Source organism: Schistocerca americana, chromosome 6, assembly GCF_021461395.2.
Source record: "Schistocerca americana isolate TAMUIC-IGC-003095 chromosome 6, iqSchAmer2.1, whole genome shotgun sequence".
In the NCBI taxonomy this organism is placed as follows: Eukaryota; Metazoa; Arthropoda; class Insecta; order Orthoptera; family Acrididae; genus Schistocerca; species Schistocerca americana.
The window spans coordinates 200,916,270-200,988,358 of NC_060124.1; the positions used below are offsets into that span (position 1 = coordinate 200,916,270).

The following is a 72,089-nucleotide window of genomic DNA, read 5'->3' on the forward strand; positions in this document are numbered from 1 at the left end:
GGAGTTCCTGGTATGAAGCGTGAGCAGGAAAACATTTTATTTCTTGTTTCTTTCCTTATTATTTATGTATTAGTATTCTGGAAACAGGCATTTAAAAACAAACTGTCCATTTAGTTAAAATTCCTGATGGGTCACGGCAAACAGAGAAATTTGGAACTGTGGAATTTATGTCTGTGTAGTTTTATTTTCATAGAAATTAAAAACAATTAAGAAAGAGTAAAATATGAAATAAAGTAGTCAACGTAGTACCACGTCCATGTTGGCGACCAGTACCATGACAGCAAGGTAGAGAAATCGTGGTCAGGCCTCTGGTTACGACCCCTGCCCACCTTATCTCCAACCAGCCTGAAGCTGACTGTATCCGTTCTTTCTCGTATACAAAAATAATTTTAAAGAAACTGTGAGGCAACGTGGTCTCCTCTTGCAAAGTGGGGCTACGTGGGTCCCCAGATCCAATCTCGTTAAATGACACAATTTTTGCCGTTTCATGACACAGGGGTATCGTCTTTGACTAGTAATCAAAACGTCTTAGGTCCCGGGTTCGAACACTGCCACCGCTTAAATTTTAATTAAAAATCATCAGCAGTAGTGGCCGAAGACTTCCAACTTGCGAAACCACCCCCAATCAGCCGATGGCCTTGTAAAAGAGGGTGGAGGAGCGGAGAGAGGTTCAGGGCACTCCCTTGTCCTTGGGTGGGAAATTGCCCCTAAAGGTGGAAGAATCAGCAATGATCAAAGGCATGAGGATGCAGAAGGCATTGGAAACCACTGCATTAAAGACATGTAATGTGTATCCACAGGAAATATGGCTTGTAATTGGAAAGGTGTTATGATGATCTCTCCACTGACAAAAGATTCCGGACTATAGTCCCCCATTCGGATCTCTGGGAGGGGATTGCCAAGTGGGAGGTGACCATCAGAAAAAGATTGAATAACAAAGTAAGGATAACGTTCTACGTGTCGGGGTGTGAATGTCAGAAGTTTACACGGTAGGGAAGCTAGAAAATCTGAAAAGGGAATGCAGTGTCTCAATCTACACTCCTGGAAATTGAAATAAGAACACCGTGAATTCATTGTCCCAGGAAGGGGAAACTTTATTGACACATTCCTGGGGTCAGATACATCACATGATCACACTGACAGAACCACAGGCACATAGACACAGGCAACAGAGTATGCACAATGTCGGCACTAGTACAGTGTATATCCACCTTTCGCAGCAATGCAGGCTGCTATTCTCCCATGGAGACGATCGTAGAGATGCTGGATGTAGTCCTGTGGAACGGCTTGCCATGCCATTTCCACCTGGCGCCTCAGTTGGACCAGCGTTCGTACTGGACGTGCAGACCGCGTGAGACGACGCTTCATCCAGTCCCAAACATGCTCAATGGGGGACAGATCCGGAGATCTTGCTGGCCAGGGTAGTTGACTTACACCTTCTAGAGCACGTTGGGTGGCACGGGATACATGCGGACGTGCATTGTCCTGTTGGAACAGCAAGTTCCCTTGCCGGTCTAGGAATGGTAGAACGATGGGTTCGATGACGGTTTGGATGTACCGTGCACTATTCAGTGTCCCCTCGACGATCACCAGTGGTGTACGGCCAGTGTAGGAGATCGCTCCCCACACCATGATGCCGGGTGTTGGCCCTGTGTGCCTCGGTCGTATGCAGTCCTGATTGTGGCGCTCACCTGCACGGCGCCAAACACGCATACGACCATCATTGGCACCAAGGCAGAAGCGACTCTCATCGCTGAAGACGACACGTCTCCATTCGTCCCTCCATTCACGCCTGTCGCGACACCACTGGAGGCGGGCTGCACGATGTTGGGGCGTGAGCGGAAGACGGCCTAACGGTGTGCGGGACCGTAGCCCAGCTTCATGGAGACGGTTGCGAATGGTCCTCGCCGATACCCCAGGAGCAACAGTGTCCCTAATTTGCTGGGAAGTGGCGGTGCGGTCCCCTACGGCACTGCGTAGGATCCTACGGTCTTGGCGTGCATCCGTGCGTCGCTGCGGTCCGGTCCCAGGTCGACGGGCACGTGCACCTTCCGCCGACCACTGGCGACAACATCGATGTACTGTGGAGACCTCACGCCCCACGTGTTGAGCAATTCGGCGGTACGTCCACCCGGCCTCCCGCATGCCCACTATACGCCCTCGCTCAAAGTCCGTCAACTGCACATACGGTTCACGTCCACGCTGTCGCGACATGCTACCAGTGTTAAAGACTGCGATGGAGCTCCGTATGCCACGGCAAACTGGCTGACACTGACGGCGGCGCTGCACAAATGCTGCGCAGCTAGCGCCATTCGACGGCCAACACCGCGGTTCCTGGTGTGTCCGCTGTGCCGTGCGTGTGATTGCTTGTACAGCCCTTTCGCAGTGTCCGGAGCAAGTATGGTGGGTCTGACACACCGGTGTCAATGTGTTCTTTTTTCCATTTCCAGGAGTGTAGATGTACTGGGGGTGGGTGAAGTGAAATGGAAAGAAGACAAGGATTTCTGGACAGTTGAGTGTAGGGTAATATCAATAACGGCAGAAAATGGTATAACGGAAGTAAAATTCGTTATGAATACGAAGGTAGGGCAAAGAGTGAGTTATTGTGAACAGTTCGGTGATAGAGTAGTTCCCATCAGACACGACAACAAACTGACACCGCCAAAGTTAGTTGAGATGTGCATGGCGACATCGCAAGCCACAGGTGAAGATATAAAAATGCGTGTAATGATACTGAACGGGTAATTCAATGCGTAAGGGGAGATGAAAATCTAACCGTCATGGGAGACTGTAATGCGGATGTAGGGGAGGGAGTAGAAGTAAGGTTTGCTGGTAATATGGGCTTGGTAGTAGGGCCGAGAGAGGAGAGAAACTGAGTTCTGCAATAAATTTCAACTAGTGATAGCGAATAATGTGTTCAAGAATCACAAGATTAGGGGGTGTACTTGAAAATGGCCGGGAGATACCGGAAGATTTCAGCTAGATTATACCATGGTCAGGCGGAGATACCGAAATCAGATATTGGATTGTAAGACGCACCCAGGAGCATATGTAGACTCAGATCACAGTTTAGTAGTGATGAAAATTGCCAGGGGTTTAAGAAACTAGCCAGGAAGAATCAATGGGCAAAGAAGTGGGATATGGATGTACTAAGAAGGGATACGCTTGAAGTTCTTTGAGGCTATAAATACTGCGATAAGGAATAGTCAGTAGGCAGTTTAGTTGAAAAAGAGTGGACATGTCTAAAAATGGGCAACCACATAAGTAGGAAAGAAAAACATAGCTACAAAGAAGTTAACTTCGAAGGAATCATGGGTAACAGACGTAATACTTAAGTCGATCGATGAAAGAAAGAAGTTTCAGCGAAATTCACGAATACAGAATTATAACTCACTTCAAATAAATAGGAAGAGCAGAGAAGCTGCACTGAACGCACCGAACGTGGCACGGATACAACAATTGCTCATGAAGAAGTGCCCATACCAGAGGATGGGTAACACCTTTAGTTCCTGCTATTCGTCGCACACTGGTTGCAGAATGGTCGTCCACTGTACTTAGAACAGGCTCCTCCAATTCAAGAATGTGAACTGAACGAGGCCTACTTTGTTGGGTGCTACGGAACCTGTTTCCCCAAGGCGCTGGAAGAATTGCCTGGACAGCTTAACACATGGAACCCTGCGAGCTGAAAATCGTTCAATGTACAGGTTACTTGCTTTCAGATTAACTCCATCTGCTAAACCATAATAGTAAACATGTATGACATTTCCCCATTTCCCCATTGCTAGGTTGTATCAGAGTGAGCCGTGGTAAAAATTGCTGTTTTGAAGAGCGCGCCGCAGCGCGTAGTATGAAGCAGTCGCCTTCCGTTTTGGCGGTGGCGCTGCTGTGGCAATCGCAGCTTTGGTGCCTCCCTCTGGTTGAAAAGGGGAAAGGTTGCCCGTTCACGTGCATTTAAGGGGAGCTATGAGCTCGCCAGTGGAGCAGTCTGGGTCAGTCTCTCGTCCCCAGCTTGCTAGTCTGTCTCTCGTCCGCATTTGTTAGGCAGTTAGTGTCTGACTGTCGTTCGGAGTGCTAGTATGTCTGTCGTTCGGATCAACCTTCAAAGCGGGCAAAACGAGAGTCTTTCCACTCCGTCAGTAAGAGAACTCAACGAGTGGTCGTTCGGTCGGGGCTTAGTTCCTGCATCTGAGTCTTCGCGTTAGGCCGCCAATCTGCTCGAGTTTGCTCAGGCAATGCTCATTGGCGGTTGGATCGATCGGTTGGCCGGTCGCGCACTGAGACACAAGATGACTTGTCCGTCTTGAGCGTCGCCGCATGTGAGGTCGCCACGTGAGTCCAGTGGGCCGCGGCGTATAGCGAGGGATAGTGACTTCGCGGTCGACACTAGAGCAACAGGAGTCAACCCACATCAGTCTGGCCGGTGCGAGCTGCGACGCAGTGAGACGGGAGATCGGCGCGCCTTCCTGCGTCTGTTGAAGCGGCTGGCAGCGGACGGTTCGGGAGAGCGATTTGGGGGTGCTGCGCCAGGTCTTCTCGAGAAATCGCAGTTTATTAGAAGTTAAGTGATTGGTGATATGTTGTTTGATTTCCTCTTTTTAAATTCTACTTGTTTTCTTGGTGAGGTCATCAGCCTTTTTGCTTTGCGGTCCTCCCACCATTTTCCTCCGTTTGCGCAGCCGCGGGAAGGTGGTTGTTTATAAATTGGGTGGTCCGTTTGTCCCTTGTGGAGTAGGGGCAGGTTAGAGCAACCGGCGGTTCGGGTTGTTCGGTAATCTCCCTATCAATCTACCGTACATTAGTAGCTGCCTCTGTCCTGTTTGTCGGATTTGGTGTGTTAATGAATTTATTGCTTGGAGTGTAATGGCCTAGTATCTGAAATATGTTTTAATATTTGGAAACTTTGATATTATTGCCTATGACGTTGAGAGGCGGTATCTGTGTACTGTAGAGCATCTTAACTATTGTTTGGCCAACCTTGTAGAATTTTATATAAGATTGCATTTCATGGGCTTTTATTTAAATTATCACTTTAGTATATAAAGTTGCCACCCTTTCACCGTAAGACTTTTCTTAGAAGTTAAAATCAAGTTGCACCTTTTGTGGCAAGGTTAATATTTTAATTGTTAGTGTTTTGTACCATTTCCATCCTTCCTACGGGGGGTGCATAGTTTGTGTGCTTGTGTAAATTGTTAAAACTCTTGGTTTAATCTGGTGTGTTGCAGATTTGCACCAGTGTAGTCTCTCAGAGGCTGTTGTCAGCGGTCGTAACTACGGCCGTGTCAAAAGGGAGCGGCAAGGTTCTCTGCCCGAAAGCTCATACAGTCAAAACTTGTTTCTTTCTGCCTTTGAATAAATTGCACTTTGATATTTATAGGGTGCTCTCTGATTATAACTTTAAATGTTTCTTTTAACAAATGCTTTTAGGCACTATTAAAGTGAATAAAATTCCAATTTTTTAAAAGGAATTTGGTTATGATTTCATCAGTTACTCCCTGGCAACTACTTCCATGCTTACATAGTGTGATTACATGTGTTAATGTTCTTGATGAATCGCTAGTAAATAAAATAAATGCTTAAGAATATTCATTGAAAATAAATCACGGTTCACAGAGTATCTGCAAGAGAGAACACATGTTGTACCTCACCACAAGCATCAGAACAACATGTACCTTAGCATGTCCTGTAAGTATTCCAACCATCACCGTAAGTACCCGGAGTTAGAAAAAATGTACGCGAACATAAACAGGTGTAACAAGACTAAAAATGGTTCAAATGGCTCTGAGCACTATGGGACTTAACATCTGTGGTTATCAGTCCCCTAGGACTTAGAACTACTTAAACCTAACTAACCTAAGGACATCACAAACATCCATGCCCGAGGCAGGATTCGAACCTGCGTCCGTAGCAGTCGCGCGGTTCCGGACTGAACGCCTATTTTTTACTTTATTTTCATTTTTTTTCTTTCTTTTTTTGTTTGTATCCAATGTAAGGCTTACCACCTTTGCTGACATACATGTTGTTGTACTATCGCATAAATAGTGTCTACAAGTCCATATGTTGACAAATAGTGGCTAATTAGAAAATTAATTAATTAAGGAAATGAATAAAACTGAAAATGCCCAAATGAAAGACATGAAGACATTGCGGATAGTACAAATACAAAAGAAACATGCTCCTGTAGCAATGAAATGAAATTCCTGTCGGGGGCGACACCTGCTCACGACCCGACGTTCGATAGAGCAAGAGAGCCATCTATCGACTCGTTCTCCAGACGTTGGTGTAAGACTGGGTCGTCTTCTCGAAATTAACTAAGGGTCCGTAAGTGTGATCGATGTCTATCTCGGCTTCTTCGTCTATCTCACCTCTCACCCGTCACACCCCATCTGGCCGGCGGGTCGGTAAATGTAAGTCGCAAGTAATTAGCGAAGTCTTCCCTATATTTCTTATGCTGTTGCAGCTTCGTGTGTCCATCCAGGATAAAATGCCAAAAATCAATTTTGTCCTTTTCCGATTCGTTATACACATAGCCCACCACCATTCCCCGCACCCATGTCACTGCATTGGTATTTTGGACCGGGAAATAAGATTCTTGGGGGGGAAAAAGTGTGTCTGATGAAATTGTGTGAGGGGCGGAACGTAACAGGAACGCCAATATCTGTTGTGCCAAGTGCCACACTGGAGCCGTCCCACTACATGCTAAATGATGTTCATCAGTGTCCACTGTTGCGCAGCCTAAACATAGTGGAGTGTCTGCCAAATGAATCGTGTGCCGCCGTTGATTCGTTGCGAACTTCCTATTTATCACCACATACCATGTTGAGCGTACCGACGTTGGAAGGTAAACGTTCCGTATAACGCGCCATATCTGTCGCCAGTTCTTGTCTGGGTACTTCTTTTCCAGGGTATTCCTGGGGCACCGGCGCAGTAAGAGTTGGTATACGTCTCGCGTCGTCGGTAGTCGTGTTGTTGGGAAGGAATCTCTGACATAGCTAAGCTCCAAAAAAAAAGACTTGAAATGTGACAGCTTCGGTGAAATATGGCCCACATCGACTGGGGGCAGCATTGAAGTGGGCGCTAGTACATCGGCCAACGCACCCGAGATATTGCGAAATTGACCGTGCCACTGTCGGAAAATCGTACTGACGAATAACGCCCGCCTTTTCACATACGTTCACTAGACCAAGTCCACCCTCTCCAGGTGGTAGCTTAAGCGTTGTGTATCGGATCTTAAACAGGTGTCCCACTCTCACGTAGGTTCCGAAAGTTGCTTGTATCCGTGCCATTGTGCGCGTTAAAGGCAGGACATGCGCTACGTGAGTGGGTCTCGGTGCTAGGTATACGTTAACATTGGTCACCCTCTGAATCATATCCATCGCTCTTAATTTCTGTAACAGCACCATTGTCCGCATCAGCTTCAATATGCGTCGGTAGTTATCCGCTGCTGTCCGCTGCACATCCGTGTGGAACGTAATACCTAGGCATTTTATGGTCTTAACTAAGATGAGCGGGCCTTCCTCCCCTGGTTGTAATCCTCGACCGACATTCATGCAGCGTGATTTTTGTAGATTAAGCACGCTTCCTGCCGCCATCCCGTATCGCTGTATCCATGCCAACGCCGTACGTACTTCTTCGCCGGTCCGTGCCACCAGCATCACATCGTCAGCATAAGCGCGGCAATGAAAGGTCAGTTGTGGCAACGGCACCCCCTCCAACCGTCTTCGGAGACCATATAGACAGGGTTCCAAAGCCATTGCATAAAAAAATATCGAAAGGGGGCAACCTTCACGAACTGACCTTGAAATAACAATGTAGTCAGTGCCCCGCCCATTCACCGATACCTTTGATCGTACGCCGTGTAACAGTCGCATGATCACTGGGATGAAGGCCTGTGGGATTCCCAATCTGCCCATCACCGCATGCAAAAAGGTATGATCCACTCTGTCGAACGCATGATCGAAGTCAATAGCGACGAGTGCCCCACGCACTCGGCATGCCGCTGCTAATGCGATGATATCTCGGTAGTCACTGAGCGCCGTATGTACGTTGCTCTTACCGCCGAGGCAAGTTTGATCTATGAGGAGTCTATCAGAAAGTGAAGACCGCAGGCGAGCCCCAAGGATGCGCGCGAAAATCTTATAGTCGCAGTTCAAGAGAGTGAGTGGTCTATAATCTCCTGGATTTCTGCCACCGCGTGGTTTGGGTATTGGGATGATGATACCCTCAGTGAATGCGGCAGGTATCTCAGTCTGCGGTAACAGGAGTTCGTTGTACATCTGAATCCAGGTCCGTCCCATGAGGTATGCAAAGGCGCGGTAAAATTCAATTGGGAAACCGTCCCGTCCTGGGGACTTGTTCGGAGCCCCCCTGGCAATTGCGTCTATCAGCTCGTCCTCTGTTATCGCTGTGATGAAAGTCTCTGCATCCAGTGGTGGTCCTCTATCTGGCATTTCCGAGATGACATCATGTAGTGTCTCGTGGTTCACATGTACAGGTCCATATAACTGGCGGAAATAGTCGGTAAACACATGCGCAATATCACGCTGGTGCACAACTTGCTGGCCAGTTTCAGAGATTAGTTCCCTGATCAATGTTCTGGGTCGTCGTTAGCGTTCACGTACCACGTGGTGCATGGAGGGGGTTTCGGCAGCAACTGTGTCCGCCAATCTCGCCCGGACCATTATACCTTCCATTCTTAGTCTCGTCAGCTGTAATAACTTGGCTTTTATCCTGCGCATGGCCGTGTACCTTTCCGGCGATGGTTGTTGGGTCATCAGCTCCCTCAGGGCTGTAAAATAAAAATCAGCCGTTGTGCGGTTCCACTGCGATTTGTCCTGCCCGTATCGTATCAACGTTCTCCGTAACGTTGGTTTTGCGCATTTAATCCACCACTGGAGAACCGAGGTGTATGCTCGTTGGCGGCGAACGCAGGTCTCCCAGGCCGCCTCTATCGACCGGTGACATTCAGTGTCACGTAAAAGTGCACAATTCATTTTCCAGTGACCTTTACTCCGCCATATCTTCTGACGCGTTAGTGAAATCGTACAGACGTACGCCATATGATCCGTAAAAGCCGCTGGCCAGATTTCGGCATCCAGTATCGTCGTCCGTAGAGCTCGTGTCACGTACACTCTATCAAGTCTACTCGCCGAGTGTCCCGTGACAAACGTATAACCCGGTCTGTCACCATGCTGCAGTTCCCTGGTATCCAGAAGCGCCATTTCGGTAATCAACGCACGCAGTTCCATGCATGGCACATAATGAGGTACTTGGTCCTTTTTGTCGACGACACAATTAAAGTCGCCGCCCACTATATAGTTATCAAAGCGTCCAGCGAACAACGGTGCTACCTCTTCGGTGTAAAAAGTCGCCCTTTCTCTTCGTTTTGTGGAGCCAGATGGTGCGTATAAATTGATGAAACGAACGCCGTCGACAGTGATCGCTACGCCGCGTGCCGAAGGGAGAGACCTGACGTCCTCCACTCCTATTCCTTCCCTGGTGAGAATCGCCACACCGCATCCACTTTCATCGTGCACTGAATAATGTGCCTCGTAACCGTAGAACTCTGGCGGCGATGTGAAACGCACTTCTTGTAGGAGTACAATATCCACGTCCGCAGCGCGTAACATATCTTTCAACATTTGTATTTTAAGCGGTGTCCGTATGCCATTAATGTTTATCGTGGCAATGCGGTACGCCTGGCTTGTGTTCATCAGTTGTAGGGCGGTGTCATCAAGCGTCCATCTGCACCCCCGGCGCTCCTCAACACTCTAAGTTGGTCAACATTTCCCGACCCCTCCCGGCCTCTGGCCAGGACTGTCCTCAATCGTCGCGTTCGTATTTTCATCCTGTTCCTGTTGGTCCATTTCTTGCGCCCAGTCCCCCAGCATATTTCCGGAACTGGTCGAAGGATGGGAGGTAACGTTGTCATCGCTCTGATGTTGGACAGTTGTCATCTCCACTTCCGCCTTCCGGTCACCATAAGGAGAGTTCAAGTTATCGTCGCTGTGTAGTTCCTGCATCGTCATCTCGGTAACTGTTGAATCCACTGGTCTCAGGTCGATACCGTCGTTGTCGTCCACTGTCCCCTCGGGACTATGGCTATCGTCAGCAGAAGTCAGTCGACGCTTCTTTCTTCTCTTCGGCGAACGCTGTTTCCGTTGCCTTGCTTCCGCATCGGCTGTTGGGGTTGCGTATCCTCCGTCTTGGGCCTGGCCTATCACGCTCTCGGTGGAAGCACTGGCAGCCACCACGGATGAGCCTGGAGCGGCCGTCAGCTGCATCTCTTGTGTGGTGTCCTGTGTCTGCTGTGGTGGAACCGGTGGTCGGAGTTCCAGTCCGTTGGTGTCGATGTTCTCTATAGGGGTAGCTGCTGGTGCCCATCGGAAGTCTCCCTCACGTCGCCTCTCAGGGCTTCCACAAAGGTCAACGGTAAGACAGGCGTCGGTTGTGGCGCCTGAACGTCATCCCGTGGAGTTTGCACTAAACGTCGCTGGAGGCATTCCGGGCGGACGTGACCTTCTTTCCCGCACCCCGAGCAAGTGCGAGGTTGCCCATCATAGATTATAATCGCTCGACAACCTCCTATGTACAAATAAGAGGGGACGTGCTTGCGCAGTTCTATCCGTATTTGTCTCACCCCATTTAAAACGGGGTACGTGGTAAAACTCGTCCATTTTTCGGCGACATGGGATAGAACTGTACCGTATGGTCGAAAGGCGTCGGTAACAAGTTCAGACGGGACCTCAAACGGAAGTTCGAAGACTCGTATAGTGCGGATCCCCATTCCCGCGTGATCGACTGTAACCGCACCAATAGTCCCGTCGGCATGACAGAAACGATACCCGTTCGGTGATCGTTGTAGAAGTCTCTCGCAAGCAGCCTCGTCAACTAGCTTGACATAGACGACGCTTGAAACGAGCGATAAATTGATTCCCACGATTTCCTGTGGATCGATTTTTACCTCTTCTCTGAAGAAACGTTCAATCTCGTGTGCCTTTGGTCGTGTATAGTCGTTCGCAAAACTGAACTTCAAAGTCGTTTTTCTGTACGAGTGTGCCATCTCGTTCTAGACTCACAACATCGCACACGCGAAGCTGCTCTGGCGTAAACAAACAGGCGCGCGCACCACAGCGCGGCCGGCAGGCAACACGGTCCGCACTGCGTCACTGCCGAAGGCAGACTGAACGCCTAGAACCGCTAGACCACCGCGTTCGGCGTAACAAGACTACTGCACAATCATAAAATGTAAACGGAACAACTCACTGCAGACCAGTGAGTCAACTAATGTTTACGTCGGTATTGCATGGCAGTATCCCAGCACGCTGTTGACTCGGAGCGCCAATGCAACAACGGTGTTCATATCCGCAATCACTTGTTCGTGATGCCTTCATATCTCGCATTATTCTATTCCAGGGGTTGTAATTAATATTAATTATCGGGTAGTCGTCTGTAGTAGGACAAGTAATGCACTGCCATGGACACCATTACAAGAGCACCTCCTATGAACACGTTCATATGTCATATGCCAGAACGTATACTTTGTAGAACCCATGGCCGTAAGACTTTTTGTTTTGTTTTGGAGAGTACTATCATCCCCTGAAGTATAGGATAATCGTTTTATCGCCTGGTATTGGCGAAAAATACGGGGTCGGGTTCATTGCCAGACCAGACTACATAGTCGTCATAGTGTCCGACGAGCCATACGATCGAGTTAGCCTTCGTCGGAGGGAAAACGGATCAGTCAGGGGACGGAAGAAGTTCAATCGAGAAAGCAGCTTCAGCGAGTCCAATACCAGTGTTCTCGTCCTGAAGAAACAAGTCTGTGTGGTAATCTATTTGGTTGACGACATGTGTCGCAAAAACCAGTTACACTGACACCAATGCGATGAGGCAACATCCATCGGGAGGATGGGAAGACTAACGTGAAACCACACTGTTTTCCAGGATATCAATGGCGCGGCCATTTCAATTGAGCGAAGTGTAGATTGTACTCCCCAACGAGAAAGGGAAGATCCAGTGGTAAGGTGTGTCACTGATAAACTGTCGGCTCTCAGAAAACTTATTACAATATAAAATTCACGTATGCGCCGCAGTTTAGAGTTGATCCGGCAAGCATCGACAGGGAGAATCAGACTGGACAGTCGAAGACGCATAAATAAGCGAGACGTAATAGAATGAGTACCCCGAGTATATGTTAAAACGTTACGCAGTATAAATGATATTGAAGCCTTCACTTTGGTATTGGGAAGTCCCAACCCTCCAAGGGGAGGGGACCTCGCTACCACTCCATACCGACGTCCAACTTTTCCGAAGGAAACGACCGGATCGCCAATAGAGCGCAGCCGTTTGCATCGGGCAGCGATCCACGGTAATCCCAAACGATTGGTGGTGAGCAACCACCGTTGTCCGTGGAAAAAATGGTTCAAATGGCTCTGAGCACTATGGGACTCAACTGCCGTGGTCATTAGTCCCCTAGAACTTAGAACTACTTAAACCTAACTAACCTAAGGACATCACACACACCCATGCCCGAGGCAGGATTCGAACCTGCGACCGTAGCAGCAGCGCGGCTCCGGACTGGAGCGCCTAGAACCGCACGGCCACCGCGGCCGGCTGTCCGTGGAATGACAACTTGATGAAAACCCCACAATGGTAACAGCACACGTTTCCGTTCATCAATTCACGCCGCAGAAGGAGAACAATATCAATCCAGTATGTCCTTCAGTAAGGACATGTCATCGATATGACGTAGAAATACCATTACGTCATTCATGTACGTCCGAGCAGGTTCCTCCTAGTGTTTTCCAGCCACGTAACTGATCAGCAATACGGCGAAGCTGAGGTTGTAGGGACAAGGTAAAAAGCGACATGGAGAGGCGGCACCCCTGCGGTGAGCCCCGTCGGATGGTGATCTGGGGAGAAAGTTGTCCATTCAACACGACAGAGGCTTGAATACCAGTAAAAGGACTGGATAATATCTGACACGCAATACGCTTGAGTCTGGTCGCTTTGAGCACTTGCATCGAGAATCTATGAGTGATCCGGTCCAGTGCCTTGCTAAAATCAATAAAAAGTAAGACTCCGGAGACAGAACTCGCTGGAGCCACCGCGACGAAACCCCGGCAGTCAGAATCGTGCGCCCAGGCACACAGCTTTGGTGAACAGCAAGAATTTTCTCTATAAATATCGACAAACGGCTACTAACCACCCGGGCGACAGTTTTGTAATCGAAATTAAGTGGTGTGATTTATCAGTGTATGGACGTGCGGTTGTCTTCGGAATTAGAACGACTGTACCATCCTTCAAGAGGTCAGGAGTAACACCCTTCGCCCTCCCGAGATCACCTCATTTACCAGTGCTGTAATGGCATGACTTATAAGAGGTCAAAAATGTACATAAAATTCCTTAGACATACCGTCGACTCCCGGCGATTTTTGCTATGGCGAACCACCAAAAAAATGTTCAAATGTGTGTGAATTCTTAAGGGACCAAACGGCTGAGGTCATCGGTCCCTAGACTTACATTCTACTTAAACTAACTTACGCTACGGACTGATCACACACACAGACACACACACACACACACACACACACACACACACACACACACACACACACACACACACATGCCCGAGGCAGGAATCGAACCAGCAGTGAGGTGATACATATATACCATCCCGAGTAAAGTCACTTAGAATTCATTATTTAATGCGGGAGTAATCACGCAATACAGGAGAAGAGTAAATACATCATGGACAATCATATGAATAGCAGGGACATCATGAAGGTAGGTAAAGTAACTACAGATGTGGAAATATCATGTTGGGACGTCAGTACGTGACCATCGTTGTGAATGAGGGAGGCGATACATGCTGTTTTTCGACGGATCCGCAACCGCATAAGGTGGTATAAGGGGGTCTGTTCACCCTTTCGGAAGAACGGTATTTTGATCGCACCCTGAGTCTTTCTGTTATCTTTTTAACCGAAGAAGCTTCGCCTTAAAGTGGCGGACATATCATAACGGGTAAGGGGGCTTGTCTGGCACCTTCATAAAGTTGTCGCAAGACGGAATAATAAAATTCCTGGGACCGACGGAGATTCTTCGCTTCCTCAGCGCCGTAATGCATTAACTCTTTCTGAAGCCGCAGTTTTGCATGCCTTGGCCACCACTCCATAAGAGAAGTATAACGCTCCTGCGAACGCAATTTACGATGCCAAACCTCCCTAACGCTAGTGTCAGGGGCAGGTGTGTTCAACAGGGCAGGCGACACAGTTTTACTGGTTACGGCACATGATTTAAGGATACAGCTACGGCACAGTAATCAGTGAAGCAAGTGGATATCACCTCTCTAGCTAACAGTCGTCCACATAAAGAATCAGAAACAAAAAGAGATCGAGTCGGCTGCTGGAAGTAGCTGTAAAATGCATATACCAGACGTCAGTGGGATACTGACAGATCCACGCATCGTGTATTTGCGAAGAACGCTTCAAATCGTCTAGTTACTTACTGAAATTAAATTTAGGAGTCTGATCCATAGGACGCAAAACATAGTTAAAATCCCCGCCTAACAGAAGTTTCTGCAGAGTTTTATGAAATAAATATACTATATCCTCTTTATAAAAACGCTTGCGATCTATGGAACGACCACATCCTGAAGGGACGTAAAGAAGAATTAAAGTAAGGACACAAAAAGTGCAACCTATTCGTCGGCGGTTGTCAAGAACTTCGAAATCAATCTGTGGTATTTCCTCCCTGTAAAATAACGCAGTGCCAGTGGATAGTTCAGCAGCTATATTAAAGAAAGTAGGAAAGCCGGAAATAGAAAAACGGTCAAATAAAACTTTTTGCAAAAACATCACGTCGTACTTGAATCGTAAATAAAATGTCGCAGCACCGGTCGGAACTAATTCTGTTCACATTCAACGTAAGAAAGGTATCGACCTGTGTCTATTAATTACAAAAGTAAAGGAGCTGATTACTTGCATGTGATCTTTAAAGTCGTGTATCACAGTCCACGCAGAGTCAACGGATGAATCTGAATGTAAAGAGGTGGATCCCTCTTTTCCGTCTCTTTTATATACGAGTATTTTCTTTTTTCGCGAGGCCTCACTCTCAGATTGAAAACACTGTTTGATGCGGCTTTGCGGGAAGGCGACTGCCACGTGGGGCAACATGAGGAGGGTTCCTGTAGAGATTCAAAATCAGGTACAGAGTATACACCCCACTCTTCCATACGTGGGCGGTGCTCTTCCTGATAATCAACGGAAACGAAAAGTGGCGGAACTTCTTTTACCGTCACTACGTATTCCAATGGCACACTCGTGCCGAAGTGGTTTTGATCAACATTGGCCTGTGGCATGCTTTTCCCATCCGGAGGTGCAGAAGAAGGGTGGGAATACGTTGCAGGCCGAGGGAGACCCCGAAAGTCCTTGGATACAGCACGGAGAACCGGAACAGGTCTGTCCTCATGTCATCCCGAAGAGGCGGTCTCGGTCTCGGGAGACACATCAGTGGGGTGCTGGACACTTTAGAGTCTTGAACAGCAGCTGACATGTTATCATTGGGTATGAACTCTGGGTAGAGAGAGGCCTCCTCCAACTGAATCTTTTCAGCAGAGCGTAGAAGGGATGAGAAATCATTTGACTTCTCACCGTCTTGCGTCCGTCTACGGTTGTTTTGCAGTGGAGGTGGTGGCGGCGCGGAAGCTACAGTGGCGAAGTCCCTACTTGAGGTTAACGTCGGAAATGACATACAGCTATCGTGCAGTGACTTTGTTAGGCACAATGACTGTCACTTGTGGAACCAGTTCCACTAAAGTTAGTCGAAGATGTTCACAGGTGGATTGTAAGGGCATGACACGACGAGAGCAATTTGTGTCCACTTTCATTACATATACAGGGTGTTACAAAAAGGTACGGCCAAACTTTCAGGAAACATTCCTCACAGACAAATAAAGAAAAAATGTTATGTGGACATGTGTCCGGAAATGCTTAATTTCCATGTTAGAGCTCATTTTAGTTTCGTCAGTATGTACTGTACTTCCTCGATTCACCGCCATGATTTCATACGGGATACTCTACCTGTGCTGCTAGGACATGTGCCTTTACAACTACGACACAACATGTGGTTCATGCACGATGGAGCTCCACATTTCAGTCGAAGTGTTCGTACGCTTCTCGACAACAGATTCGGTGACCGATGGATTGGTAGAGGCGGTCCAATTCCATGGCCTCCACGCTCTCCTGACCTCAACCCCCTTGACTTTCATTTATGGGGGCATTTGAAAGCTCTTGTCTACGCAACCCCGGTGACAAATGTAGAGACTCTTTGTGCTCGTATTGTGGACGGCTGTGATACAATACGCCATTCCCCAGGGCTGCATCAGCGCATCAGGGATTCCATGCGACGGAGGGTGGATGCATGTATCCTCGCTAACGGAGGACATTTTGAACATTTCCTGTAACAAAGTGTTTGAAGTCACGCTGGTATGTTCTGTTGCTGTGCGTTTCCATTCTATGATTAATGTGGTATAAAGAGAAGTAATAAAATGAGCTCTAACATGGAAAGTATGCGTTTCCGGACACATGTCCACATAATATATTTTCTTTCTTAGTGTGTGAGGAATGTTTCCTGAAGTTTGGCCGTACCTTTTTGTAACACCCTGTAAATCAGGTGCCTTCTTGAAATGTGTAAATTATATGTATCCCGTATCCACACGCATGCAAAAGAGAGGGGACATTCGTTCGACCACCATGTCTATGGATAGAACTCTAGTATCAACATGTAAACGATGTTGAGCGGACCAGCGTTCCAGTCGATATTTTCCATGTGTCCCAAACTTAAGCAGGGCAGCCTTGACGAAACAGTCATCAACTTCGGGTGGAAGGTTAAGCATCCCAACATCCGTATATTCCACGTCTGAATTCGCCAGTATAACCACACTATTAGAGCTACCGCAATGAGTGAAAGAGACTTCCTGTCCGAGCCGCAATACGAGTCTGCCAACCTGAAGCAGGTCTAAAAACTTGACGTAAAACAAATATGATTCAGAAACGAAGTAAGCCATGTGAACCTGTTCTGGAGGTACCTTGATCGTATCTACAAGCCAGTCATGAATTTCTAACCAACTTGGCTGCACACGTGCCACGGACTTGTCAAAACTAAAAGTGTTCCTGGGAGTCATACGCCTTATCATGGCGCAAGACAACGCTCCGTCTAAGTCGAGTCACAAACACGAGACGCTGAGAGAGAAACAACGATGTGGCGCATAATACGAGTCACACGGCATTGAGGACAAACAAGGAAGCTCTCGCAGCCCTACGATAGAGAAGGCAATACGCAGAACCTAATCGCCTGACGTGCAGTGCGGGAATGTACTTAAAACTGTGTGCTGGACCGAGACTCGAACTCGGGACGTTTGCCTCTTTCACGGGAAAGTGCTCCACAGACTGAGCTACCCAAGCACGCCCGTAGCCCACATTACTTTACAGCGCTAAATTCAGTGCAACTAAGCATCATGAGTTCAGTAAGAAACGTAAGTCCACAAATGGCTCCGAGCACTATGGGACTCAACTGCTGAGGTCATTAGTCCCCTAGAACTTAGAACTAGTTAAACCTAACTAACCTAAGGACATCACAAACATCTATGCCCGAGGCAGGATTCGAACCAGCGACCGTAGTGGTCTTGCGGTTCCAGACTGCAGCGCCTTTAACCGCACGGCCACTTCGGCCGGCACGTAAGTCCACAAAATCAAGCAACAAATGCAGTTACTGTCAGGCATGTTAAAACTGTGTATTCCATATTTGAACAGAGATTCTAGCCTTTTGGCAGCGACGGATAGTAAAGATATCATTGGCAAAAATCATAGAAGCTAAAATAAAATTTTCTTCCTGGGACGAAACTGTTGTAGCAGGGAAGAGAGAAACTGAAGTATTAAGTTTGTCCAAAGGACGCACTCGGACAGCTCAACTGGTAACAGCATCGACAGCGAAAGACACAACTCTGGTTTCGAGTTAATGCTTTGCTCACGATTTCTGTGGCAGCAGATACTTGGATGCAGAGTGCAGAGTGAAATTACAATGAAATGAAAACCCTTAGCTGCTTACAGGCGTTGACATACGTCAACGGGGACAGATGAAATTGTGTGCTCCGACCGGGACTCGAACCCGGGATCTCCTGCTTACATTGCAGACGATCTATCCACCTGACCCACCGAGGACACAGAGGATAGTGCGACTGCAGGGATTTATCTCTGGCACGGCTCCTGCGAAACCCACACACTGAACGTATTGTCCCGCACTACATTCGTAGTGCCCCCCACCCATTATACTCATTACTCGCGGCGCGTTGCCGATTCCCGTAAGAATTCGGGTACTGTTTGTGCATCCGCACAGAAGAAGAAGATGGTCAAGTGGCCGGTGAGCCTTAACTATATATATATTAAGATAGTCTATATGGATGCAGAGTGACAGATTCAGTCTTGAAAGAGAATCGGAAAACTACCCTCTGTTGAGTATATGTTCCATAAGATATTCAAATTTCTGTTATTGTAATCACAAACCGTTTACAACGATGTGTTAAATTACACTTACAGAGCCAGTTACCAGTTATTCAAATTATGCACTATCACTACAATTGATGAATCACGTAGCACAAAGTAAAAAAACTTATCATCCTATAAAATAAGTGATAACTGGTATATGTGGAACGTCACGCGATACAGTTTTGTAACAGCACGACGGCCGAAAAATATACTTGACAATAAAAAAGTTCATTAGAATGTACAGAATGCTTAAAACATAGTCATGCTAATGCCAGAATGATTACACAGTACATACGTTAACTGTTAATGAAGGATGAAACCGGACGGTCTTGTAAAATTACACTCGTAACTTGAACTTGGATCACGAGAAAGAATCAGTTCAACCGGTAAAATGAGCTTGAAAGGACTGAACTTCTAAAAAAAATAGATTTATAGTTTTGAATGAACAACTGAAATCCTAGAGTTTGGCAGTGGTTGAGTATACTGCATGCCCACATCAAAAAACCGTTGCGTGGATATGCGAAGTCGAGAAAAGATGGTGGCTGCTCACTTACCTGTTCCTCAACAGAATCCTGTCTGATACTGGCTTCCTGTCTTCTTGTCAGAACTCTAGAAAGTTCAGACAACCTTCGAAAGCAAGTCTCTCTGTAAGATGTTAGTTAAACAACACGCAAAACTTAATGCAGCACAAGTAAGCACTCAGAACGAGATCAATCGTCGCGAGTAAGAATCGCAATGTTGTCAGGCAACTGCTCGTGACGTATCCAGCTACAATGCATTGTTGAGAGCGTCGTCCATGACGGAAGACAAAAAGTGTCCATCGCTTTGATAGTAACGATGATACATAATAGCCAGTGTAACTGATTTACCACGATCGTAATTCTTCATTACGTTAATAATAAAAGATTCCCAATTCATTACCATGGTAATTTCTCATTTCAAGCACAGAACAAGCTAGTATTGAATGCAAACGTTTCCTTAAAACTTCCCTATTCTGTAACAAAAATGAAACGTCTTTCTTTATGAGTTTATTGAAATGAAGATAATGTTCAACAAGAAGTAGATACGTGTCTTAGTAATTACATGCAGATGCCTTAAGGACTGAGTATTTACATATGAACAGCGACTAACAATTGTGGGTTACGTAGTTTAACAAAATTTTACAAAATTTAATAAGTCTATTAATTAGTCTATTAATTAGTATCTAATTTGTCTATCCATTCAGGGCTGCCTCTGTCGCTGCATAGAAATCTTGCAAGTTCCCATGGTAGGCTCTTCTGCTACAGCCTGTTACAATGTGACGGATCGTCTGGTGTTCGTTTCCACTGTCACATTGAGAAGATGAAGCTTTTCCCCATCGGTAGAGGTTTCCAGCACAGATACCGCGGCCTGTGCGGATCCGATTAATTTTTTTCCAAGCATCTCACGTTAGTTCCATACCGGCTGGTCTTGTGTCAGGTCTTTGGAGGGTCTGATTTTCCTCATGGGCAATAGTGTTCCACATTTCTGTCCACTTTTTGTTGATACTGAGAGTAGCTGCCTGTAGCGATTCTGCCAGTAGGACAGATGGCTGCCTGGATTTTAATCGGTTCATTCGTAGTGCAGGAACGTCACAGTGCATTGGAAGCGCGGGGATTTTAAGTAATTTTTGGTATTCCTTGAGGAGGGCGTCCTGTCTTCGGGGGTCTGGTGGCGCAATTTTGCTTGTAGGTGGTAACCAGTGTAGAGGAGTAGATTTGATGCAGCCTGTTGTAGTCCTCATTGCTGCATTTAGCTCCACGTCAATTTTTCTCACATGTGTGCTATTAAACCACGCTGCGCCACTGTATTCGGCATCAGAATAGACCTGCCCTAAGGCAGCGCATCGCAGTGTCGTAGCTCTTGAGCCCCACGAGGTACCACCCCGGTATGATGTTATTGCGTGATCTTAGCTTTGTTGCGGTGTTTTCTATGTGCTTCCTGTAAGAAAGTGTTCAATCAAGAGTCACTCCTAGATATTTTGGAGAGTCTTGGTGGTGAAGGACCTGCCCATTAAAGGTGACATTCGATTTCGCATTGGCCATTCTGTTGTTAAGGTGAAAGCAGCTGACTTCAGTCTTCGTTGGATTTGTTATCAGTCTCCGCTTTTTTAAGAATTCATCTGTTGTGCTTACATCTACGGATAGAAGCTCCTCGCCAACTTCAAGAGTTGTCTGTTTGGTGGCCAAGACCAGATCTTCTGCATAGATGAACTTCCATGACTCTGTTTCAAGGAGGTCAGCCGTATGAAGTTGAACAGGATTCATGCCAAAACTGAGCCTTGAGGAAGACCATTATCAAGTTTCTTCTGTCTGCTAAGTTGGTTGCCAAGGGCTACTTGGTAGTTACTCTCAGATAGTATGTTGTTTATGAGCCTGATTGTACTTTGGCAGTGCATAGCACTGGCGAGTTTGTACAAGAGTCCTTATCTACTACGGATCTCTTGGCTTAAACATGAACGCGACTCTACTTCACAACGGTTCTTCTCAGAGCCAACCAATCTAAGGTTTGAGTAACAAGTGTATAGCTCGGAAATTCTATATCATAAAAAGAAAATGGCTTGGAAAGAGATATCTTTAAGAGGCCTCTTTAAGAACTGCAGCACAACAATGGTAAAATCGAGACAAGTAGCCTTAACCATATTTTTCGAAAACTACAACAGGTCACTTTGTATAGGGATGTATTGTCACGCTCAAAAGTACCCAAACGACCTAAATTGCGGTCCGCTTGATTCCTATGCAAACCGCATAACGTAACTTTCTTGCAGGGCTTCTAAACTGTTTTCGATACAGTCGTTTGACTATACAAAAATGTTACTACAAAAGACCACTGCATGGCAATCAGTTACAGTGCTAATTAATAGTTCGATAATACAAATATCGGGAAAAAGTTATGAGAGATGACGCAGATCTTGAAGCTTGTAAAATTTCAAAAAGCAAATGTCAGCTTACATTAAACGACGAAAAATATTGTACAGGACTTGGGTCCGGGATTCCTATCCAGCAACTATCATCCCTGTTAAGTAACCACTGAAGACCTTAAATATGGTTTCATTCACAAGTAACGAAGTGTACGCATGTTTAAACTTAAAATGATATGTTGTAAACTTTTGAGCTAGACAATGATTCGAACTCAGCGTCTAATAGATCATTAACTAAGAAGAATAAAATGTTAGACATCGAAACTTTTCACGAGTTCCTAGATGACTAAAACTGAAAAGGCAAGACAAAAAAGTTGTGCCTTACCAGGATTTGAACCCGGCACCTATCATCGTTGTTTCCTGGTCATGAACTGACATTAAATATCTATTTATTGAATCAGTAGCGAGATGTGCGTTTGCTTGAACTCATTATGTTACGAAAAGATTTGTGCCGACTGGAAGTATCTAACATGTAGGTATCATCGTCGTTGACTACAAACGAGGAGACGTTAAGTATCGAATTCTTTTTCACCAGTATCTAGAAGTGGCATGTTGAACCTGAAATGATATGATGCAAAGTATGTATCTAACTGGCACCAAAAATTATTGTTGACAGCGCATAGAGAGACGTTGAAAATCATAATTATATTTCGTCTGTAGTTTCGTATGCTCATGCAGCCTGAAACGACATGAAAATGTTCGAGCCAGAGCAGGATCCTAACCTAGACACCCGCCTTTCGTGGAGTCCTTGGGGAGTTTTTAGTCTTAGATAAACAGTAGATGATGAGACGGTGAGTAGATCAGTTCAATCTGAGAGGAGTTCTGAGTTTGAGTCTCTTTCCAGTACCAATATTTTCAACGTTCCAAGTTCAAACGCAACAAGAAATAATAGCCCTTTGACCTTACGTAATGACTGGCTCATTTATAAAATGAAATTTCTGTTGTAAGAAAGCTTACTGGTGACAGAGTTTCTACTTGCCGCGACACCGGCCTCTGTCTTGGTCCAACCTTCACAGACTCTCCTCCAGTCGTAGTGAAAGGACACCATTTTTTATGTGGATATGGAACCACGGAGCAACTCTATGTTGTTTAATTGGCGTTGTCAGAGGTCAAGAGTGTCTGTTTATGCTTATTAAAAATGGGTGCCTGAAGTGTGAAATGTGTCCATCCCTTAAGCATGCAGTGTGGGGTTTAAATGGAGTGGGTTCGGACTGGGATTTTATTTTTACTAAAACTTTATTCACCATGCAAAAGACCAATTTAACAAGATGGAGAATATTATTATGAAACCAAAGATTCTTTGTGGCCAGAATGGACTTGAACAGGGCTTGAATAACGCAAAATATCTTGAAACTTCCTGGCAGATTAAAAGTGTGTGCCGGACCGAGACTCGAACTCGGGACCTTTGCCTTACGCGGGCAAGTGCTCTACCAACTGAGCTACCCAAGCACGACTCAGGCCCGTCCGCACAGCTTTAATTCCGCCAGTACCTCGTCTCCAACCTTCCAAACTTCACAGAAGCTCTCCTGCGAACCTTGCTGAACCGAACAGAACAGAACAGAACAGAGAGGTGTGAGGACGGGGCGTGAGTCGTGCTTGGGTAGCTCAGGTGGTAGAGCACTTGCCCGCGAAAGGCAAAGGTCCCGAGTTCGAGTCTCGGTCCGGAACACAGTTTTAACCTGCGAGGAAGTTTCATATCAGCGCACACTCCGCTGTAGAGTGAAAATTTCATTCTAGAAACATCCCCCAGGCTGTGGCTAAGCTATGTCTCCGCAATATCCTTTCTTCCAGGAGTGCTAGTGGCAAGCGCGAGATAAGCCACTGCAAATGTGAAATACTGATACATTGATAACCGGTGTAACCGCCAGAATGTCGAAAGCAAGCATGTAAACGTTCATGTATTCTGTTATAGCGGTACTGGATGTCAGTTTGTGGGATGATTTTCTGTACCTGTACAGGGACGGTTAATGCTGTATGTGGATGACAATGGATTTGACGTCCGATAATGTCCCATATGTGCCTGACTGAAGACAGATCTAGTGATCTAGTGATCTAGTGATCAAGGAAACATATCGATCACTAGAACACCCTGATTTACAACAGCGGTATGTGGGCGAATGTTATACCATTGAAAACACCCCCATTCATGAATGGCAGCATAAAAGGTCGAATCACCAGATTGACGAATAAATTTGCAGTCAGGTTTCGTGGGATAACCACGGGAGTGCTCCTGAATCGCACCACAGACCGTATCCCCAGATTCAATGTGTCTAGCACGCAAACAGGTTGATTGCAGGCCTACAACTGGCCACCTACTAACCAACACACGGCCATCACTGGCTTCCGAGGCAGAACCAACTTCTTCAGAAAACACAGCGGATCTTCACCCTGCTCTCCAATGAGTTCTTGCTTGAAAGCATTGAAATCGCAAGTGGCGGTGGCTTGGGGTGAGTGGAATGCACGCTACAGGGCGTAGCTGTCTCGGAGCTGTCCTTGAAGTAAACGATTTGTAACAGTTCGTTGTCTCACTGCGGTGCTAACTGATACTCAGATTGCTGCTACAAATGCAATAAGACGCGACAGAGCCGTAATCCGAACACGATGGATTTCCCTCTCGGTAGTGCCAAGTGGCCTCTGGACCCCGCGCTTCTTGCGACTGTTTATTCTGGTGACCACCGCTGCCAGCAATCGTACAGGGCCTATATTCCTGCCAAGTCTTCCTGCAGTATCGTAGAAGGAACATCCAGCTTCTCGTAGCCCCATTACAAGACCTCGTTCAAACTCAGTGAGGTATTGATAATGGCGTCTTTGCTGCATCGAGGGCATTCTTGACTGACATCAACTCACCACGTCCAATCTCTAACGTAACTAAAGCTCACGACTGTTACAGCGTTTATTTAAATCACACCTGATTTGTATCCACGTAGTGGCGCTACTAACACCACCCTTATGCGACTGGCGTTAAATTTGAATAGATATCATCTTTCACATGTAGAAACTCGCCAACGAACTTTCGTTTATGTCGCACAACTTCTTGGCGTTGCTCTTTCTTTTCCGTCAGCGTAATATGGAATTGTCCAACACTAAAATGGATCTTCTAATGGACCAGTTGTCTAAACTATCGCAACAGTTTCGCGTAGACGTCTATTAGCTTATAAATGTGGATTTTAAAGCGAGATTTTGCTACGATTTTTTTATAAAAATAGAAATGTGTGACTCCCTAATATCGGACAATGACTTCTGTGTGCAGGGAATCAGTGTTGTTATTGTAAGCAACGATAAGGGTGTTTAACTTGGACGAGATACAATTGTAAAGATATATACCAAATTTGAATGTCATATCACAAGCCCTTGATTGAACATTCATCAGCTTTATTATATTCCTTGATATGCATCTCGTAGTAACTTTTGAATCTGTCTAACAGGCTTCTGCAATCGGTCTACTAGGGCAACAACACATGGAAGTTGAGTGATGTTCAAATAAACCTTGCAGACAATCGAGAGCAAGAGAAGATTGTGAACTGTGTTCTGTCCGCCCATAGTTTTAATTGAGTGCCTGTAAACTATATGGAGAGTGAAGATTTTGCTTCCATGGGGATCCACAGCCTCTAAGTGTTTAATAAAAGAAAACATTGCCCTCTTTGTACGCTGTAATGTGCTTCATTAAAATCTTGTTATTAGATTATCAAGCACATTTCCCACGTCACGTATAACATTTGCATACATCACATTCTTTTGTGTCACATACATAAATCTTGAAAGGAAAACATAAGATGAACATCAACAAAAGCAAAACGAGGATAACAGAATGTAGTGTAATAAAATCAGGTTGTGTTGAGGGAATTAGATTAGGAAATGAGACACTTAAAATAGTAAATGAGTTTTGCTATTTAGGAACCAAAATAACTGATGGTCGTGGTAGGGAGGATATCAAACTCAGACTGGCAATGGCAAGGAAAGCGTTTCTGAAGAAGAGAAATTTGATAACGTCGAGTATATATTTAAGGGTCAGAAAGTCCCTTCTGAAAGTATTTGTATGGAGTGTAGCCATGTATGGAAGTGAAACATGGACGATAAATAGTTTAGACAAGAAGAGAATAGAAGCTTTTGAAAAGTGGTGCTACAGAAGAATGCTGAGGAATGGATGGGTAGATCACGTAACTAATGTGGAGGTACTGAACAGAATTGGAGAGAAGAGGAATTTGTGGCACAATTTGCCTAGAAAAATGGATCGGTTGGTAGGACACATTCTGAGGCATCAGGGGATCACCAGTTTAGTACGGGAGGGAAGCATGTGGGGTAAAAACCGTAGAGGAAGACCAAGAGATGAATACATAAAGCAGATTCAGAAGGATGTAGGTCACAGTAGTTACTCGCAGATGAAGAGGCTCGCACGGGATAGAGTAACATTTGAAAGCTGCATCACACCAGTCTTTAGACTGAAGACCACAACAACAACAAAACCAAAAACCAGAAGTCGTACTCTATCGTAACGTAATTAGAGAAATTTTACTCCCTCGTAACGCACTTTACGTATGTTACGATGGAGTAAGACTTCTGGTTTTATGTAAGTGACATAAAAGAATGCGATGAGCACCATCTGTAATACATGACATAGAAAATGTGCTTGATAATGGCTCATGGTCGAAATTAGCTAATTGCAGGATTTTAATAAAGCCTAATACAGCCTACAACAGACAATGTTCTCTTTTATTGTTGGAGATTGTTAATAAAGACTCCAGCAAAGGCAATATACGAGGGGCGTTCAGAAAGTAAGCTCCGATCGGTCGCGAAATGGAAACGACTATGAAAATCCAATAAAGCTTTGCACAGATGTGTTGGGTAGTGTCTCTAGTATAACCCCAGTTAGCATCACGTCGCTCTTCTCATTTCTGAGCTCGCAGTGAGTGCGTAAAGATGTCTAGAAAATAGTGTCTGCCGCCAAGTACGAGGGCCTGGTGAGAAATTTCGCCTGAAGCTATGCAGCTAACATTACATAACTGTAGTGCTGTTTCGTCTTCACGACAATTCTCAGCCGCATTCTGCAGGGGCAATGAAGATGCTCCTGCATCGTTTTCAAATGGAAATGTTAGATTACCCACAATACAGTCCGCAATTGTCTCCCCCTGAGTTTCATCTCTGGTCACATGAACCGCTGTCTTTGAAGACAACATTTTGACACAGACAACGAGGTGTAGGCCAGCGTGGAGAATTTGCGGAAAGCACTGGCGGCTGCCTTCTATGATGAGGCTATTGAAAAGTTGGTACAACGCTATGACAAAAGTCTAAGTCAGAACGGCGACTACGTAGAGAAGTAGCTGAAAGGTGTTGCTAATTGTTACAAGTAAAACATTTCTGATGTTCACTGTGGTTTCAATTTGGCAATCAATCGGAGCTTACTTTCTGAACAGGCCTCGTATCAAGTATTTTTCAGAAGTGTTATGGTAAAGCCGGAGAGAGAAATTTTTTTTAGTCCAGAATAATGTTCTCCACAATACCGTCAAACATAGGTATTACCCAATAAGGAATGGTTTCAACAAAGAATATAATTAAGCAGATCTGAAGAAAAAGAATCAATGTGTCGAACAGACTTGAAGTGCTCACTATTGAAGCATATGCAAGTAGCGCAGCTGTGACATATAGCTATACGCAGTAGTGTACATTGTACTTTGGATATGGGAGACATGGAACATAAATAGATGTTTTGGATATTCTGCATAGCTTTCATTGCATTAGAGATACATGGTTGCAAATACTTTGGTGAAGATAGCAAAATACCTGTGTACATATATATGCTCACATATGGTGAGGTAATTGCTTAAGCTACTGTGGACGTCTTAGTGGTCTGCAGACCTTACGTGAATCAAATCAAACATTCAGATAGATAAAACAACTCCCAATATTAGAATAAAAAGCCACTCACCTACCTGTCCCACTATACGCAGCGATTGTAGCACAGCAAATGTTTCAATATAATGAAGTAACACATACATTTACGAGTTGGTAATCATCTTACAAAATGCCTTGATGTGTGTCTTCCTCACTCAAGGGCAGGGTATTAAGCTGCTCTTGATAGCTCCATGGTGGTGCTAGATATTTTTTGTACTAATAAATACTTTTTTTACAATGTACCCAATGCTAGATGCACATTTTCTTATTAATAAATATACAGGGTGATTCAAAAAGAATACCACAACTTTAAAAATGTGTATTTAATGAAAGAAACATAATATAACTTTCTGTTATACATCATTACAAAGAGTATTTAAAAAGGTTTTTTTTCACTCAAAAACAAGTTCAGAGATGTTCAATATGGCCCCCTCCAGACACACGAGCAATATCAACCCGATACTCCAACTCGTTCCACATTCTCAGTAGCATATCAGGCGTAACAGTTTGGATAGCTGCTGTTATTTCTCGTTTCAAATCATCAATGGTGGCTGGGAGAGGTGGCCGAAACACCATATCCTTAACATACCCCCATAAGAAAAAATCGCAGGGGGTAAGATCAGGGCTTCTTGGAGGCCAGTGATGAAGTGCTCTGTCACGGGCTGTCTCGGGTAGTTTGGGTTTCAGCTTAGTCAACAGCGCCTCAAGCGAACAAATGTACAACTAAATGAAACTTTATAGCTCCCTTAATTCGCCGACAGATAGTGCTTAGCTCTGCCTTTTGTCGTTGCAGAGTTTTAAATTCCTAAAGTTGTGGTATTCTTTTTGAATCACCCTGTACTTTAAAAATATACTTTAAAAATTTCTTGTATATTCTATAAAAGTATAGGACAGAACTTTATATCGCAAGTTATTAAGATGTTTCAGGAATCCGTTAAAAAATATTTCTCATTGGATAAGGCTCGAAATTAGTGGCTTTGTACCGAAAACAAACAACTTCGTATCAAGATCCTTAAATCTCCATGCTACAGAAAATTTGTAGGAAGCTAATCTACTGTTAATAAAATCTTGGTTAGTAAACCTTGCAGGTATCTAATAGTATACTACACCCACTACAAATCACAACTGCGTCACTGCATGTTGTATGGAGAGTACATCACAGTGGTAAATGCTCGATTTTTTTGAAAAAAAAATGAGTTTGTATCACCTTCTTTCTTAAAAAAGAATGGAGTCTTTATTTCCCCTATAAAAGAAGTAATCAGCGGCAAGGTTTGCAATGCTCTGTAAAAAATTTTAAAGTGGGAGATGGTTTACTTCGTTTATTGCAACTACTGTGGAAAAGATATTCTACAGCATACGCTTTAATCTCTTCTACACAGTACGAAACACAGCTCTGTGGTCCCAAAACTCCACACAGCATGTTGGCACCCATAGCAATGGAGTGACTACGTTGCCAAGCAAACTTCAGAATTTCAGGGGGGTGCTGATTACTTCGTTTCTTCGATCTGAAAAGCTGAAACAGACACCTGACTAATCTAATAAGTGCAGAAAGAGAAGACGAGACGGGAAAAGGTTTGGGTGAACCATCTCCGAGTTTATCCTTGAGCATGTCTTCCTCCATTTACTTTTCTAGCAACTTATATTAACTTGTAATCGTGATGTAGACAGTTATCTGGATCAGACATAATGTTGGCTTGGGAGTGACATCTCACATTAAAAAAACATCAAGGCTGATACTTTAATAAACACACGGTGTCCATAATTCACATTCCAGTTTCAAAAACCCTGAAGAAAGAGAACTACTGCTTAGAATATGGTGAAATTGGAACAGGATATTGTTGACGCATGGGGAATCGTCATGAAACAAAAAAATTTAACGAAATTTTAATCAATTGACGTAAATGCGGTCGGTTACAAATGACAGTTGAATTGTCATACGACAGCTATGGTTTGAGTTGCACATTACACCGTCTGTACCGTTGATTGTGAATGACTGCATAAGTCTGGCGGTCAAGAGCTGTGGCGCTGATAGTTAAGATTATCCACCACATTGGATGGAAAAATATGTTTTTAATTGTCCTGGGACCAAAAACCGCATAAAAAGCAAAATGACATCGGTTTCTAACTGTCGTGAGACTGGCGCAAGACATGTTCAGTATGCGTTCTACCGTTTTCTGCCACAAGTTGAAATAGAGAAACAGCATGTTGCACAATAGATAGGAGTGTCGCGGGGGTCACGTTCAGAATGTGTTGCGCAAAGCGTGCAATCAATCCAGCAACGTTCCTTATTGGAGCTCCGAACACGACGTCTTTCACATAACTTCACAGCCATAAGTCACACACATTAGAATCAGATGATATGGACGGCTGCACTGTACGAAAATGGCGTCTGACAATGACATCACGATTTCTGAAATGCCCCTGCTGCAGCCGCTTCCCTGGCTGTGCAATATGCGGAGGAGCGCCATGTTGCATAAAAATGATCCTACCAACACCGCACCGCTGAAGCGTTGGAATGATGTTGCTGCGCAAAAGACTCTCATAGCTTTTGCCGGTGACGGTATAGGTAACAGGACCCGCAGGACTCATCTCCTGGAAAAAATATGGGCCAACGATAAACGATGCCGTCGATCCGCACCACATAGTCGCCTTTGCAGTATGAAATGCTGCCAGTTGATGGACTTTCGGATTTTATGTTCCACTGCTATTCATTGTCCACTTCCATGCAAACAAGCAGTTCCAGAGCGGACGCTTGTTTTGTTGGCAGATGAGCAGGAAGGAGTTCCCGAACATGGGTGATTTTCTATGGACAGTAATGCAGATGCTTTGTAGAATTTTATACACCCTGCTCGCAAGGATGTCCATCGCTGGGGCAGTTCGCCGTTCACTAGATGCTTGTACACCACCGCTCAACCCTTCCTGCAGCTCTGTGGCCACATCTTTGACACAAGCCCGATCTGTTGTTATCGTTCCTCTGCGACACTGCACTTCAATAGAATCTGTCTTTTGGAATTTTGTAATCATTTTCTCCGGACCCTTAGCATACATCGGAACAATGGCTTTCTTTGATACGCTTGAACGTCCGGTACGTCTTCAGAGCTGCTGGCGCACAGTCCCAACTAAGATGTTTTGGTGATCTAGAATAGCAGTGTGCATACAAAACAGACGCTGGTTGATTGTCACAATACAAAATTACGATTTAAGGTCACTGATCACAGATCAAAGATATAAAACCACGTATGGAACCAGCCGGACGCCAACTCTGTCAAAGTGTCAGTATCTACGATTTCAAGGGATAATTATAACAGCTGTGGGCCATCTTGCCCCAGGCGAGTATTCAAGGGCTTTAAGACACCGTTTCCCACACTGTCAAAGCATACATCCAGGCCAGAGGAGATGTAATTTCATACTGGTAAATGGGGTTGTAGGTACAAGTTCTTTTAGATTTAACTCGATTTTGTAATCACTAATATAACATCACACAGACTCTCAACCCGAAGAAGTTTAATTACGTTTTACCCTCTTTTCAGGGTGCTTCAGATTTTTTGTGCGGCAATGCAGTTGATGAGTTTTGGTTTTTAACATCAAAATAAATGATTATGGCTGAAGTAGAGAGATTACAAAATATAGATTGGCAATAGCAAAAAAAGAATACCTGAAAAAGAGGAATTTTTTATCATCTAACATAAATTTAATGAGTAGGATGTTTATTCAGAAGGTACTCGTCTATAGAGCAGCTTTACGAAAGCCAAACTTCGAAGATGAGTAGCCCAGTGAAGAAGAGAATAGAACCTGGTAAAGTATTGTGCCACAGCAGAATGTAGAAAATTAAATGGGCAGTTCGAATGACTAGTGAGGATATACTGAATCGAATTGAGGAAAAATGGATACTGTAACAGAACTTCCCAAAAGAATTCTAGAGGAAGAGCCGAGTTTGAATATAGTATGTAGGCTCTCGTGCAGATGTGGCCGAGATTTCGGCTCGCGGGCCATGCCTAGACCAGAGCGCCTGAGGGCTCAGCCTCGCTCACATTTCTGCCACCGCCACACCAGAATGCCTGAGCGCGAAGATGGGGAAGAGGGGAAAATAGCGAACGCGTCACATTTAAATGGCAGTATTGTCGTACTGCCCATGGATTTAGTATATCACATTTCTCAGGAACATAGATTGGAGTGCTGGAGGCGTAATATATTCCTTATCTGATACAAACTGCGGGCATACGGACACACGCAGACAATTTCACAGAGTGTCGTACTCAAGCTGCCATGTAATCGTGACTTATTTAGTTTCACAAGCAAAAACAGGTCTTCCACGTAGATATATCGATCGAAATATTGTAGCACTTTTGCATCCTCATTATGGAGACTAGGAAAATCTACCTGAGAAAATCAATTTACATGTTCTGGATAGTTTTAACGGAAAAATATTTGTGCATAAAACTGGATTACCTTGCAGGCCAGTCAGTTAGGCCTACATCTGCACATGCATAGGGCCGCTTTCAACTGAAACGGTAAATATTCTTCAAAACAGCTCGAAAACATGTGTAAGACTGACGGTGTCCTCAAAACCTTCATAAAACTATCGGAATTCTTGCAAGGGGACAATGAATTCTTCAAACCTCGCTCTTTGTTTAACGGCAGCGAGTTTAGGGAACTAGATTGTCTTTGTGAGAATGTGAGCCTTCTACAACGCGATTTTCTTTTTAACTGCAATCCCATCAAATCAGAGAGGAGATACCTTCCAATGTCATCCAAGTGCACTTAAAATGCGAAAACTGCAATCCATTTTGGATATTCTAATTTTCGTTCTTGCACTTCTTTTTCCCTCAAAAGTTCAACAACTGTGCGATTTAAATCGAAATATCGTTACAGGTATGCTTCTTAACTTTAAAAAACGCATTTTTGCAGTAATATTTCAAGTCTCCATACTCTTCTTTCATTTCCACTCAAAACTGTTTCAAGTGGAAATGAAATAATAGGGTAGACTTCAGGAATTCTAATGTTCGTATCACCAATTCCTTCCAGTGCTCTATGCCCGCAAATTTAGCACAAAGTGCCTCTTGATGTAGAGAACAATGGATCCCATCCGTCGATCGTTGTAATTTTTCCTCTTTCATTGTCATCTAAAAGTTTAAATTCTTACTGTATGGTACTATACTTCGTTTCGTAGCAAATAAGCAGTACCTGTCACTAATGCGAATTGAGAATTCTCATCCCCCTCTTCTGTCATTCCCATTCATTTTAAAGGATTGTGGTCATAGATCGCTAGGCTGCCTCCTTTTCTGCAAACAGCTGCCGGACTTGTGAATGCCTTTCACGCCACGAACAGATAGCGAAGGTTCAATAGCGCTGACACCGGGTTTCTGCAGAACTCAGAGAGTTGTGCTGACGACAAAATGCCGCACCACAATACTAACAAAATGTTTCAGAGCTCCGGCTACTTCCGAGGAGGACCGAACAAAGCCGAGTGACAGGCCGTGCGTTCGCCCGCCCGCCTCCCACACACGCTGCACGCGTGATGTCCGGAACGCCGTGGATGGCCCTTCGCTAGTGGATGTAGGTTGCGGCAGCTACATGGAGATGATAGCGTTCGCACAGGATAGACTAGCGTGGAGAATGCATCAAACAAGTGTCAGACTGCAGAAAACATCATCAATCCCTTTATAACGTGATGTACCAGGGTTGTCCTGAAAGTAATGCACCGCATTTTTTTTTCTTTCGACAATTCTTTATTGAATATAATGTGAATTACACACACGAAAGAATGGTGTTTTATCTACACACCATATTTTTCCGCGTAATCTCCATCCCGTTCTACAGCCTTCCTCCAGGCCGAAACAGCGGCGTGTGTGCCCTGCAAGTATCAGTCCTTGTCCTGGTGGCGCAGCCAGTGCTTCACTGTGTAAATCACTTCCCCGTCGTCCTCAAAATATCTTCCACGAATGGCATCCTTTAATGGCCCAAACAAGTGGAAGTTTGAGGGGCTAGGTTAGGGCTGTAGGGTGTGTAGTGGAACAGACTCCTCCCCACTGACGCAAATGACGAAAAAGGAAATTTTTTTTTATTCAAATCAAATTACGCAATTAATTATTTAAATTATCATTTTTGTAAATTAATATTAAAATAAGTAAATAAATTTTCTTGTAAACGCGCTCTTTGGTCGGAAGCAGCGAAGACAAGGCATTGCTATCTCTGACCAAAGAGGTGCGGTAGCGTTGATGGACGTCCGCCAGTCGAGAGCGGCAGCAGTTGCAATTAGGATCTCTTCCTGTGATAACACGTAGAGCAGTTCATAGGAACAGTGCAAGTGACTGATGTATTCTTGTAAATGATATTGACCAGTTTGAAGATTCAATAATGTCAGATTTCATTGCAACTCAATTTCGTATGGTCGTAAATAAGTACAAGCAATAAATGAATATGAAAAACAGCAAGATCAAGAGTTAGAAAAAATCATTTCCATACCTACCTACTTCAAGAATCGGAGGGAGAAAATCAACGGAGACAATAGCCTGACCAGCAGCTATCAAGAGAAAACGAAGATCTACACAGCCTACTGTAAAATTAGGTAAAAAGGGATTCTAAAAGCAAATTCACTCTGTTAAATCTCAAAAACTACCCAAGGTTGTTATTTCTGTAGTAAATTGACCCATATTGTCTGATACGGTAGTGAAAAGTTACACTCTCAATACTTCATTAAAAACACTTTCTTTTGGCGACTTAGAAAACTTTAATAGAAATTTGTTCACATAGAAATAAATTTTCTTTTGGCAATTTTACTTCGGATCGAAAATCAGGCGTAGTCTCATTCACGAGTTCCTATCCCCCTAAACTTTAAAAAATAAACTACCTACCAAAAAACCAAATTTACTACAGAATTGACAGGACACGAATATGAGAATGTGTAAAATTTTATAAAAATTGTATACTTAAAGAAAGTATTTATTGATTCTGTCTTTGTCATTGTTAACATAACGTCAATTTCTGTTACATGTAACAACTTCAAAATGGAGTGCAACATTTATGGATGAGCGATGCACATAATATAAAAGGAAAATTGGCAATATATTAAAAAAGGAGACGGAAAAAACGGTGAAAGCAGTACATAAGTGCATTCTTATCAGCAAACAATCAGAAGACACCAATGGTGAGTGATAAAATGCAAATTCATACTGCTTCTTTACGCAAGTCGTAACATCTTGTAGTTCATACTTTGCCACCTATATCTATCGCTTACGCTGCTATTGTGTGGTTGGAGAATGCGTGTGACGTAAGCCGAATTGTCAAAGAGCATTGTCTTTACGTACCCAGTGTTAGAGCACGCTTGGATGAATACGCGAGTGCAGTGAAGTTTTGTAACACCTACATTCACATTTTTGACAAATTTGAAAGTGAAAAACACCTTTTGTAGTGCAAAATTTGTGTATTCGCAAAAAATCTTAACATCAATAATGTCGCAATTGTCGAGTAACGATTCGGAAGCCATGTTGCGCACTAGAGGTGACGTCACAAGCCACGTCAACGAACGTGTTGCTATGGACACAGCTGACCTACATGTAAACAACATGACAGACGCGACAGTCAATATTACTGATTTTGACATACAAAGTATGGAAGTGTGTAGTGTTGACAAAGATACGCAACCGATTAACACAGCTTCGGACACGTTAAGTTCTGGTAGTAGCCGTAACGGGCTTGGCCCAGAAACTTACGGTAGTTCCAACACAATAAGGAAAATAATTTACGTACCGAACAGAGATCAAACACAAACACAAATTTCGAGTACATGTGAATTGCAGAACACACAACCTGTAACTTCACAACCCGACACAACACATTCTGCACAGCAATTCGGCGATGTAGCAGGAAATGGAGCGTTTGCGGCCTTGCTCACTTTCCTAGGAGACAGACTCGCACAGATCACACAAAAGATAGACGAATCGAGCGAGAAAACTAGGTATGACTTAACACAGAAAATGGATGAAACGAATAGGAACTTAACACGGTTAAATCAGAAGGTAGAAGAATCAAAGAGGGAAGACGAAGTACAGATCCTCACAGTGCAGTTAAAACACCTCACTGTGGAGCATAATGAATTTAAGAACCAATTAGGTACACTACATCAACAACAAGAACAATTACAGTCATCACAGAACAAACTGATTACTGACGTAGGAAACATGAAAACCGAAGTAAACAGTATACAGGAGAACTACGGAAACATTCCAACAGAGGTTACAGAACTGTATGATCGAATAGGATCACTAGAATTAGAGCAAAAACAGATCAAGGAAGATCTAAGCTTAGAAAAGGACAGTCTAGAAGGCACTACAATGGCACAAAAGGTGGTGCATGAATACGGCACATGCCTTACAGGTTTCGAAAGACATCTAGCTGAAAAGGAGACAGAAATGGTTGACAGAGTAACGAAACAGGTTAAGACTGCCCTAGAGCAAACCAAACAAACATCTGTAGAGACAAACACACAAACAGAAACACCTAGGACCGTCACTACTGACACTGCTATAAGCAAACCACCAAGCATTGAATTTGCTAATGAAAAGAGTATTGTACGAGTACAAGATCAGGTACAGCAACGGTACACACCACAAGCGAAAGATAGAACTTCACCAGCTGTTAGCTGTTTACACAACATGCCGTCCAGTAGCAATTATACACCGCATTGCTCGTGTAGTCATTCATCAACACCACATGCAATTTTCATAGACAAAAGCTTACTGAAGTACAGGCAGTTCCAGGTATTTTCTGCGGAAAATAAAAAAGTTCACCCTGTTTTCTTCCTCAAATCATTCAAAAACATTTTGCCACAGTATTGGAGTGAGGAGCAGAAAATACAGTATGTCATTGGGTGCATACAAGGAGAAGCTGCCCTATGGGCGAATGAAATTGCAGAATACTGCCACACCTATTCAGATTTCGAAAATGCATTCCTAGGCAAATTTTGGTCCCAGGGAATTCAGGAACTATTGCGGAAAGAGGTATTCCACCCTGAACCATTCAATCCAAAAAGCCGAGGATTACGTAAATATTTCGAAAAATATCTAAATAAAACTCGATATTGGGATGAAGCCATATCTTATGTTGATGTTTTGGAAATTCTTAAAGAGATGTTACCAATCCCGATCAGAGAAAGACTCGCCACAGTACCGGCAGATAATGTTGACTTTTTTCTATCAGTACTGGACACCTTTGACCTGATTCACGAGGACGGTCAAAGGCAGAACAGCAATAACAGTAACCGCAACGGAAATAACCGTAACGGTAATTACAATCACAATAATAATAATACACCCGGCGGGCAAATACAACAACTTAACTACCCGCGGGGGCAAATGGTCAAACATATGGAAAGAAACCGTGGAACCGCAGGGAAAACAGATACAATCCCGGGTATCAAAACGGCAGAAATAGGAACGGGGGCAGATTTCAGCCAAATCCACAATGGAAAAATAATAACACACAGAACAATAACAGAAACAACAACACTTTCGGAAGAAACAGGCGAGCCACATAGCCAGCAACTGGCAATGCGTGGCAAGCGCAAACGCCAAGTGTAAATATTATTGAATTGAATGACAACAACACAGCCAGTACACCCGTACTAGCTAACGGCAGCGTTGCCAACACCGAGGAAAACAGCACGCGACACTGCTCACCCCTGCAGCAGTAGTCGACAGCGGAGTAGGGGGCAATAACACGAAAACAATAAACCTTATCAGATATGACATAGACACGGAGATGGAGGAAGATTTGTGTTTTGATGGAACAATTTGTATACACCGACAAGAATATGAGGTACAAGCGTTGGTTGAAAGGACACTAGAAGGCGTACCTGTGAAAATTGTTATTCACACAGGCGCATCCGTGAATGTAATGCCAACCAGCTTGTTCGAACAGATTAACAAGACAACAGTATTGCCTACCTTTCCAATGCAGAATTGCAAAATATTAAGTGCTACGGGGAATAAGTCAAAGGGAGTTAAAATACAAACACTAGCACCTGTTACACTGGCGAACATAGAAATAAAACGCTCATTTTTAGTAGTTGAAAAGCTCATAGTAAACTGTATCCTAGGAATGGAATTTTTCAGACAACATCAAGTTACACTGAACATAGCGATAGGTAACTGCACATTTCAGTTTGAGGGGAAGGTATTTTCTGTGGACATGATAAGAACACCTGCAATGCATAGTAGATATTGTCATTTGGTTACTCTCGAGCTAACACTACCCAAAATTCTACTTACAAATCAACAGCAACACTATCCTGGAGGTGACACAGAACATGTGAGCACACAAGAAATTATAGAGAAGGTACATGAGTGCAACAGCTTAACACCTGAGCAACAACGTGAACTTTGTGATGTACTGTGTACACATAAACAAATATTTAGTAAAAGACCAGGAGTAGTGAAGGATTACGTGTACAGAATGAACGTTAAACCACATGAAACCTTTTGCCATTCTTCTTACGCTATACCATTGGCCAAGAGGGAGGCAGTAAACAAAGAGATAGAACGAATGCTGAAATGGAAAATTATAGAGCCATCTCAGTCACCTTACTGGAGTCCCCTCTTGCCAGTTACCAAATCTGACGGTACAGTAAGACTTGTTTTGGATGCTAGAGCCATCAATAAAATTATTATCCCAGTAAGAACAAAACCAGGTAAGTTGGACGAGCAACTACTAATGCTTTATGGTGTAAAATTTCTATCAACTATCGATCTGAAAGCATCGTACTGGCAAATAGTAATGCATGTAGATAGCCGTAAATACACAGCATTTGTATGTGATGGGAGAAGCTATCAATTTTGTGTGGTACCTTTTGGCCTGAGTGTCAGCGCAGGAGTATTTATAGCAGCCTTGGATCAAGTACTTGGGCCTGAATTACGTAGTCGTATAACAGTATATGTAGATGATTTACTCATTGCTACAGCCACTTGAAGAGAACATTTAAATTTACTAAACAAAGTGTTAACAAAATTTTCAGAGAATGGAGTTACTGTAAATCTTAAAAAGTCGAACTTTGACAGGCAGGAAGTGGAATTTTTGGGCCACATCATTTCTGAGGAAGGAATAAGACCAGAAACAAGTAAAATAGATGCAATCAGGAATTGTCCTACTCTTCATCAAAGAAACAGCTTAAGGCGTTTCTAGGATTAGCATCATTCTTTAGGAAGTTTATGCCACACCAAATTTTAAATAGTGAAGCTCTGTTAAAAACCTATTGAGAAAAAACAACACATGGATTTGGACACAGGAATGTCAGAAAGATTTTGATGCTATCAAACAAGCTTTAGTAAATGCAGACTTATTACATCACCCAGATATGACACAGGATTTCTGTTTATCCACTGATGCAAGTTTTCAAGGCCTTGGTGCTACCTTGTTTCAGATACGTTTAATGGACAACACACCAACTGCATGTATTATAAGCTTTGCTAGCAGGACATTAACTGAATGTGAAAGGTCATACTCAGTCACTGAATTAGAAGCACTAGCTGTTGTATGGGCATTCAGGAAATTTAGATACTATCTGTGGGGTAATCGCACTAAAGTCTTTTGTGACCACCAAGCTTTATCATTTCTATTGACATGCAGACTATTACATGCCAGGTTAGCTCGTTGGTGTCTTTACCTGCAAGAATTTCAATTCTAAATAGTCCATATGGATGGAAAGCAAAACGTTATAGCTGATACTTTGTTGAGGTTACCTCAAAATTTAACAGAATTTACAGAACTTACAGAACAGACAACAGACTTTAGAATCCTATTAATGTATGATGGTACTTACAGACCATATTATCTAAAACTTTGCAAAAATATGAAATTCCTGCAAGAGAAAGACCCACGATGGAAGTCAGTAAAAGAACAACTAATTAAGGGAGAGAACAACAAGATCTCTACACACTGCTGTTTATCTGAAGGAGTTTTGTTTTATAGGCGTACACCCACTTCAAGGCATTGGTGTGTATGCATACCTGAAGACTCTGTGGAGAACTTTATACAATACACTCTTCGGGTTTGGGGGCACTATGGTGTTTCCAAATGCATGAGTAAGATATCCACTTATTGCTACTTTCCAAACATGCATAGGCGCATTCAACAAGTACTTAGATATTGCACCATTTGTCAAAAGGTAAAACACGACAACAAGGACACAAGAACAGAGTTACGTCCTATAATACCAGAGAGGCCTTTATCAATAGTAGCTTTAGATGCTGCAGGACCCTTACCCACATCAAAAGGAGGAACTAAATACGTGATTGCATTATATGATGTATACACAAAATATTTGAAATTGTTTGCCACAAAAACTGTTACCTCACAACCCATCATTAAGAGAATCAAAGAAGATTACATTACACGAGTGGGAAAACCACAGGCAATTCTTACTGATAACGCAACAACTTTCATGAGCCACAGATGGAAGAGTTTTATGACAGAACAAGACATAAGACACTACTCATTTCACGATTTCACCCAGAAGCAAATCCGGTGGAACGGGTATTCAAAGAATGGAACAGGTTCATCAGAACATACATCCCACATAAACAGACTAAATGGTTAGAATACCTTACACCATTTGAAGAAATTTTTAACAATCTACCACACACATCTACAGGCTATTGTTACGTTCCCTGGCAGCACACACACTATTAATAAAATGAAATGACACACAGAATTGCTGAACTCGAGTGTGCACATTTGCAAATGCTTAACAACAACTGTGGCACGCGTGTTAGGAACGTGTATGGTAATGAGAACACTACGTACAGTTCATACCAACAAAAAAGCAATTCGTATGTACTGTAATTGTGTAACAAAAAATATTATTTATTTTTGTGTAAAGGACGTTGGTTATTATTGTAATATTTTCTGTAATAATATTCTCGATGTATTTACGATTGTAATATTTCTATACTCATAATGTAATTACGAAATATGTTCATATCTGCGATGAAAAAATGTAAAATATAGTCACAGAGGAAAATAATGTTGTAAGATTACAAAGAGACATTCACAATCAGCAATAATATAAATAGCAATACATAATGTGCATTCTTTGTCGTCTTCCTCGAGAGCTGAGAGAGAGAGGAACCTGTGACGTAGCATTATATGAATGAATACACTTCTTTTGTCTGTACCTATCTTTAGCCGCCATTAGAGGAGAAATTATAAAGGTGTGTAATTTTAATTATTGTTATGGTCTAAATACATTATAATTTATGAAAATTGTGTATTACTAATGTAAATTAGCTTGCCCATGTCATCTATAATATTTCTTTAAAGAATTTTCAGCACTTTTAGCGATTATCGTTGGTGTTGCTGGGCTGTGCCGCGACCAAACGATTTGCAGCGGCGGCGCATTTAAAAAATTGTTCCGCTATAAAATTAACCAAACCCGTGAATCGGGAGCAGGTAAAATTAGCAGTGAATTACGAAATATTTTTCTTTACAGCGATCCTGAGGCTGACTGAATTTATTACTGGTTTTACATTTGTGCATTCATAGGCGGATAATTAACGTTGAAGTTGTTAATCTGTTGGTTCTTTCAATTTCTAAAGCAAATAACTTAAACGTATAGTGAAGTGAGTTTTGTCAATGATAACTAAACGTTCAGGTCGGCTTGGCAATATTTAACCATTTTATGCTAACAGAGACAGTCTTGTGTTCCATAGCTAATGCCGGGAAAGAATTCAGTAAATATTTAAAAACCCACTGCATTTAGAAAATGTGTGCCAAGGCCGCAATACATAAAAAATTTAATTTAAATAATTTTCAAAATCATAAATGTTATTAATCAGTTAGTCTGAATTTATCAGTGTGAGAGGGTTGCTAAAGTTCACGTAATTTTAAATGCGCTTAATTCTGTCTAAATGAATTTTTATTACTACACATATAAAAAGGGGTTCTACAACAAAGTTCGTACTGAAAGAGTAAATAACAAAAATATTTAAAGACATTTCTTCCCCATTTTCATACATTCATTTTTACATAATAAATAATTTTTTTCTCATCAAACTATACACCAGCTGAACTAATGTTTTCTCAACAGGAAAGAAATGAATGGATCAACCCTTTACCTAAGTTATCCAATCATGAAGTTACTTTGGAAGAAAAGATCAGAGAAGCACTGGTACACTTAAAAGAACAGGGTCAAAATAGAAAGAGAGCATTTGACAAAAGACATAGAAACAGAACATAATACAAGGTAGGAGAGGAGGTACTACTTAGGACACACCCTAAGTCTACCAAGATTAAGAAACTTAACAAAAAATGGCAGATGCTTTATGCTGGTCCATTTAAAATTAGTAAAATTCCACACCCTGGAGCATACTTGCTAAGCTACCCAAAAACTGGGAAAATAAAGGGATTATATCCACATAAAGATTTAAGGAAGTATTTAAGACACACAGAACCTAATATGAGAGAGAAAGAATAATCTGATTTATAAGCTATGACAATATCAGGGAAAAGACACATGTGTAAATAGTAAACTTTACTTTAGGCAATAAGTTACATTTAAGTAAGAAAGTAGACTAAATAAGGTATTGTAGAGAACAGGAGGAATAGTGGAGTGCTAGAGACACACAATAAACACTTCATGTACATAACAAGTCAAGGTTAGACAGTAAGTTCACACTATGTACAGCCAAAAATAGGAATAAGGAAAGCTACATACGAAAGATGGATGACAAATTACAAGAGAAAGGAAAACCCACCACCATAACACTAAAGCTATAGCTATGAACATGATGTACAATATTTACAAAACCCACCTTAATTCTGTGTAAAAGGCAGGCAGTAAGAGAAGGGAAAACACTTAACACTGAAAACAAATGTCATGTCAAGCTAACATTATACACAAACACTTGCAAGGTAAAGCCTAGGTGAACTGAAGCAATATTAAGCACAGATTACAGTAAATGAGAGGAAAAAGCAGAAACTATATAGTATACACCACTTTTCTTTCAGATGGAATTGTCAAGCAAGTAAGGAACAATATAAAGACACGATAAATGCAAATGAAAAGCACAAAAGGTAACATAAGTTCAAGTGTGAGCAAAAGATAGCATTCTGAAAGCTGAATAACAAGGAGGAATATTTTGTTATAAGGAAAGGGCAAGCTGTTAAACTATTACAGACAACGCTTATGTCATACACATGGTAATTGTCAGGGAGAGATATAACTTGGATTTTTGTGAGAATTTGGTATGTAAGTGAACACTGAGGTAATGCTACAGGGAGCCTTAACTTAGTTTTAAGTATTAGAGGAAGGAGGAATTTACAGTGGGACCAGAGGATAAAGCCCAGCCCACTTTAATGATGGTAGTATTGAGGAAATGGAGGTGTTGGTACCTAATGAGAGGGCCACACAAATGTTGTAGATTTAAGGTGAATGAGTGTGTAATGAGAATAGAATATGTGTGAGAGTATGAAGCCACAGTGAACCTCTGACATGATCTAGAAACCATGTATGTTATGATAATAAGCAATGGCACGTGTAAAGAATTTTCCATTAGAAAAGCACAGAATACACCACAAATAACCACACTTATGTTGAGAATAGCTCAAATTTGAAGCCAACTCAGTAGGGACCACCTCAAGGCACAAAATATTACAAGGAGCAATATGTATTTTTGCGACATTTCTCAAGTGTATACACACAGTTATTAGTAGTTGAGAAAACAACAAATTAACATTCTGTAGCTTAGCTACCATCATAAGATAAGCTACATGAAACCTAAAGAACCACTAATATCTGAATAAGATTATTGCTCTTAGTGTAAACTAGTAACTAACCTATGAAGTTAATAAGCAAAAAATACCTCAGGAATGCTAAGAGAATGTATGACATATCTGCATTTAACAGGAAGAATATGCAAAAGCAATATTAAGCTACACATCCTTTTACACCCAAAACTATACACATGTACACACACACATTATAATGTAAAGCACACATGCAGGACTTGTAGATAGCCATAGCAGAGAATATGACATGATTTTTGAAACATATAATGGATAGCCATACACAGCATGAAGCCCTGAAAATATATCAACTTAAATATTGTTTGTTAAGAGTGTACATAATACATTAATAGAAGAAGCATGGAGAGTAAGATTAAGGTAAGTTTCAAGCTTGTAACACGAAAAACGCTGATACACAAACGATGCTTAACGTAAAACGCAGACCGCAGATATGCTGAGAGACGAATTTTGCACTAAGTTGACACAACTTGTAGAAATCACAGGTGTACAAATGGGAAACAAAGAGTAAATGTGGAGTGAATGTAAATATTTATGGTTAAAAGTTCTTCTTTGTAGGTATTGTAAATTGGTAGTTTTTAGCATATTTCTTCACCTTCTACTTGTAGTGTAAAAATAACACGACTTGCAGTAAGAAGTGGTGAAGACCCTTGTGAATAGCGAAGTAGCATTTGAACCTTGAGAATGGAACTTATGTACAACAGGAGTTCATCCTAAAAGAGAGAAAATAAGAAAGAAAAATCAAAGGTTGAGAAAGTTCAGCTCTTTAGGATAAGATATTTAAATTTCATGTTTAAAAATGTATGTGTAAACAAAGCTACGTAACATGTATGTATTTAGTATTAAGGATAACTGATGCCACAAAAGAATAATGAGAAAAGAATGAAGGATTTTTCATGTAAAACAAAAGTATATATGAACTGGAATTTCAGAAGTATGATTATTTGTCCTCTTGTTTTGCATATTTTCATGACGATGTATGTCATAAAAAAATGTTGGCATGGAAGAAGTCAAAGTGAGCCTTCTGACAAGAGTAATGGAAAAAACGTGTGTGAAAGGAAAAAGTCTTTAAGTGATTGTGAAAAATCATACCTCCCAAGGGAGGAAAGTGAAGAAAAAGGCGTGTGAGTGTTAGTGCTTGTGTTACGTACTTGTGAGGTGATACTGTGCGCTGGAAGTTCGCGCTTCGACCCTGGAGCACAACAAGGGGCGTCATAGCGGGTACTTTGGGTACTGGCGCAACCAACGCGTCTTCTAGTAGCATTTACCACCAGGAATCCCGCACTTTCGCAGCCTCCATGTGAAGGAACAACTCGGCTATGCGCGAGGACAGGAACGACAGTGTGGGATAAGACAATGCGTGCCTTAGACGCACGAGCCAAACAATAGTCCCACGGAACAAAAGCCTGCCGACCGCCAAACATAAGGGAAACAATGGGTATCCAATCCCGACAGGACGAATCTGAGGACTCGCCAACGCGATCAAAAGGGGAAAAACGCAATTGTAAAACCAAAACATCTTTTTTGTATGTAATACACTCCTGGAAATTGAAATAAGAACACCGTGAATTCATTGTCCCAGGAAGGGGAAACTTTATTGACACATTCCTGGGGTCAGACACATCACATGATCACACAGACAGAACCACAGGCACATAGACACAGGCAACAGAGCATGCACAATGTCGGCACTAGTACAGTGTATATCCACCTTTCGCAGCAATGCAGGCTGCTATTCTCCCATGGAGACGATCGTAGAGATGCTGGATGTAGTCCTGTGGAACGGCTTGCCATGCCATTTCCACCTGGCGCCTCAGTTGGACCAGCGTTCGTGCTGGACGTGCAGACCGCGTGAGACGACGCTTCATCCAGTCCCAAACATGCTCAATGGGGGACAGATCCGGAGATCTTGCTGGCCAGGGTAGTTGACTTACACCTTCTAGAGCACGTTGGGTGGCACGGGATACATGCCGACGTGCATTGTCCTGTTGGAACAGCAAGTTCCCTTGGCGGTCTAGGAATGGTAGAACGATGGGTTCGATGACGGTTTGGATGTACCGTGCACTATTCAGTGTCCCCTCGACGATCACCAGTGGTGTACAGCCAGTGTAGGAGATCGCTCCCCACACCATGATGCCGGGTGTTGGCCCTGTGTGCCTCGGTCGTATGCAGTCCTGATTGTGGCGCTCACCTGCACGGCGCCAAACACGCATACGACCATCATTGGCACCAAGGCAGAAGCGACTCTCATCGCTGAAGACGACACGTCTCCATTCGTCCCTCCATTCACGCCTGTCGCGACACCACTGGAGGCGGGCTGCACGATGTTGGGGCGTGAGCGGAAGACGGCCTAACGGTGTGCGGGACCGTAGCCCAGCTTCATGGAGACGGTTGCGAATGGTCCTCGCCGATACCCCAGGAGCAACAGTGTCCCTGATTTGCTGGGAAGTGGCGGTGCGGTCGCCTACGGCACTGCGTAGGATCCTACGGTCTTGGCGTGCATCCGTGCGTCGCTGCGGTCCGGTCCCAGGTCGACGGGCACGTGCACCTTCCGCCGACCACTGGCTACAACATCGATGTACTGTGGAGACCTCACGCCCCACGTGTTGAGCAATTCGGCGGTACGTCCACCCGGCCTCCCGCATGCCCACTATACGCCCTCGCTCAAAGTCCGTCAACTGCACATACGGTTCACGTCCACGCTGTCGCGGCATGCTACCAGTGTTAAAGACTGCGATGGAGCTCCGTATGCCACGGCAAACTGGCTGACACTGACGGCGGCGGTGCACAAATGCTGCGCAGCTAGCGCCATTCGACGGCCAACACCGCGGTTCCTGGTGTGTCCGCTGTGCCGTGCGTGTGATCATTGCTTGTACAGCCCTCTCGCAGTGTCCGGAGCAAGTATGGTGGGTCTGACACACCGGTGTCAATGTGTTCTTTTTTCCATTTTCAGGAGTGTATATATATATGTATATATGTATGAATTTATGTAACAAAATTTTTTTGTAGTAGTTAAGAATATCACCTAGTAGTAGCACTTCTTCAATTAGATTTAGAGCAGAGCTGAATTTTTTCTTAGAGATCTATATAGATATATGTAAAAGTGTAAAAGGTACTGTTCACTATCCGCATGAACCAAGGAAAGTGACCTCATGCGTCAGTGAACAGTAGGGGGCGGTGTAGTGGAACAGACCCCTCCCCACTGACGCAAATGACGAAAAAGGAAAATGTTTTTTTTATTCAAATCAAATCACGCAATTAATTATTTAAATTATCATTTTTGTAAATTAATATTAAAATAAGTAAATAAATTTTCTTGTAAACGCGCTCTTTGGTCGGAAGCAGCGAAGACAAGGCATTGCTATCTCTGACCAAAGAGGTGCGGTAGCGTTGATAGCATGGAGGTAAGAATAAGGGGATATGGCGCTACGTGTCCCAGCCGTACTACCTTTTGAAGCCATGGGGGCGTGGCTCGCTGCCATGACACTCTGACCAAAACATTGCCAGTGTGCTATAGCGCTGCGTGTATTACAGTCGCTAATTGCACCATATGCACATGTAACGTCATCAGATTGGTTGTTTCAAAGTTTTTGTTTAAAATAAAATCTCGTAAAGGTGAAATTGCGCGTTTCTTTTGATTAAAAATAGTTTTTATTGTAATATTACGAATAGCTAGCCTTCAATGTAAACGATACAATTTTGTTAATTCAGTAATAAACGTGTATCACAAACTAAATAATAGAAACTGAAAACTAAGTTAGCTATACCCTCCCTCCAAAGCCCATAAATACATCTTGTTTGTAATACATACTGGGACATTTCAGTTACGTTACACTACTGGGAAACACTGTTCATTTCCACCAATATTTACTGAAATACGGTACATAGAATGGCAAATCTACACAGTGTCCTGTTTAGGCCTACACTTTACGCCAGTTAATGGAGTGTTAGCTTTTAATTTGGTACATGATGAAAAAGTGAGTTACTCAACACTTCGATTATCGACAATACGTGCGTATTATACAGAAACGTGAACTTGAAAACTAAGAATTTAATTATTTGAATTAACATACCTTTTGCAAATGTTTTGGGTGTGTAGGGAAAACTGATGGTACAGCATTTTCTCGGAGGCTTACTGTTTTAAGGGAAGTTCGGTCTATCTCCTCTTCTCGGAAATGCTGAGAACATATAGTGCTCCATTTAGACGCACGCCAATTCTTCCTCCTCACGGCATTCTCCCACAGAGCTTTCCGACTTTCATTTTTACGAAATCTAAAATCATTCAGGAGAAAAAACACGCTATAGTACAAGTACCGATGCAGCACACGTTCATTCACAATGAAGTTGTAAAATCACACTTAACGAGACAACTTACACATGAAATGTTATTCCCTTCGATTTCGCATCACAATCAGAACGATTCGTACATCCGAACAGCACACAAGTCACCATAATAGCGCAAAATCCTTCCAAAAGCGAGCGACAAGCCTAAACACACAAGCTTACAGCAGCAATGTTTTGGTCAGATTGAGATGGCTACCCTCGGCTTCACATAGCTTCACAGCTGTGACGTCACGGCGTCTCCCTCTATTCTTACCTCCATGGTTAATAGACGTCTGCCAGTCGAGAGCGGCAGCAGTTGCAGTTAGGTTCTCTTCCTGTGATAACACGTAGAGCAGTTCATAGGAACAGTGCAAGTGACTGATGTATTCTTGTAAATGATATTGACCAGTTTGAAGATTCGATAATGTCAGATTTCATTGCAACTCAATTTCGTATGGTCATAAATAAGTACAAGCAATAAATGAATATGAAAAACAGCAAGATCAAGAGTTAGAAAAAAATCATTTCCATACCTACCTACTTCAAGAATCGGAGGGAGAAAATCAACGGAGACAATAGCCTGACCAGCAGCTATCAAGAGAAAACGAAGATCTACACAGCCTACTGTAAAATTAGGTAAAAAGGGATTCTAAAAGCAAATTCTCTCTGTTAAATCTCAAAAATTATCCAAGGTCGTTATTTCTGTAGTAAATTGACCCATATTGTCCGATACGGTAGTGAAAAGTTAATTCTCAATACTGCATTAAAAACACTTTCTTTTGGCGACTTAGAAAACTTTAATAGAAATTAGTTCACATAGAAATAAATTTTCTTTTGGCAATTTTACTTCGGTTCGAAAATCAGGGGTAGTCTCATTCACGAGTTCCTATCCCCATAAACTTTAAAAAATAAACTACCTACCAATAAACCAAATTTATTATAGGTGGACTCGGCAACACTGTCCAACTCTGTTTTGCGATATGTTCAAGTCCACAGACTTCTGTGGGGTCGAGCGTTATCGTGTTGCAGCAAAACATCTCCTGTGTTACTGCAGCGCCGAAGCCGCCGGAAGCGCGTCTTCAGTTTTGTTAATGTATTGACATATGGTTCTGACTTAATGGTACCGCCTCTTGACATCACATCAATAAGAATGGCACCTTCACAGTCCCAGAACACAGTGATCACGGTCTTACCGGCGGAAGCAGTTCCATTGAATTTTTTCTTCTGTGGGAAGTGGGAATTGCGCCATTCCATCGACTGTCGTGTTGTTTCGGGCTCAAAATAGTGAACCCAGGTTACATCACCTGTCACAATCCTTGACGAGAAGGCCTGCCCCTCAGCTTCAAACGTTGCCACAAATAAGAAAAAAAGCTTTTCTGTGCATTTTGTGATCCACCGTTACACAAAGTCGGACCCATCTTGCACACACTTTTGAATGTCCAAGAGTGGTGATAATTGCATCCACACTTCCTTTGCTGATTTGCAAATGCAGCGCCATCTGCCGAGACGTAATGCGTCTGTCCTCGCGAATGACATCAGCTCCCTGCAACATGTCAGGTGTGACAGCCGTCTATGGTCTCCCCGACCGCTGCAAATCGTGGAGCTCCGCCTGATGACCTCACCCTCCATCGTGCCCAGCGACTAACTGTACTCCTGTCGACAGCAGATGCTCCATAGAGATTGAGAAAGCTTTGTGAATATTCTCCAATGTTTTTTTCTCTCCAGTGTGAAATTCAATGACGGCACGTTGTTTGTAACATACATCGCCAGCGGACGCCATTTTGAAACTATCCTGCAGCTACACTATCTGTCGGAAGTGACGTAAACTTAGAATGCTCACTCAGGGGGCTTCAAATAATACATACGTATCGTATCGCATTCGTAGTATTGTTTTTGGCTGAGAAAAAAATGCGATGCATTATTTTCTGGGCAACCCTCGCATGCTGATGGTTGATGAGTGTTTAAGGAGACCAAACAGCTAATGTCATCAGCCTCCAATTCACCTCCCAGGACAGAACCATCGTACCCAGTCTGTCTGTGCACAGAGTAAATTTTGTGTGCAAGTGTGAGAAAGTGTCCTAAACTTTTAGATACCTTGTATGTGAGGCGGAACATGGCTACCAGCCCGGTATTCATCTAGTGGGATATAGAAAACCACATAAAACCACATCCTGGCTTGACCACCACACCAGACCCTCGTCGTTAATCCCCCAGCCGGCAAATGTACTGGAAGTGGTCGCTATAAGACGCGCAGCAACCTACGCGAATGTAACTTATGCCTTAAAGAGCAGTGTCCACTCACATTTTAGGCGCCCGTGCATTTCAGTGCCATTGGAGCCCTTGCCAAATGGCACTAATCCAATTGACTTGTTTCAATATCAGAAATATTGCTGTTTATGTAAAATTGGGCGTCGGACACTCATATCAAGCAGTGAACCGCCGATCGGATATCACACGATTTCCATTTCTTTGTGCCATGTAATCTTTAGGCGCTGTGCAAGACTATTTTTAGATCGCGCTTTTTAGCCTTGTGAGGCGTGTATTTTGTGTCTCTTTTCTTGCATTTCAAAATTTTCGTTTCAGAGCTGTGGTTTGTAATCTGCCTGGCGCGTAAAGAAACTGGTTGCTGGTGATTTTCGTATCTTACCCTATGTTGTTAGCCCATTATCTGTCTGAATAACGTAGACCTCGACAATCTGGTTCACACACATTATAAAGGTATTGACCCTCCATAGAATGATTTTATATGAATAACGTAATCGCATAATTATCTTGTACAGCTGAGCATTTTGTGCAGGAGGTTAATGGCCTAGAATAATAACTTATCTCTTTTAATACACGCAGGTATAATTAATATGCTTGCAGCCGCAGCAATTCTATCAAGAGTGTGGGTTAGTGTCTGTGTATACATGTATATGTTGAAGAGGGAGAGGCGGGTTATTTGGATGTGTAGGTAGGTGATTTTACTAGAAAGGTAAGTAGTTTACTTGAGTACGAATTGAAGGACTTCCTGTAAACTATCTAGAGACACTAGGCAGAATGGAGAACCGTCTCTCCTGCTAGTGTATTTGACTTGCGTGATTTGCGTTCCTATTCCACAATTTACAATACACGTACTCATTGTCTCTTACCGATTCTGTTCATCAACCAGCATACGTATTACGTGATGTGTAAACTATGCATTACAATAACAGTGGCATACTTCGAAAAATTAAATGATTTTCATTTACTCATACTGATTCTTCAAGTTTGTTTTGACATGAAATAAATATATCTTGCGGCATTCCACAATGTTCTTGTGATACCTTCTTTCTATACCTCCGTGTGGACCATGGCACATTTCAAACTCACCAAATATCTTGACCAAAAAATTACGTGCTTTCCAATAGTGAATTGGTAGTGGTTCACTAATTTCTATATTTCACTTTCTCGCAGTCTAGTGCCATCATCTATCTAATTGGTCCTATCTGCAAATAAATTCTTATCCAGTGTCAACTCGTAAATTATTCAGTAGCAGCACGTATTCATAAATGGGCGAAGGTTCGAGGCCTCCCTAAGACATGGGTGTGTGTGTTTGTCCTTAGGATACTTCTGGTTAAGTAGTGTGTAAGCTTAGGGACTGATGACCTTAGCAGTTAAGTCCCATAAGATTTCGCACACATTTTTTTTCATAAATGGGCAATAGCATGTTACTCCTTAAATATCTTTACAGAAATTAACAATTCTGTAAATGTCTTCACAAAAACCAAGAACAAAATTTTATATTTCTGGGAAATTTCATTGATTATTAAGCGGGTGTTTATTAACATACAATATATTTACTTAGGTTACAATGATTTACATGGCTCCCTCGAAATTGAATAATAACAATAATGACGTGGCTTCTTTTCAATTACACCGGACGCTCCACTGCATCAGTCAGCTTCGTCAGACTCTTTACTTGTCGTTGGCAAGCACAGCTAAGTACTATCCCGGGCAGAGCTCACTAAGTACCCAGCCTGATTCTGTTAGACTGTTGTTCGGCTTCAGATTTTTCCACTGGTGGATGAGAGCATCGTCATGACATTTACATAATAATCTCATTAGAAACAGTGGTGAGAAGTGATACTGAAAATCACCACTAGCTCCATCAGTTATCCTTTTTCCAAGCTGCGCATTTAAACAGTAAGTCAAAGTTGAGCAACCTCCTAGTTGGTCGTTTTCGACCTCCACAGGTTGCTTCTATTCCAGATTCCCGGTCCTACATTTCTGTCTCCCATTGCTTCCTGTATGTATTTTTCCCAACTCAGCGCTGGCCTTCCTCCACGTCTTCTTTCGGGTGACTCCTAGTTTAAAATGATGCTTGACCACCTCAGGCTGAGCATTTTCTGCATCTGCCGATACTATGGGAGAGCTCTGATCTCCACAGCTTTTGTTATGGACCACGTTATCTCCACTCTCCTCCGTATCTCTTCTTTCCGTATTATATCTTGCTTCGTCCACTGCAGACGTGTTCTCATGTAGTTCTACTCTTGTCCATTTGAATTTATTTAGTTATTACTGCTAGAAGTTCAGTTTATTTATCCTTTTATCGTTGTAATTTGTTTATTCTCTTGGTTTTCATTTTTAATAATTGCTTCATGTCAGTGATTTGCTAGACTAAGCCCATTATCTTTCTTATTATTTCTTTAATTTTATGATTTCAATTTTAATAATTGTTTTGAGTCGTTGATTTGGTAGACCAAGTATATTATCTTTTTACGTTTTCTCTTTGAGGCCTCATCTCAGGTGCACATAGAATCGTGTTCTCCACCACGACGTGAAATTTTCTTTTCTTAGTGTCCTGCCGAATATTATTATTTCACATTATCTCTTAGAAAGCTTTAGCAGCTCTGTTCCCCATTGTTGTGCTGGAACTATATCCTTGTCAGTTTTAGTGAGGTTTCTATTACTGCTCCCCAATTTTCGTCGTTTCAGCCGGATTTTATCTTCACCTCCTCACGGAAAAGTTTCACCTCCTGCCGGGGCGGTATCCCTGGCGACCTCGGGGGCGCACCGCCGCTCTGCCGGCCAGGCTCTCCGCCCAGCAACGGCGGCAGCCGCGTCTGCGGCGAGCTGCGGGCGGCGCCTCCTCCCCGCTGGAGGCTCCAGCGTCTGGACAGGAGGGCACCGCGGCGTCCACCTGCGACACAAAACACACACACACTGAAATGCTTGCAGGTTCACTGTTCCTCAACATGAAACTTTATAGAGGATCGAAGTAGAAAATGACCTAGATATAGCGAAGATGCTATCACCACAGACTGAGAACCAGGATACTGTTAAAGATTTTCTTCAGAAAAAGTGGTGACCTTATGTTTCTAAAGGCGGAAAGACTGAGTTCAGAATCATAAATTAAAACCCTGTATTACTGTCTCTAGATGCGTAGGTGGTGTGCATTGTTGTGCGTTTAACTTCACTCAAAGAGAGCTGCCATTTAGTTCCTCTTATGAAATAGAGGTGAAATATTTCTGTATTTCCGTGCAACTACCCAGAGAGGTTATTTAGCAGTGCAGAATGGAATCGTTAGCCGACATGATCTCGTCGCGCCCCGTTTCTAATCAGTTATGCATATTCAGGGTATCGTGCCTATTGGCGGAAGCTGTGGAACACTTTCGAACGCGTTTCAGTAATCTACGCATATGAATACGGGAATTACTGGCTCATTGATTGACCTCTTTGCAAGATGTGTCTTATGCCAAAAGCGCGAGGCCTATACCTTCAATTCTTCGTGATTCCATAAGACATGGAAGAAAGTAATTTTGCTCCGTCCCTGATCTCTTCGAAACTTGTGCAAGTAGCGGATTTTATTATTTCTATTTCAAGTTTAATTTTTCACATTGCGTGGATACCATGACCGAAACATCCTTGGTATTATAAAGAATTTCTTCAAAATTCGCTTTAAATTGAAATTTTAAATGCTTAAAAGGTAAATAAAAGTAAAAGACCTAGTGTTTAAGAAGGCGTTTATAATAAAAAAATACATTGCACTGCAAAGCTCTAAACCACTGCGAGGAACATCTGTACACAGCCTAAACCTTGTTCCACATTCAGTTCATAACTGAGTGTGTAATTGTTGACCAATTTTTCCATTTCCGCTCTAAGGATACTGAAAACAAATCGTCTAGAAAAAGTCCACACATTTCTGTACAACTGTTAAATAAGAGTTGTCCAAATCGCAACATTTCCTTCGTTATCCGTTGAGGGAATCACTCTCTGAATGAATCACCGCGCCATGAACCATAAATTCCATGAGGTTGTAGATCTGCAGCAATGACATAGTTAACATTCAGAGACACTTGAACAAACGACCTGCACGAACTTCTTAACAGGCGCCAAATATCGGTTTGATTGCGCTTTTCTGAGCTAAGCATACTTCCTGTAAGCGGGTTCAGTTTGTCGTAACATAGGCTATAACTGCAGGAAATTGCACGAAGGAAATGTACCGTATGTTTTAGAGTAAGAGGCAATGTGGGTTACTCTGTGTCCCGTTGACCATTTTGTCAAATCCGCTTGTCAGCACTGTTTAAAACAGAAGAGATGTATTGAATGAGACATATTTTGAGTCGGTATTAAGGATGAAAATCGGACGCTTCTCACCACTATCGAGGCTTATATTGAAAACACTGGCAATGAGGAAGTACAGGATGATAGGATATACGCTAAAGCATCGGGGAGCAACTTCCACGATACTAGAGCGAGCTGTAAAGGGTAAAAGCCTGTAGGAGGCGACGGAGATTGGAATACACGCAACAATTAATTGAGGACGTAGAGTGAAAGTGCTACTCTCAGATGAACAGTCGGGCACAGGAAAGACACCAATCAGAGTACTGACGACTCAAAAAATATGAAGAGGAACACGAAAATTGCACCGACTCGTTACAGGTACTGTCTACTGTCCTGCACGACCTCTGGATAACCACTGTCGAAGACTGGCACAGGCTGGAGCTGCTGTATCACGACCATCGTCTGGACAGCATACGTGGCAGGCTCCCAGAAAGTTACAGTTCACATGGTGGAGCTACACAGAGGTATTACCCAGCAGCATATTCACATTTGAGTGTGTACACTTTGAAACAGAGCTTTTGTTTCGGTTCTGTTTTAGATTTTACTTCGCATTAAATTAACATTTTTTAGGTTCACGATGATTATAGTTTTGGTCCCTGTTTCCCTTCCGGACAAGACTACTCACATTCACAAACATGGACACTGAACTGTAATTATGTGAATATCTTTTTAAACTTTTTATCTGAACGGAATGTATCAGTGCTCTTTCCAATAACATGGTCGTGTCCCTAGCGGAAAGCACTCCTAGTACACATGAGGCGGAAGAACGGCCGACTCAAAAACGCGTAATCTTAGAAATGGAGTTTGACTGCCCAAGCTCTTCAAGCAGTTTCACCCTTCTTGCCCTCCCTGGAAATCGTAATGTTGTCTTACCTTTCCACTGATGCTCTCCAGCTCATCCTCCGTGTCCCGTAGGTAGGGACGCTCCTGGAGACTGATGTTCGCAGCATCAGCTGACGTCAGCGTCTTCTGCGGCTCGTGTGCCCCCGGAGAAGCATCTTTCTCTTGGCCTGGGCCCAGACGGAACTGCAGTCGTACCACGTTGTATTCCTGTGGGAGTTTTATTTTCATAGTCTCCTCTTCATTTATTGCCTTCCTTTTATTTATTTATCAATATTTAACAACAATCTAAGACATTCACGTTTTGTAGTAGAAGCTACTCTGAATTTATCTGTACGAACTAGAGAGTCAAATAACTACCACAGTCTGTTCCATAAATGTCCTCGGTATTATCTGAACTACATTAGAGGACATCTTGAGTACCAGGAAGTAAAGTACAGGCAGAATGTTATCTTGTGCCTTGAACGAAGCTGTGATTACAACTGTTGTTTTTCAAGCGAGCTACAGTGTCAGTCATATATCACGTTAATACGCCATCTTGACGGATTACTATGGCGATGAGTCAGTGAAGTAGCTCAAGGCTAATCTAGCCAACACGAAGGTGTAAATACCGGTAGCACTGAACTGATAATATTAATTGTGGCCTCGATGTTGATGACACTCCCTGGTTAGATTCAATCATCTCTATTTATATGTAGTTACTTATCGAGGAAACAGAAACTCATACATTTGATGATTTTCAATGTAGGTCGGACAGGCAGGTCAATGGCGTAAGAAAGTGGGAGGTCACTTGACAGGATGTGTGTGTCATCCAGAAGCCACTCAGAACACGAAGACTGAGGCAACGAGAACCCCCATTATCATGAAAGCGAGGGAGTTTGTCTTTATCTCTACATTCAGTGTTTTCTAAACATGTTTCGTATGTATTCCGTCGACAAAACAAAACGATTACGAATATTGTAATTTGGGCCAGCCAGTGTAGTGAAAGTCCCCACTCGGGAAGGACATTGTCCAGGAAGTCCTATGCATGCCTGGGCGATTTGTCCATTTACCTGACAAAATCTTCCGACAATGTTTCAGGAACAACGGATATAAATAGTACCTCAACTGCATCATAATTGACAAGAATCTATCACTGACAATAAACAGTCGGCGTGAAACGAAAGATAGATGGTTCGTTAGCGATTAGAAGCCTAAACAGCAAGGTCATAATTCCTGTGATAATAGCGTAGTTCATCGGGAGTTGTTGACACCAGATAAAAATCTGATTGAACTGTTGTAGTATGTAGTAATAGGAAAATAGAGGCTAGGAGAACGTTATTGATGCCAGAGATGAGAAATAATTGTATGAGGGGGAAAAAATGTACTGGTGGAACCCGTCCACAGGCCACATAGCTGATGAGGGTCCCCAATGTTCATACGAGGTGACGTATTGCTAAGACAGTAACCCAGTCAAAATTCTATGTAGGCTGGTATGAAGAGAAATCTGTCTCTGGCTTGCTTACTGCTACCATTAAGTGTGACAACTTCGGAAAACCCAAAATTTCTCACTGTAATCTCAAAGTGACACAGGGGTTAATCTGCATGATATGTAGAATCTGGCTGCCCCTAGGACTCCTCGGTGTTGCTCACCTGTGGGCTGAACTCTACAGGGTCAGCCTCCTCATCGCAGACCGCGATGACACGAAGATCTTCGATATCTGTCTCCCGCCCGCAAGGGAGACAGAAAAAGGCGAGGGCTCTGCGGAACATCTGCGAAGGTGAAAAAAATTACATTAAGTTTTGTTGTCAACTCATACATCAGTCTGACAGAATGGCAGCCGCTCAGATGTGGAGTGCTACACAATCGGAAGTTGGGGATGGCTACTGGGACTGCATCTTATGAGAACTGCGTCAGCTCGTCAGCATGCTAATTAAAGCTGTGGAAACTACAAAATTTCAGGTAATGTAGGGTTTTCACCAACTTTAAGTATCAACTCATACATACCACGATTGAACTCTAGACAAAGCAACAACGTTTATTAGCAGTATTCTACATGTTTACTGATGATAATTCACGACAGATATCAGTACTTCAGGAAAAGGGTGGAGCGCGGTAAATTGCTGACTTGGAGATGAAAAAAAGAACACTTAGATACTTACATTTTTATTTTTCTCCTATTGGACAATTATGGAAGTTCTAATTACATGGTTTAAACAGTACATCTGGCAAATGTCTACCTTCACAATCCACATACGGCCGTAGTCGTTTTCTGAAAATCTCATGCACTCTTTCAATCATGTCTTCTGGTGTTTTTGCAATTTCAGCTTCAATATTGTTCTTTAGGTCTCCCAGGGTCTTGGGACGTTTTCAGTACACCTTTGACTTCAGGTAACCCCAAAGATAAAAGTTGCATGGGGGTAAGACCGCTGATCGTGCAGGTCACTTGAGATCCCGCATACGAGAGATAAGCCTTCCAGGAAACCTTTGTCTTAAAAGTTCATGTTAATGCCCTCTGCGTGTGCAGTGGTACCGTCTTGTTGAAACCAGTTATTCTGTAATTGCACTGCCTCGAAAGCCGGCTGGAAAAACTCTTGCAGCATAGTTAAGTAACGATCCGAATTCACAGTTACAGCATGACGATTTTCTTGGATAAAGTAAGGACCAATGATGCCTACTCGCGATATGGTGCGCCATAAAGTGACCCGGGCTTAGTGTAGGGATCTCTGGTGAATTCGCCTGGGGTTCATGTCGCTCTTGTTCCGCATATTCTGTTTGTTTACAGACCCACTGAGGTGAAAATGTGCCTCATCAGGAAAGAACACTTTTTCGTCACGGTGTATGATTGCAAACACGTCTTCACAACGTGTTCTTCGTGTTGCATAATCCCGTACTGACAATTTCTGGACGACGCACAATTTATAAGGGTGAAAATTCAGTTCATTATGAAGAATCTGGTGGAGAGAAGTGTCACTATACCTTAGACGACCAAGATGCATTTGGGAAAGCTGCCATTTTATCTCCCATTGTTACGTTAACTATATCTGCTTTTGTGCTGGCAAAGGACCATCGCTTCAAGGCAGACAGGGGCTGTAGGGACATTTTTAGTAGGCTTGTGTAATGAACTCTGACTGACGTCAAACAGCGATAGATGCTGCATGCTTGCGGGCGCTTCAAGGCGGACAGCGGCTATCACGAGCCGCGAGGCTGTCGGCGGAGTAGCTCCCTCCCTCGGTCCATTCACCCTGTAGATCGGGAGAGCGCTTCGATTTTCGGCAGTCTGTGATTGTACATGGAGGAGAACGAACGATCAACTAGCCCTCCCCCCCCCCCCCCCCCCCCCCCCCGCCACCTCTGCAGTCTTTCAGTCTTTCGGGTCGACGATTTTCCCCATTGCTTGTGCTGCATCATGACCCTTTCAATACGAGTGGCGGTTTTTTCATGACAATTTTTAAACTCCTCTCTGTCCATCACCAGCGTCTAGTCAGCTGAACGTATTTCCCACCAAAAAGAATAAAGATAGTACCTTAACCCACAGTCTTTGCCCCCTAGCATCTAAGTGTAGGTAGAGCTTGAGTGTTTCTGTCGCTAGTTTCGAGTGGTATTGAGGAATCTGTTCCCATCAGGATAACACCAGTTGTATGATATCGTCAGTTTCTTCTGCATATCGATCTTTTTCTGCCATCCTTGTGTAGCGCTATGCATATAGTTGTGTAATAAGGCCTGATCTTTGTGATTAACTGCGTAATTAGGATCGATATTTGCGTCAGTTTGGAGTGGTATTGCGAAATTTTCCCCCAGTAGGATAACACCAGTTGCATGGTATCGTTAGTTTTTTGAGCTGTATTCCGATTTTATGCCATCCTTGTACAGCGCTATGCAGTTAGTTGTGTAATTATAACCGATCTTTGTGATTAATTATGTAATTAGGATCGACATTTGTCTCAGTTTTCGACCAAAATAAATAAAGTACACTAACATAACCTTGCATCAGGACAGTTTCCATGTGTTAGGGGTTGCACTGGAGCTTTCCATCCAGTAGAATCAGAGTTCGAGCGGTTGCCACGTTCCGTTTTTACGTGCAATGAGTGTTTTTGCCCTGCATTATTTTCGGATGTTTAAGCTTTGAGAGCGTGTTTGCATAGCGTTACACGCGCATTTTTTCGGTGATCTATGAGTAGTTTGCGCATCTGTATGCTGTGTACTGGATTATTTCGGTAATTTAGGAGCTTTTTGAGCCTCTACACATCAGTGTAATGCATTATTTACGTGTAGTTTCCATGTTTGTAAGCTATATATTGTGGCCCCAAACATGTCAGGGTGAGTGTTTTGTATCAGTGTAATAAATAAACTAAGTGAAATCCGTCCCTAAATAAATTTCTTCAAAAATAAATAAAGTACACTCCTTCCTTCCTCTCTCCAACAGCCCAGAACAGACCTTACTTTTCACGCCAATGTTCCCCTCCAGACCGCCAGGGGGGTGGGGGGGGGGCGGGGATGGTGAGGAGGCTGGGGCACAGGTGCAGCTGAGAAAAACACGTGACATCATCATGATGCTGTGCTTCTATTGACTGAACTGGATGATCACGTGACCTATCGGGGCGCCCTCTAGCGTTGAACTCCAGAACTAGCTCAGTTCTTTGGTCTGCTGGATTGCAGGCAGTTATCTCTTGTGGGGTGGGAGCTTATATGCAGGTTTTAGAAATGATAGTTCCAGCAGAGACAGATGTTACCATGTGTTGTGTAATGCATCTTTAATGCAAAGTATTTATTTGCATGACCGTATTCTTCCTATTCATATGTTCAAGCATTAATACTCTCTTCCATTCTCCATGCAGTGAGCTGTGTATGCATTCCTCGGCTGAATGAGCTATTAAGACTCCCCCTGTATGGCACCAACATCTCGCTAATTGCACCTTCACACCAACAGCTCAACAAGCACTGATATCTCAGCCTCTTGTGGTGGTAACATTAACCTGCTACTCCTGTAGGTAGATAATAAATTTAAACAAATTACAAGAAATTTATACAAATTTCAATAAGTTTTATCAAATTTAAAGAAATTTATACAAATTATATTCGAACTGAATGACATCATGAGCAGCCTCAAGTGGGGGCAACATCATACTAACACCCCTCAGCTGCAGTAGTAAGCTCTTAGAGCAAAATTCCCTCCAAAATTCGAAATTTCCGCCCATTTTCCAACAGGATGACGCATCATCCTGTGAAAAGTCAGAAATAGACGGGGGGGGGGGGGGGGGGGGGACTACTGCTGGGAGACCTGTTGAAGTGTGGAAGCACATAAATCAATTCCCCGCAAGAATTCAAACTTTCGCCATGTGGGCGTGACTGTTTCCCGCCAAAAGCAGCCATCTTGAATAACGGTACTAGCGTCATAAGCTGACGTCATGGCAGCCATCTTGGGTGACATCAAGCACTGTTGCCAAGTCTGTAGGCCGCCATCTTGGATGATGCCATCGTCGCCATCTTGGATACATCTGTCAACAATGAAGAGTGAGGTGGTGTTCCACTAATGGCATAATGTCCAAGGAGCCATACGCTCGAATTAGTCTTCGTCCTAGTGAAAACGGAAAAGTTCAGAAACGAAAGAAGTTCAACCAAGAAAGCAGCTTCAGTGAATCCAGTGTCATAGTTCTCATCTGCACAAGACAAGCCTGTGTGGTAATGTATTGGGTTGATGACATGTTTCGCAACAGTCAGTTGGACTAACACCAATGTCGGGATTAGATTCTGAATGACCCTATACCATGATGAGGTGACATCAATCGGGAGGCTAGGAAGACTAAAGTAAAACCACACTGTTTTCCAGGATATCAATAGCTCGTCCATTTCAATCGAGGAGAAGGATGATTCTACTCCCCAAAGATGAAGGGAAGATCTAATGGTAAAGTGTGTCACTGTAAAACTGTCAGCTTCCAGAAAACCTATTATAACGCAATATTCACGTTTGTGCCGCCATATAGAGTTTATGCGGCCAACATCGTATATGAGCGAGATGTAATGGAATGAGTACCCCAAGTAGATATTAAATCGTTATGCCATATGAACAGTACTGAAGCCTTCACTTTGGTTTTGAGAAGCCCGAACCTCCAAGGGGAGGGGGACTCGCTACCTCTTCGTACCGAAGTCGAAAGATATAACTTTTCCGAAGGAAACAACCGGATAATTGATTCACTTTGCGCGCCATTATCGCAAGGAGCATATTTGTGCAGCATAGTACACATTGCTGAAAATGTAGGTAGCTAAGATATGCACTTTGTGAAGAAGCTTAGGCTCTAGGCGCTACAGTCTGGAACCGCGCTACCGCTGCGGTCGCAGGTTCGAATCCTGCCTCGGGTATGGATGTGTGTGATGTCCTTAGGTTAGTTAGGTTTAAGTAGTTCTAAGTTCTAGGGGACTGATGACCTCAGCAGTTAAGTTCCATAGTGCTCAGAGCCATTTGAACCATTTTGAAGAAGCGTAAGGGAACGGTGTTCATGTTCATGAATTTCCCCTTGAATTAGATTCGTCACCTCCCGCCATTTGAGCGCAGCCGTTTTCATCGGGCAGCGATCCACAGTAACCCCAAATGATTTGTGGCGAGCAACCACCATTGTCCATGGAACGAGAACTTGATGAAAATCCCACAGTGGTAACAGGCTACTTTTCCGTTCATTAATGCGGATCCCAGAAAGAGAACAAAAGGAATCCAATATGTCCTTGAGCAAGGGTATGTCATCGAAGCAATACCATAAAATAATTCCTATTCGATCTTTCCGAGTAGGTTTCTCCTAGCAACTTCCAGCCACATAACTGATCAGCTATATGGCGAAGTTGAGGTTCTAAGGACAAGACAAAAAGAGACATGGAGAGCCGGCTCCCCTGCGGCGAGCTCCATCGGGTGGTGATCTGGGGAGTAAGTTGTCCATTCGACACGACAGAGGCTTCAATACCAGTAAAAAGGACTGGATAATATCTGACACACAGCGTGATTGAAACCAATCGCACTGAGCACTCGCACGAAGAAACAGTGACTGATCCGGTGCAATGCCTTGCAAAAATCAATAAAAAGTAAGGCTCCAGAGACAGAAGTCACTAGTCCGGAACCGCGCGACTGCTGCGGTCGCAGGTTCGAATCCTGCCTCGGGCATGGGTGTGTGTGATGTCCTTAGGTTAGTTAGGTTTAAGTAGTTCTAAGTTCTAGGGGACTGATGACCTCCGATGGTTAGTCCCATAGTGCTCAGAGCCATTTGAACCATTTGAACAGAAGTCACTGGAGTCACCGGGACGGCGATCTGGCATTCGACTGCAGCAATCAGAATCGTGCGCCCAGCCACACATGTTTGGTGAACAGCAAGAATTTTCTCTAGTATTATAGAAAAACTGCTATTTGGCGCCCAGGCGAGTGTTTTGCAATCGAAATGAAGTACTGTAATCGGGCGGAATTGGTCAATGTCTGGTGGACGTCCGATTGTCTTCGGAATTAGAACTATTCTACCATTCCTGAAGGGGTCCGAAATAAACCCCGCCGGATCACCTCATTTAGCGGTGGTGTAACGACGTGGCCTATAAGAGGTCAAGAATATACATAAAGTTCCTTGGGCATACCGTCGATTCCTGTCGATTGTAGCGATCAAAAATAAACCGATATATATCATCACAAGTAAAGTCACTTTGAAAGTCATCGTTTAATGCGGGAGTAACCACGCAATCGAGGAGAGGAGAAAACCCATCAGGGACAATCGTATCAGTAGCAGGGTCATCACAAAGGACGGTAAAGTAGTTACAGATTGCTGTGGAAATGTCACATTGGGATGTCAGTATGTGACAATCAGAGTGAGTAAGGGACGTGATAAAAGCTCGTTTGCGATGCGCCCGCAACTCGATAAGGTGATGTAAGGAGGTCAGTTCATTCTGTAGGAATGAGTGGGATTTTGATTTCACCGTGAATCCTTCCAGTTGTTGCCTCTTTCATTAAAGAGGCTTCGCCTTAACATGGCGGACATCCATAATCCGTAAGGGAGCTTGCCTGGCACCGTAATAAAATTAACGGAAGACGGATTAATAAAATTCCTGCGTTCGACTGAGATCCCTCGCACCTCTGCGCCGTAAAGCCTTAACGCTTTCCAGAGCAGGGGTATGACATCCCCTGGCCACCATTCCATAAGAGAAAGATAAAGGTTCTGTGAACCCAAGCTACGGGCCCAAACCTCTCGTCTGATCCACACGACGCAAAAGACAGTAAAATCTGATACTAACAGAAGTTTCTTCAGAGTTTTATGAAATAAATTAACTATATCCTCTCTATAAAAACGCTTGCGAACTGAGGGAAGACCAGATCCTGAAGGGACATAAAGAAGAATTAAAGTAAGGTCATAGAAAGTGCAGCCTATTCCTCGGCCGTTGCCAAGAACTGCGACATCAGTCTATGGTATTCAGTCCCTGTAAAATAACGCAGTGCCAGCAGATAGTTCAGCAGCTACATTAAAGGAAGTAGAGAAGCCGGAAATAGAAAAACAGTCAAATAACACTTCTTGCAAAAATATCACGTTGCACTTGAATCGTAAAGAAATCGTCGCAGCGATGCTCGGAACTAATTACGTTCACATTGAAGGTAGGAAAGGTATATGCCTGGATCTATTAATTACCAAAACAAAGCAGCTGGTTAGTTGCATATGACTTTTAAAGTTGTGTATCACAGTCCATGGTAGGGTCAACGGATGAATCTCTATATTTTCTATTTCGTGAGGCCGCACGCTCAGGTTGAAAAAAATGGCTCTGAGCACTATGGGACTTAACTGCTGAGGTCATCAGTCTCCTAGAACTTAGAACTACACAAACCTAACTAACCTAAGGACATCACACACATCCATACCCGAGGCAGGATTCGAACCTGCGACCGCAGCTTTTGCGTCGTTCCAGACTGTAGCGCCTAGAACCGCTCGGCCACACCGACCAGCTCATGTTGAAAACACTGTTTGTTGCGGTTCTGCGGGAAGGCGACTGTCCCATGGGGCTCCTGCAGAAATTTAGTATCAGGTATAGAGGATACACATGTGGGCGGTGCGGTTCCTGAGTATCACGGAGATGAAAATTGGCAGGACGTCTTTTACCGTCACCACGTATTCCACTGGCAGACTTGTGCTGATGCGGATCTGATCAACAACGGCCTGTGGCATTCTTTCTCCTTCTAGTGGCGCACCCGAAGAGTGGGAATACGTCACAGTCAGGTAGGCCCGAGAAGTCAGTCGATATTGTACGGAGCTCCGGAACATGTCCAGTCTCACGTGAGTCCCAAGAAGCTGTCTCGGTCTCTGGAGAAACATCGAAGGGAAGCTGGACGCTTTAGAATCTTGAACATCAGCTGACATGTTATCATCTGATATAGATTCTGGGAGGGGAGACGACTCCACCAACGGATTGTTTTCAGTACAGCTGAGAAAGAAAGAGGAATCGTCTGACTTCTAACCATCTTGCGCCCGTCTACTCTTGTTTTGAAATGAAGTTCGTTGCGTCGTGGAAGCTACGGTGGCGAAGGTTAACGGCGGAAATGTAATGACTCGCCTTGCCGTCAAAAACTTGGTTAGGCACCATGGTAGTCACTTGGGGAACCAGGACCACTACAGTTAGTCAAAGATGTTCACAGGTAGAATGTAAGGCCATAACACGACGAGAGCAATTTGTGTGGAGATGTCCACTTTCTTAACACACAAAACAGGTGCCTTATCACCCCGTGTAAATAATATACACCCAATATACACGCATCTGCAAAAGACAGGGGATATTCGTTTGAGCACCATGTCCATGGACCCAACTCCACTATAAACTTGTAAACGATGTTGAGCGACCAGCATTCCGGCCGTATATGTCCCAAACAGAAGCAGGACAGTTTTGAGGAAACTGTCATCAACTTCGACAGGAAGGTTAAACACCGTAACATTCATATATTCCACCTCTGCATTCGCCAGACCTACGATTTGAGTTATCGCAATGTGTGAAAGAGACTTCCTGTGCGTGCCGGAAAAGGAGCCTGCCAACCTGAAGCAGGTCTAGAAACTCGACATAAAACACATATGATTCAGAATCGAAATAATCCGTGTGAACCATCTCTACATCTACATCTACATCCATACTCCGCAAGCCACCTGACGGTGTGTGGCGAAGGGTACCCTGAGTACCTCTATCGGTTCTCCCTTCTATTCCAGTCTCGTATTGTTCGTGGAAAGAAGGATTGTCGGTATGCCTCTGTGTGGGCTCTAATCCCTCTGATTTTATCCTCATGGTCTCTTCGCGAGATATACGTAGGAGGGAGCAATATTACTGCTTGACTCTTCGGTGAAGGTATGTTCTCGAAACTTTGACAAAAGCCCTACCAAGCTACTGAGCGTCTCTCCTGCAGAGTCTTCCACTGGAGTTTATCTATCATCTCCGTAACGCTTTCGCGATTACTAAATGATCCTGTAACGAAGCGCGCTGCTCTCCGTTGGATCTTCTTTATATCTTCTATCAACGCTATCTGGTACGGATCCCACACTACTGAGCAGTATTCAAGCAGTGGGCGAACAAGCGTACTGTAACCTACTTCCTTTGTTTTCGGATTGCATTTCCTTAGGATTCTTCCAATGAATCTCAGTCTGGCATCTGCTTTACCGACGATCAACATTATATGATCATTCCATTTTAAATCACTCCTAATGCGTACTCCCAGATAATTTATGGTATTAACTGCTTCCAGTTGCTGACCTGCTATTTTGTAGCTAAATGATAAAGGATCTATCTTTCTGTGTATTCGCAGCACATTACACTTGTCTACATTGAGATTCAATTGCCATTCCCTGCACCATGCGTCAATTCGCTGCAGATCCTCCTGCATTTCAGTACAATTTTCCATTGTTACAACCTCTCGATACACCACAGCATCATCTGCAAAAAGCCTCAGTGAACTTCCGATGTCATCCACAAGGTCATTTATGTATATTGTGAATAGCAACGGTCCTATGACACTCCCCTGCGGCACACCTAAAATCACTCTTACTTCGGAAGACTTCTCTCCATTGAGAATGACATGCTGCGTCCTGTTATCTATGAACTCCTCAATCCAATCACACAATTGGTCTGATAGTCCATATGCTCTTACTTTGTTCATTAAACGACTGTGGGGAACTGTATCGAACGCCTTGCGGAAGTCAAGAAACACAGCATCTACCTGTGAACCCGTGTCTATGGCCCTCGGAGTCTCGTGGACGAATAGCGCGAGCTGGGTTTCGCATGACTGTCTCTTTCGAAACCCATGCTGATTCCTACAGAGTAGATTTCTAGTCTCCAGAAAAGTCATTATACTCGAACATAATACGTGTTCCAAAATTCTACAACTGATCGACGTTAGAGATATAGGTCTATAGTTCTGCACATCTGCTCGACGTCCCTTCTTGAAAACGGGGATGACCTGTGCCCTTTTCCAATCCTTTGGAACGCTACGCTCTTCTAGAGACCTACGGTACACCGCTGCAAGAAGGGGGGCAAGTTCCTTCGCGTACTCTGTGTAAAATTGAACTGGTATCCCATCAGGTCCAGAGGCCTTTCCTCTTTTGAGCGATTTTAATTGTTTCTCTATCCCTCTGTCGTCTATTTCGATATCGACCATTTTGTCATCTGTGCGACAATCTAGAGAAGGAACTACAGTGCAATCTTCCTCTGTGAAACAACTTTGGAAAAAGACATTTAGTATTTCGGCCTTTACTCTGTCATCCTCTGTTTCAGTACCATTTTGGTCACAGAGTGTCTGGACATTTTGTTTTGATCCACCTACCGCTTTGACATAAGACCAAAGTTTCTTAGGATTTTCTGCCTAGTCAGTACATAGAACTTTACTTTCGAATTCATTGAACGCCTCTCGCATAGCCCTCCTCACACTACATTTCGCTTCGTGTAATTTTTGTTTGTCTGCAAGGCTTTGGCTATGTTTATGTTTGCTGTGAAGTTCCCTTTGCTTCCGCAGCAGTTTTCTAACTCGGTTGTTGTAGCACGGTGGCTCTTTTCCATCTCTTACGATCTTGCTTGGCACATACTCATCTAACGCATTATGTACGACGGTTTTGAACTTTGTCCACTGATCCTCAACACTATCTGTACTTGAGACAAAACTTTTGTGTTGAGCCAACAGGTACTCTGAAATCTCTAGCGTTACCTTGATCGTATCTACGGCCAATCGTGAATTTCTAACGAACTTCACTGCACACACCATGCGCACTTTCCAAAACTAAAACTGGCGGTACCTGTACATGGAATGTTCCTGTGAGTCACATGTCATATCATGGCGCAAGACAACGACACGTCTATGTCGAGACACAAACACGAGACGCTGAGAGACGTACAATGATGTGATGGACAATACGACTCACGCGACACTGAGGACAAACAAGAAAGCTCTTGCAGCGTTACAATAGAGGAGGGAATAGGCAGAACCTACTCTCCCGACGTGCGGAGCGGGAATATGCTTAAAACTGTGTGCTGGACCGAGACTCGAACTCGAGACGTTTGCCTTTCACGGGTAAGTGCTCTATCGACTGAGTTACCCATGCACGGCCGTAGCCCACATGACTTTACAGCACTAAATCCAATGCAACTAAATATTCGTGAGTGCAGTAAGAGACACACATCTACAAAATCAAGCAACTAATTCAGTTACTGCCAGAAATGTTAAAACTGTGTATTCCATACTTGAACACCCTTTGGGGGGCGACGGAGAGTAAATATATAATTGTCAAAAATAATAGAAGCTAAAATAAAATTTTCTTTCTGCGACGAAACTATTGGAGCAGGGAAGGGAGAAACTGAAGTAGGTTTGACCAAGGGACGTACCCGGACAGCTCAACTGGTAAGAGCGTCGCCAGCGGAAGAAACAACTCTGGTTTAGAGTTATAGCTTTGCGCACAATTTCCGCTTGAGTTTGACTCTGTGACAGCAAACACATGGATGCAGAGTGACAGATTCAATCTTGAAAGAGTATCGGAAATTAACTTATGTTTCTATCACATGGTTTATAATCGGCATAATAGGTGAAACGTAATATGATAGTTTATACGATTTCGACGGCCGCCAAATATACTTGACAATAAAAAAGTTCATCGCAAGGCACAGAAAGCTTAAAAAACGTAGTCATTCTAATGTTAAAAAGATTACACAGTACGCATGGTACCGGTTAATGAAGAATGAAGTCAGACCGTTTTGTAAAACTAGTCTTGTAACCTTTACTTTAACTCGGATCACCAGAAAGAACCGGTTTAATCGGTGAAATGAAGTTGAAAGGACTGAACCTCTAGAAAAAAAGAGTTATACTTTTGACTGAACAACTGACCTTATAGCGTTCAGTTGTAGTAGGGTATAGTGCATGCCAACATCAGAACATCGTTGTGTGGATGTACGAAGTTTGAGAAAAGATGGTGGCTGCTCACTTACTTGTTCCTCAACAGAATCCCGTCTGATACTGGCTTTCTGTCTTCTTGCTATAACTCGAAAAAGTTCAGAGACTCTTCAAAAGCAAGTATCTCCTTAAGATGTTAGTTAAATAGCACGCAACACTTAACACTTAACACAACACAGGTAAGCACTCAGAACGCGTTCACTCGTCGCGAGTAAGAATCGCAATGTTGCCAGGCAACTGCTCGTGTCGTAACCAACTATATTTCTTTGATGAGGGCGTCGTCCGGGGACCGATGACAAAAGGTGATAATCGTTTTGACTGTAACACAGCTGTTTATCGATGAAACGTAGTAGCCCATGTAACTGACCCACCACGATCGTAATTCTCGATATATTAATGATAGAAGATTACAAAACCACTCAAATTGGAATGTCCCTCTTCAAGAAAGAAGGTATCCACGATTTTGTCAAAGGGGTAGGTTCTGATTTGTTAAACAGGACATCAAAAAAACATGTTTCTTTTAAGTTATTCTGAAAATTTCCATAAACAACGATAAATCACATTACTCAAGAATAACTTCGGAGTTTTCTCCAAATAGAGATATAATCTAGGAGTGCTGTATTTTGACGAACCACTAAGAAGCAGTCATGCTCCAATCTGCTTTAACTCTCAGTGGTCATTTTTTACTTTTCTTCTTTCAGTCTGAGTTTGAGATGAGGAAATGATCAAGAACGGACGAATGCGTATTTTCGGGACACCATGATTATTACCCGCACAACTTTTGGAATAAAGAGATGTCTGTTTGAAAGAGAACCTAGAACAACTTTTGCTGGATAAAAAGGTCTGGAATCAGTTAACTTACATTTCCCAAATTTCCTCATTGAAGTATACATCTGTCACTTCTTACAATGTAGAAAGATCGTTTCTGCATTAAAGAATGTCGCGGCAGACAGATGCATGAGCCTGAATGAGGACAATTTCGATTAGTACTTATTTATCTTATGGCTCTTAAAAGCTGGGCGTCTCTGATGAGGTTTTCGGCTCGCATTCTATGCAGCACTTTTAATTTAAGGAGACGGGCTGCATCTTTAAGGGAACTAGACTCAGTCAGGAAAAAAAAGAATTTGGAAGGAATTGGCTGTGGCCTGTAGTAAGGGACCGACCCCGACATTGACCTAAATTGAAAACGAACAACCACGGAAAGCCATTTTTAAGGTTGCCGGCGTATGGTCTCGAACTACTTCGCCTCCAGAATCTAGGGATTGCTAGTTCGGCAGCACAATACACGGAGCTACCTCGGTCGGTAGAGAATCTGAAAAAACTGGTTGCTGTACATTATTTTAAAATAAAATTAAATGTATCACAACAAAAGACTGAATTCTGACACTGCATGTTGTTCCTTTAATTTTGCATGTTTAGTCATTTGGTAGTACATGAATGTACGCGAATTTTAAGACTGAATTGTGCAGTTGTTATAATGTTACAAGCGCGTAAATACGTTTCGGCCGCGAGGAGGGAGGAGGGAATGCAGGGCGCAGCTGGCTCGGACGAATTCAAGCAGCGCAATGAAAAAAACTTTTAAAAACGAACGAACAGTAGAATGTGCTGCCAACATTCACCCCTTCCACTCTCCACAATCCTCTTGCCATCTTTACGTATCGGAAATGGTTTCATAACTGAGTACCGTCTAGGTCACCAGATTGGCGATAATTTGTCATTTGAGCTGCTAATGATAGAACATTTAGAAAAATTTTTCGAAGAAATGGAACTATCAACTTTTGAGCAACATTTCTGTTGATCAACGCGATTTTTGGGCGACACAAGCAAGTCCAAGTTTATCTTTATGCATTGATTCTAATTTGACGCTATTTGTAATGTTGTAATGATATTTACCGCTCCGCTGATTATTAAATACTATACAGAAATATTGCAACCCCAAAGTTCTACCAGTCTCCAAATAACGACCCCAGTGCCAATATAAAACTGCTATAAATAGGTAATTGGGTTATTATAATAGTGCGTTCATATTTTTAACTTAGCGCTAGTGGACGAGACACAATCGGTTTTCCTTTTCCTGTTTGTTACAAACTTATCCAAAATCAGGACATGTATCACAGCTACTCAGTACAAGAACGATAAAAGGCAACGTTTACATTAAATTCAACTGCAGGTAAGAAATGCACTTATTAACAAAGCTACATTTGAGCTGACGTGAGACAAGAAACGTACAGCAGTTGATATTAGCTAAAACAGGGATAGGAGAAAGCCGATAGTGCTAAGGATATATTGATAGTTTAAATTTGTCGTAGGCCTTATTGCCTATTGATGTTGCATATCCCATTTTCGTCGTATGACTGAAAATAGAAGTATCTTTCGATTTCAGTACAGGGCAACTAAGTCTTGTGCAATTTCATTTAGGTGATAGGGGGTGGTTCTGACCCCCTAGACCCTTTCCCCTTTGACTACGTCCTTGCTTCAAACACGGAACAAGCTAGAACTGAGTGCAAGTTGCCGTAAAACTTTCTCATTCTGTGACATAGTTGGAACGTCTTACTTTATGACTGTATTTAAATAAAAACAATGTTCAACCGGGAGAAGCTACGAACGTTAGGAATTACCTGCAGATATCTGAAGGACTGAATAACAAGTATATAAATCGAAGGTTCTATATTACAAAACAAAATCGCTTGGAAAGAGATTTCTTTAAGAGACTTCTTCAAAAGCTACAGCACAACAACAGTAGAATCGTGTCCTGTTAATCATATTTTTCAGTAATTACAACACCCCGCTATGTTTAGGAATGTACTATCACGCTCAAAAGTAACCGAACGACCTAAACTGCGTTCCTCCCATTTTATATGCAACCAATATAAAGTAAATTTCTTGTAGGTCTTGTGATCTCTTTTCGATACACTTATTTGATAATACAAAACGATTACTGCAAGAGACCACTTGCTAACAGTCATCTGCACGACAATCAGTCCTCATGCAAATTAATTCTTTGATAATACAAACATCAGGAAACAAGTCATTACAGATGAAGCAGTCTTTGAAACTTCAAAGATTTAGTTTAATGTAATAAATGACTTCTCAAAAATTAAGTTTGAGCTTTAAATTACATGAGAAGAACTTTTATACCGACCTGATATCAGGGGCTCCTATCCAGCAGCTGTTGTCCCTGCTAAACTAACCGCAAGAGATCTTTAATATGGTTTCATTCTCAAGTAATAGAGTGTGAGCAAGCTTAAAGTAGAAATCATTTGGCGTGAACTTTTGTATTGGGTGGTATGCCCAACAAGAATGTAAACCGTTTTTAACTAGGCAGTTTTCACCATTTCCGAGATGACTGAAATGACGAGACAAAAAAGTTTTGCCTTACCAGGATTTGAACACCACCCATCAGCGTTGTTTTGTAACAACGAACCCAGATTAAATATCGGTTTATTTAACCACATGTGCGTATGTTTGAATTTATTACGTCATGAAAAGTCGGGGTGGAACTTACTCGTATCATCGTTGTTGACTACGCGTAAGGAGACGTTAACTATCGAGTGTTTTTTTCACCAATTGCTACGAGTCTCATGTTTAAAACTGATATGATATAATGAAAAGTTCTCTATCTGACTGGAAGTCAAAAACCGTCACTAATTGTTATTGTTGACAATGCGTGCAGATACGTTAAAAATCTTAATTATTTTTCACCTGGAGTTTGGTATGCTCATCTACAACGAGAAATGATATGATGAAAATGTTTGTGCCAGACCAGGATTCAAA

The 72,089-nt window shown here is 43.1% G+C and overlaps 1 non-coding gene across 1 annotated transcript; it reads right to left on the minus strand.

Moving 5' to 3' along the window:
- Positions 1–22,855: 22,855 nt before the first annotated feature.
- Positions 22,856–22,930, minus strand: Trnat-cgu. The gene has a single exon. It is a non-coding gene; the product is annotated as a tRNA-Thr (tRNA).
- Positions 22,931–72,089: the final 49,159 nt, after the last annotated feature.